Source organism: Rattus norvegicus, chromosome 2 (genome assembly GCF_036323735.1).
Source record: "Rattus norvegicus strain BN/NHsdMcwi chromosome 2, GRCr8, whole genome shotgun sequence".
NCBI lineage: Eukaryota > Metazoa > Chordata > Mammalia > Rodentia > Muridae > Rattus > Rattus norvegicus.
The window spans coordinates 243,310,306-243,382,394 of record NC_086020.1 but is presented as its reverse complement, the minus strand read 5'-3'; the positions used below and the strand labels follow the sequence as shown (position 1 = coordinate 243,382,394).

Here is a 72,089-nt window from a genome sequence, read left to right as displayed (position 1 = left end):
TAATAAGCCAGAATAAACTCTTTGATAAGTAACTTTTGGTCATGGTAATTTATCACAGTGGTAAAAAATAACAGTGCCTAGTCAAGAAGAGGGGAAGAAACCAATATAATTAATAACAAAAAACCCCATGCAATAGCACACGTGTATTTTTTAATTAATAAAATACTACCTCCAATATCATGGCAATATTAAAAAACAATAATATTTTCTCTATTCATCCTAGTTCCTTATTTCTAGCCTACACTGAATTGACAATATTGAATTAGTATTTTGTAGTCACACATCTTGAATTGTATTTCAGAATCTGGAATCTGTTCAACCCTTTTTCCTTAATCATATGATTTTTTTTTTATTAACTTGAGTATTTCTTATATACATTTCAAGTGTTATTCCCTTTCCCGGTTTCCGGGCAAACATCCCCCTCCCCCCTCCCCTTCCTTATGGGTGTCCCCCTCCCAACCCTCCCCCCATTGCCGCCCTCCCCCCATAGTCTAGTTCACTGGGGGTTCAGTCTTAGCAGGACCCAGGGCTTCCTCTTCCACTGGTGCTCTTACTAGGATATTCATTGCTACCTATGGGGTCAGAGTCCAGAGTCAGTCCATGTATAGTATTTAGGTACTGGCTTAGTCCCTGGAAGCTCTGGTTGCTTGACATTGTTGTACTTTTGGGGACTCGAGCCCCTTCAAGCTCTTCCAGTTCTTTCTCTGATTCCTTCAACGGGGGTCCTATTCTCAGTTCAGTGGTTTGCTGCTGGCATTCGCCTCTGTATTTGCTGTATTCTGGCTGTGTCTCTCAGGAGCGATCTACATCCGGCTCCTGTCGGTCTGCACTTCTTTGCTTCATCCATCTTGTCCAATTGGGTGGCTGTATATGTATGGGCCACCTGTGGGGCAGGCTCTGAATGGGTGTTCCTTCAGTCTCTGTTTTAATCTTTGCCTCTCCCTTCCCAGCCAAGGGTATTCTTTTTCCTCATTTAAAGAAGGAGTGAAGCATTCACATTTTGATCATCCGTCTTGAGTTTCGTTTGTTCTAGGGATCTAGGGTAATTCAAGCATTTGGGCTAATAGCCACTTATCAATGAGTGCATACCATGTATGTCTTTTTGTGATTGGGTTAGCTCACTCAGGATGATATTTTCCAGTTCCAACCATTTGCCTACGAATTTCATAAACTCGTTGTTTTTGATAGCTGAGTAAAATCATATGATTTTATATGGTACGTATATGATTTTATATGGTACGTATATGTTCGTTTATTATCTAGTTCTAGTTCTTTCATCAAACTTTACACAGCAAAGCACGATACTTGTAAAGATCTTTTAAAGTTATAGGAAGCAGTTTAATAGCTATTAAGATAGAGGTAATTTAGAGTTTCACTGTCAGTACCCCATTATACACTTATTCTGTAGCATAAAAACACAAGCATAATTTTATTTGGGTTCCCAGCTTTCTGAACGTGTATTCCTCTTGGTGAATACATGTGGCAGTTTGAATGAGAAATGGCCCCCTTTGTCTCAAATATTTGAACATTTGAAAGTGGTGTCGGGGAGGACAGGCTGGGTGAAATCAAGTTTCTCCACAATAAGGAAGCGTATGCATCATTTGAAGTCTGCCCCACTAAGACTGTCTATAAGGACACGCGGGCCATCACACCCTAGCATTTCCCATGATATCATCAGGCAGAAAGAAGGAGCAGTGGAACAGAGCATTGGTAGAGGGTTTGTCTTTTTCCATCAGTAGAAACAGCATGTCTTGGTTACTGATTTCCACATGCCATGCCCTTCAAAATAGATGTCCCAGTGTCTTGATAACCCAGTGTAATTGTAACACAATATCTTCTCTAGAGAAACCCTTGTCCTACCTTCCCATTTAACAAATATTTGCTGAACTCCTTTCGATTCATGCTATTTTAAAAACCACAGATTAAAACTGTATTAATTTTTACACTGTGAAAACTGGGTAACCAATATTCCCTTCAAAAGAATACATAAAGCAACAGGAAAGCCTAGATTGGCTATAACTAATTAGAAAATACCTGTTAGTCTTTAGCCTTAATGAATTTGTACTTAAGATTTGCAAAGCACTTTGAAACCCACTGATTGATATATGGATACCTCTTTCTTTGATTTGTTCAAACAGGAGTCCCTGGAACTAGTTTTCACATAAAAATTGGAATCATTTATAATTTGTTGTTATTAAAATGACCTTCCTTTCCTTGTGGTGACCCCTAAAGTGTTTTGTGTGGCAGTTACTTTAGTAGAAGACAAGAAGGAGAAAGCTCACTCTGGGCACAGAGAAGGATGGATTCAAGGGTGCACAGGCACAAATGCATTCAGTGCGGTGGAGACTGTAACACTGCAGCTCAGGTGGATACAATCAAAGTTTTCACGGTCTGTCGGGACTTGGGCCTTAATAAGTTTTGCACCATTCACAAATGACAGAGTGTCACTGGACCAGGTTACAAAGGAGAATGACATAAGCCTCTCAAAAGCCAGCAAAATGGCTCAGTGGGTAAAGGTGCTTACTGCCAAGTCTGAAGATGGAGTTTTATTCTACACAGTTTGGTCATGATCCCTTATGTAATCCAAGCAAGGACTTGAAGATAATTTAATAACCAATAAAATTCAATGAGGGATTTTTGGAACTGTGAGATTTCAACGTATGAATTTAAAATTTGAAATGAAATGGGATCTGTTCTGTAGTTAGTATTGTAGTTCTGGATTGGTTTTGCCTATGTTGAATATATAAAAGAAGAATTTGATATTAATGTTTTGAAAAATCCTAACAAGAGCTGTGGGGAATAAGCACATTAGTTCCTAGATATATTGAACTGATTTTTATGGAGGGGTGAGTATCAAACCTAGGATCTTCTGAATGCTAGGCAAACTCTATCAACTGAACACAGCCCATCCACATACTGAATTTATAAATAAAATTTAGTCAAAATATCAAATAACTATAATACTTACCATATTATGAAAATATTAGCAATCTAAAGAGTATAAATGCCTTTAAATAGAAACCTAAAACACCAAGACCTTTCATTAATTATTATGTTGAAATATAAGTAAGCATTAAGATTATACACTGTTGAAAAATATTCCCTATATACAAAAATGAATTCTCCTGGATGGATTCTTCATCAGACTGTTCTTCATTAATTCTGGATGTGGAACTGAGTGAGAGCCGGAAATCATCTTAGTGATTAAGGTCTGAGGAATCTAGACTGAGAAGAAAGCCTACTTAGCTGAACATCCTTGTGTCCTCCTGAGAGTCAGGGTCTCACAGGACACCATGAGGGGGAGAGGTCATGTGAGAGGTCCTGTCAGGTGGCTCCTAGGAGGTGCTCTGCAGGCATCATGATTCCGTCATAAATCCATCATTTATGATTTTGCCATTCTTTTTGTGCAGGCATATGTGTGGGTCAGTGGGCATTTTAGGACTTGGTTCTCTTACAGTTTCAAGTAATGGAATCAGATCATATCCTGGGATGTCAGCCTGATGTAAGTTCCTCTACTCACTAAGCCATCTCATCAGCGTTTATTATTCTCGTGTATATGTTTATCAAACAATGTTTATCAGGGGGGAGTCTGAATGCTTTTCATTAATTCCAAGAGCCAAGTGATTTCATGTCCATTTTTTGAAAGAAAAAGCAACATGTGTATGTGTGTGTATATATGCATATATGTGTGTCTATGTATATGTGTGTATATATGTGTGTCTATGTATATGTGTGTATATATGTGTATATGATGTGTGTATAGTATATACATGGGTTATATTTTCTTTTTTCCCCAACTCCTGTTGGAATCTTCCTCTGCAAAGTGAGGGTATTGGGAGATGTGCCTTTGGGAAAGGCTAAGCCATTGACCATGGCCCTTGTGATCGAAGTTCACAGGTGTCCAAAAGAGGCCAGAAAGAATCCTCCATTCAAGGTCACTGAGGAAACAGCTGCTACCGAGGACGCCAGCGAGCAAATCTGAAGGTGCTTTGACCTTGGATTTCTCAATCTCTAGAAATGGCAGAAATAAATTCCTGTGGTTCATAAGCTGTTGAATCTATATGTTCTGTTACATCAGCTCAAGATTGGAGTGACTAAGACACGGAAGTGAATGTTTGCAACCCTGGCTGCACATGTATTACCCCATGATCCCTCTTCCTGCCTGTGTTTCTGTCTCTGAGCCCAGCTCCCCTCTCTGTGCTGTCCCATTTCATATTTTGACAGAAATTAACATGTGGATCGTTGTACCCTCCCTTATATGACATGTAGGGCATGAGACTAGAGTGGTGTCTAGTTGCCTTCCACTGAATCTTTCTAGTTCTCAAACTGGTTTGGTGATGAAAATTTGACTCTACTTTGGAGATTAGTGGGGAAAACAAATATAAAGAGACAAACATTGGTTATCTACCCTTAACACTTAAGGATTCTTTGTGTGTGTGTGTGGGGGGGGCTTTGAAAGTTATTTATTTATTTATTTATTTATTTATTTATTTATTTATTTATTTATAGTTTCTGTAACACATTTATTTTTCTTTATTTTTTTATTGGTTATTTTCTTTATTTATATTTAAAAGGTTATCCCCCCTTCCAGGTTTCCTCTCCACAAAACTCCTATCCCATCCCCCACCCACCCAGCTTCTATGAGGGTGCTCCACCTCCCACCCACACACTCCTGCCTTACTGCACTAGCATCCCCCTACTCTGGGGCATCGAGCCACAACAAGACCAAGGGCCTCCCCTCCCACCGATGCCAGATAAAGCTGTTCTCTGGTAAGTATGCAACTGCAGCCATGGGTCGCTCCATGTGTTGGTGGTTTAGTCTCTGAGAGCTCCGGGGAAATCTGGTTGTTTGATATTGTTGTTCTTCCTGTGGGGTTGAAAACCTCCTACAGTTTTTCCTCTAACTCCTCCATTGGGGTCCCTGTGCTCAGTCTGATGGATGGCTGTGAGTATCCGCATCTGTATTGGTCAGGTGCCGGCAGAGCCCCTCAGGGAACAGTTACACCAGGCTCCTGTCAGTAAGTGCTTCTTGGTATCAGTCACAGTGTCTGGGTTTGGTGTCTGCAGATGGGGTGGATCTGAGGGTAAACTAATTAATTATTTATTCCTGCTGTTTTGATACAGTCTCTCTATGTAGTCCTTGCTGGCTTCAAACTCCCTGAATGGATCAGGCTGGCTTATCTTTCTACCTGCCCTGCCCCACAGTGTGCGTGGCAGTAAGGTAGGGCTGCGCCACCACATCTGGTTGGCGTTTTGTAATGGGTGCCATTTCCTTTATGAATCCTCTGCACCGTAAATGTGTTTTACGGAGTTATTAGCTATGATTCAGGAGTTCAAAAATAGATAAGAAACAGCCGTGCGACCCTGGATTCGTGGGCATCTCTGGGGAAGGAAATGAGACGGACAGAGTTTGGCAGAAGTGAAGCTACCCTCTGGGTCGTAGTTGTGAGTAGAGGGATGCACTTCTACTTTTGGGACAGGCTGGCATTTTCACGAAGCAGCTCACCGGTGTCCGCAAGAGATAAAGGTGAAACAGCAGAAGGGAGATGTTCCTATGGGAGCTTCAGCTACCCTGTGTCTGCTAACAGTGGGCCTTGTATGTTCAAGATGCATTTTTTTGGTCTCTCTGACAAGTCTCATTTGTCTTCAGTTTCTCTTTGATTCATAAAATGGTTCATAAAATACGGTTAGCTTCTTTAGCAAAAACTTAGTCTTTTTTCCCCATTCCACTCTCACATACAAACCACTGCCAGTCATTTTTGCTTCATGTCCAAAATACTTTTGTGCATTTTCATTTGCTTTCATCCCTACCATCATAACCCTTGACCAACCCGTTAGAGCCCACTTGAATTGCCACCTGTTTTTGCCAACCTCCTACTTTGACCCACCTTCTTCCAGCAACCATGATGAGGCCTATAATAGAACAACCATAGTACGCAATTCATCCAACTGGAATTTTGCACAAATTCCTGGATGTGGCCTGCAAGCCCCATCTGGTCTGGTTTCCCTGTGCTTACCTACCTCTGTCTACACTGGATACTCTCCTACCTCTCTGTCTACATGGATGCTCTCCACGTCACTTTCTTCTGTCTTGCTTGTTGTTGCCTCAGAAATCGATTGCTTCTCCCTGAAACTCTTATCCAAAGTATTATTTCTCATTATAACCATACAACAGAGTAAGCCTGCGTTCACTGTTGGCACACACATATTTGCTTCTGTTTGTCATGTGAAATTATCATTTTATCCTGCTATTGAAAATAAACTTTCCTGAAAGCCAGACTGTCTTTTTATTGGATATTTTACTTATTTACATTTCAAATGTTATCTCCTTTCCAAGTTTCCCCTCTGGAAACCCCCTATCCCATCCTCCCTACCCCTGGCTCTATGAGGGTGCTCCACTTCCTATCTACCCACTCCCTCCTGCCTCCCACCCTGGCATTTCCCTACACTGGGGAGAAGAGCCTTCAACAGGACCAAGGACTTCTCCTCCCATTGATGTCTGACAAGGTCATCCTCTGCTACATATGCAGCTGGACCCATGGTCCCCTCCCGCCCATGTATGCTCTTTGGTTGGTAGTTTAGTTCCTGGGAGCTCTGGGAGAGGGGGAGCTCTGGCTCTGGTTCGTATGAGTCTTAATCAACCCTTATCTACTCTATCTCTTATTAAGAGGCTAGCACACCATGCTGGTATTCTATATTTGTTCAGAGAATCAGTGAAAGAACTAACAAGCTTAAGTTAAAAGTTGTGATCTTCATTTCATCAAATTAATTGAAACCAGGTTTTGGTGAAATGGATGAATTCTCTTTGTCAGCAGATTTTACTAGACCTAAAAGCAGATAACACCGCAGGGACAGCGTGTGTACATTGCAGGAAAACAAAAGTGTTCTAGAACATATTTGGACAAAATGGGGAAAGGTAAGTCTACCTTACACTTGTTTGGATTTAGATGTCTCTGTCGAATGTACTGTTTCACCAAGTTGAACTGATGAATGCTGTTGGAGTTTTATTGTGTACTAGTGATATTATGAGGTAGGAAGCACTCAGTTTATTTGTCATAACTTAAGACCTGAGGGACCTAGCTTAGTAAGAGTCAGGGAAAAACTATGGTGATAAGTAGGAATGATCCAACTTTAACAGAAAGTTAATAAAGATTAGCAGTTGAGCCTTTACAAATGGTTTAAATGTGTCAACACTTGGCTACTAGCACCCCATCTGTGTTGTTTTTTGTTTCTATCAGGTCAAGGAGTGTGCAAGGCAGGATGTAAGCAATGAAAATACTTCTCTTGCTTAACAGAAGTTTTATACTCTGTCAACAACAGAGGCATTGGATTATAAGAGTCAGAGCAAACACGAAAGCCACAAATTACAAATGGGAGATTTTAGTCTTAAACTAAGATGGACTTTCTAGCAATAAGGAGACAGGTTTTAAAGAAATATGTGCCAGGAGCTGTTAAATGGCCGCCTGCGGGCCGTTTTGTGTAGGTTCTATCTCATTGACAGTTTCAGCAGCGTGGCCTTGTCAGATTGTCAACGATAAGCTGACAATATATACCCAAACACCCAGAGAAACATCTAGAGAAAAGCAGTGATCATTGGCAGTGGAGTGTAGCAAGGGAACCCCCTTGTGGCAGGACAGCATTCCTCTCAAGTAAAACCCTGAGCGGGAAGACTGACGTGCTCTAATTACAGGAGGCATACATGAATTGTGAGTTAATTGACCGTAATCTTTCACTCACTATGATCCTGGTTGGTTGTGGTGGCTTTTCTTTTCTCCCCTGTGAGCAACAGTTTACTGATGTAGAAGACACGGAAAAGCATGAGCCCCAGTGGTTCAGATCAATGAGTTATTGTGAATTAGGTATACCTAGGTAACTAGAGCCTACATCAAGAATAAGAATGTAACTGGTATTTGGAAAATCCTCCGAATCCTGCTGTAGCCACAGCCTCACAATGGCCGTCACTGACCTGGCTATTAAACCCAGAGGGAGGCTTTGAGTGACAGTCACATGCCACATTTTCTTTCCTAAACATGCTTGTGCACATTGCCTATATTTCAGGTGTTCTTATGGCTCTACAGTATTACATTTTGTGAGCACAAAAATATTTTCTTGGGAATAATGGGTAATTTACATATTTTTTTAGTTTGTGGTTCCTTCACAATTTCATGCATGAACTCTGTGCATTTTAACTCATCTCTTCCCTCCCAGTTTCACTCTCACACCAACCACCTCTCCATGACAGACACCTTTTCCCTTATTTGCTAGTTTTGGTTGTTAGTGTCTCACAGAGTATAATCAGGGCAGTCTGTGGGATCTCAAGTTCAGAACTAACCACCTGAGCCTGGTGGGCTCACAGTAGGTACACAACTGTATACCAGAATCTGTCGGTTGCCAACAGACTAGCAATGTGTGATAGGGACACAGGAGTCCTTCTTCCCACCCCCGCTGTGATGCTGTGAGGAGGGCCTGAATTCTGCAGATCCAGTGCTAGTGTGCACAGCCGCTGCGGAGTTCTGGGCTTCCACAGACATTTTGTGCAAACCCTGTGATGAGCATGTAAATTAATCTGCATGAAAAGGAATAGAATTTCTGGCTCATAATAAGAATATATATTCACCTGACATTGACACGGCCCACCTGCTCAAAATAATCACACACATTTATTCTTTGAGAGCAAGAGCCTGCTAGGTTCTACCCAAAGCTTGGCTGGCCTTTCTGACATCTGAATGATCATCATTGTTGACTTTTTCAGTTAGGGGGCAAGTCATGGGTTTCATGTTGATATTTTGATGATATGCTCCATTATGCTTCATTTTTATCCACTTGCCAATAGTCCTTCTGTCTGTCTGTCTGTCTGTCTGTCTGCCTCTCTCTCTCTCTCTCTCTCTCTCTCTCTCTCACACACACACACACACACACACACACACACAGACACACACACACACACAGGGATATATGTATACACGCACACATCATTCTACTTCATTGGTACTCACCTGCTAATTTTCCTCCTCTGTCCTCTTCCTCCCAGCTTGCTGATTCCTTTTCACCAGTCTTCTTGTGTGTCACACACACTACTCCTCATTCATCTCTTCCCTCCCATTAGACCTCATGTCCCCCTTGGGTAATGTCTCTTCTAGTTCTTATGTCCCACATATTGAATATGTGTGGTTTAAAACATGCTACATTTGTCTTTTAGAGTCTAGCTTATTCTGCTTAACATAATGGCCCCCAGTTCCATTCATTTCCTGTAAGTGGAATACTTTTATCCCGCCAGGTAAGGCTCTGCTGTTCATATGGCCACATTTTCCTCATCAGTCTTCTGTCACTAGACCTCTTGGCAGGTTCCATATCTTGGCTGTTGTGCATTGTGTGGCAATGTACATGGATGCACACATACCAATGGTGGGCGGACTTCATCCTTTGTGTGTAAACCAATGATCGTTGTACTTTATTTTCTTGATGATAATCCTTCTGGCTGATATGAGATAGAATCTAATTGTAGCTTTAATTAGCATCTCTTTGACAGTTAAAAAATGTTGAACAAGTTCAAATACTCACTGGTCATGTGTATTTTTCTCTCTGAGAACTATTCACTAGGTCACTTACTGATTGAATGGTTTTTGTGTGTACATTTAATTTTTCTAGTTCTTTATACATTCTGGATAAATCTTCTGTTGTATATATTGTTGGAAGAGAATTTCTTCCATTCTTTAGGCTGTCCTCATTCTGTTGATTATTTTCTTTGCTGTGCTGAACCATTTGAATTTCAACCAGTCTCAACCGTCAGGACTTGATCTTATTTATTGAACTAGTAACATGGGCTTCTCTCAGAGAGTCCCTGCCTGTGCACACATCTCCATGTACCTTGTCTGTGGCTGTCTCTACTGGTTTTAGAGCTTTGTGTCTTACACTGCATCTGAATTGATGATTAGAGTCAGAGATAAGGCTGTTTTCTGGCTACATTCGTATTCAGGCTCTCAGCACTGTTGGAGGCTCTCTTATCCCCATTTTAAGAACACCCTGGCCACAAATTAGGTGGCTGTGAATGTGTGACTTTTTCTCTGAGTCCAATGATCTATTGGTCAGTGTGGCTGTCTTTGCACCAGTTTCAGCCATTTTGTTGCTGTGGGTCTGTACTAAAACTAGAAAACTAATGATGCTCCTTCTGCTTCAGATGCTTTTGCTACTTGAGGTCTTTTGTGCTTCCATTGGGAAATTTAAGATAGTTTCCTCTACCTCTGTGAGGAACACAATTGTTATTTTGATGACTATTGAAACAAGCCACAGATCTTTCTAGGTAATAGAGTCTTGTCAACAATTTTAATTCCACCCTCTCCCCGAACCTGAGCCTGAGCAGTCTTCCCACCATCTAGTTTCTTCCTCAGTGTTTTGAAGTTTTCATAGTAGTGATTTTTCCTCCCCTTGTAGGTCTACCTCTAGATATATATATTTTTGAAGCTTTGTGAATGGGACTCCCCATTTCCATTTGTTGAAAGTCTCTATCAGACCTAAGGGGAATCTTTAATATGTTTAAAGTGTAAAACAATATCCTCTGAAATCATGTGATTATTCTGATCAATCAGAAATGTTCCTTGATGAAGCTCACTGTAACATCTGGAGCACAAGAAGCATATTTCAACCTAGTATACCTAACACACCTTCAATTAACATTAAGCTATAGATAACGTTATATTATATGCTAACATGACAATATACGGTGGAAAAGATTGAGGGCATATCTCTAACGTCAGGAATGGAGAAACACCATTATTATTAAGTGTGGTGCTTAAGGTCCTAGGTGGAGGTATAACACAGGAGGAATGAGAGAGTAAAGCTGGGTAAGGAAGATGTCAGATTCCAGGCCTTGCCTTTTGAGTCAGTTGTACATGTGCAGTGGTATCTCATTGTGGACTTAGATTTTGTTGTCTTGGTGATTAATGGAGTTGAATACATTTGCACATGTCCACCTGTCAGCTAGGAGGTGTCATTTTTTCCCTATATGTTGGTTTATAGGTGTCCATTGAGTATTCTCCCGGGGAGCTTCATGCCACACCAGTTCATCAGTGGAGTGGGATGCAATGCTCACACATGGTTCAGCAGCTTGGAAGCATCTGCTGTTGGCTCACAGCTGACACCTCAGAGCTGTCTTCACATGGTGATAAGGTAAGCAAGCGGCCCTTTCGAGCCTCTTTCATAAGGGAAACAATCTCATTCATGAGGCTGTGCCCCTAAATGTTATCATACGGGGATCAGCTTTCACCATATAAACTGACAGGATCAAATATTTAATTTTAGTACTTGAGTTCCTGACCATTTTACAATAGTTGTTTTTCCAGTTCCCCTTCTTCTCCTTCCTTCCCCCTCTTCCTCTTTCTCCTTGATCCTCCCCCTTCCTCTTTTCTCTCCTCTTTCCTCTTCTTCCCCCCTCTACATTTCCTTTCCCTCCTCTACCTCTCCCTTCTCTTCCCCTCCCCTCTCCTTGTCTTCCCCCTCCTCCCCATTCTCCTGTATTTCTTCCCCTCTTCTCTTCCCCTTCATTTTCCCTTCTCTTCTCCCTCCCTCACCTCTTCCTCATCCCCTTCTTATTCCTCTTTCTAATCAATACTGTTGTCTTTTTCCACCTCTGCCTATCAATTTATTGTCTCTCAGCTCCACGCCCTTCTCTTCGTTGCTGAGGCTCTGAAAATGACTTTAGTGTACCTATTTTTAGTGTTCACAGATTAGGTTGAAGTTAAGCCTGGCCAGCAGAGGGCTCTGGAGAAAAGCTGCAAGGGAAAGGCAGCTTCTCAGGTCCCAGAGACTCTATAGTTTGTGTGGTCTAGCCTTGGCAGTATGTACAGCTCTGCCAGTACCAGCTCCTATACTGCATGGTGGCCGAGGTTACCCAGTGAGTATTCCAGTGTTTCCCAGTATCTCCCGCAAGGTGATTTTGTAGCAGTGAGAGTCCAGAGAGACACTTCTATGTGACCAGCCTTCTCCAGAGCCTTAGGAGATTGATCCCTACCAGTGTAGTGGTCCTGTGGAATGGGGCGTTAGCTTCCAGTCATATTCCCCGTCTAGATTTAGTCTCACTACAGTTACCTCTCTCAATAGCAGTTGAATAGCGCCTTACATATGACTTTCTGCAAGCCTTGCCCTGTAAGCCTTTCCTGCTGCAATTGCTGTATTTGTGGCATTTTACTGTCACACTGTCTTATGTCAAACCTCTATGTCTTGCTTAACAAATTTGTTATCATGAGATTTTTCTAACAGCAAGTTTTAATTAATTTTCTGCAGCGTTTTATAGACCATTAGGTCTTACCCATAGGATTCAAAGTCATTGCAGCTCCCTTGTAACTTAATTCTTTCCTTCCCTATTTTTTTAGTGGTTTCTGATGTTTATTGACACTGGTTCAATAGTTATCTGTATTCCATATTCTTTTTTTTTGGCTCCATCTTTATCCTGGATTGATTTTGAATATCTTGTCATTCATAATTTCACAACTGAAACTTTATAACAGCAGAATTATCCAAAAGGATATATTTAAAGAAGCACCATCCATGTCTTACTCATAAGTTCTTCCACCCTGCCCTTACCCTTCTTAATAGATGCTGTTAGTAAACAATCCTCTTAGTGTCTGATATATCATTTCTGTATTTACTTTGCACAAGTATGTATGTTTTTGTGTATTAATACCATATCAGTCAGAGGTATCCAGGAAGTAAAGCCAACAGTATACAAAGTCATATTCTGTGTAATTACACATATATTTTAAGAAAGTTTTTTTCTATTACACCGGCTTATGCAATTAGAGGTGGAAAGTCCATCGCGACTGTCTGTAGGCTGGAGAGCTTCTAAGTGTAAGAAGCTGGAAGCGATGAAACAAGGGACACTAATGACGTGACCGCTATCGGAGACTGAGACCTGGGCCCCGGACTTGCTGATGACGTGACCGCTATCGGAGACTGAGACCGAGACCTGGGCCCCGGACTTGCTGATGTAGTGACCGCTATCGGAGACCGAGACCTGGGCCCCGGACTTGCTGATGTAGTGACCGCTATCGGAGACCGAGACCTGGGCCCCGGACTTGCTGATGTAGTGACCGCTATCGGAGACCGAGACCTGGGCCCCGGGCTTGCTGATGTAGTGAAGAAGTTGGACTCTGATGCCCATGGTGGTGGCAGCAATAAGCAGTCTTTCAGGAAGAACTGAGCTTACAGGACTTGGTTGACCCCTCCTTGGTCCACTGTTTTTTCATCTGGGCTCTAAGCCTATTGGATGGTATTACTACATTGGAGGTGTGTTTTCCCTCATCACTTGCTGCTCTATATGTCAGTCCTCTCTGTATTCACTTAGACTCTCTCTCTCTCTCTCGGTGCAATCAAGTCAGTCATGAGTCACCACTGTCTTCAGTGCAATCATGATGCATGATCATTTTTTTCTTTTTCTTTTTTATTGGATATCTTTTATTTACATTTCAAATGTTATTCCCTTTCCCGGTTTCTAGGACATATGCCCCATCCCATCCCCCTCCCTTCTTCTATAAGAGTGTTCCCATTCCCATCCCCCCTTTAACCACCCCTGTCCTGATATTCCCCTACGCTGGGGGTTGAACCTTGGCAGAACCAAGGACTTCTCCTTCCATTGGTGCCCAACAAGGCCAATCTCTGCTACATACGCAGCTGGAGCCATGGGTCAGGTTTGTATAGTCTTTGGGTAGTGGTTTAGACCCCAGGAGCTTTGTTTGGTTGACACTGTTGTTCTCATTATGTAACAAGCTCTTTCAGCTCCTCCAGTCCTTTTTCTAATTCCCCCAAAGAGGGTCCTGTTCTCAGCTTAGTGGTTTGCTGCTAGCATTGCCCTCTGTATTTGACATATTCTGGCTGTGTCTCTCAGGAGGCATCTATATCCGATTCCTGTCAGCATGCACTTCTTAGCTTCACCCATCTTATCTAGTCTTGGTGGCTGTATGTATATAGGGCACATGTGGGGCAGGCTCTGAATGGCTGTTCCTTTAGTCTCTGCTCCGAACTCTGTCTCCATATTCCCTCCTATGAATATTTTTGTTTCCCCTTTTAAGGAGGAGTGAAGCATCTGCACTTTGGTCATCCTTCTTGAGCTTCGTGTGGTCTGTGGATTGTATCTTGGGTAATTCAAGCTTTTGGGCCAATATCCACTTATCAGTGAATGTATACCATGTGTATTTTTCTGTGATTGGGTTGCCTCACTCAGGATGATATTTTTTAGTTCAATCCATTCTTATCTCCTGTACAAACTCAAGTCCAAATGGATCAAGGACCTCCACATAAAACCAGATACACTGAATCTAATAGAAGAGAAAGTGGGGAAGAGCTTCGAACACATGGGCAGAGGGGAAAATTTCCTGAACAGAACACCAATGGCTTATGCTCTAAGATCAAGAATCAACAAATGGAACCTCGTAAAATTGGAAATCTTTAGTAAGGCAAAGGGCACTCTCAATAGGACACAACCAATAGATTGGGAAAAGTTCTTTATCAATCCTGCATCCCATAGAGGGTTATTATCCAATATATACGAAGAACTCAAGAAGTTAGAATCTAGAGAACCAAATAATCTCTTTTAAAAATAGGGTGCAGGGCTAAACAAAGAATTCTTAACTAAGGAATATTGAAAGGCCAAGAAGCACCTAAAGAAATGTTCAACATCCTTTGTCTTTGGGGAAATGCAAATCAAAATGACCCTGAAATTCCACCTCACACCAGTCAGAATGACTAAGATAAAAACTCAGGTGACAACAGATGCTGGTGATGATGTGGAGAAAGAGGAACACTCCTCCATTGTTGGTGAAATTGCAAGCTGGTAAAACCATTCTGGAAATCAGTCTGGAGGTTCCTCAGAAAATTGGACATAGTACTATCTAAGGACCCAGTTATAAAACTCCTGAGAATGTACCCAAAAGATACTCCAACATATAACAAGGACACAGTCTCTACTGTGTTCATAGCAGCCATATTTATAATAGCCAGAAGGTGGAAAGAACCCAGATGTCTTTCAACAGAGGAATGGATGCAGAAAATGTGGTACATTTATACAATGGAATACTATTTGGCTATTAAAAACAATGACTTCATGAAATTCATAGGTTAATGGACAGAACTACAAAATATCATCCTGAGTCAGGTAACTAAGCCACAAAAGAACATACTTGGTATGCATTCAATGGTAAGTGGATATCAGCTCAAAAGTTCGGAATAGGCAGGATACAATTCACAGACCACATGAAGCTTGAGAAGGAAGACCAAAGTGTGGATGCTTCTGTCCTTCTGAGACGGCAGAACAAAATACTCACAGGAGGAAATATAGTCCTGAAGTTCTAAAGTAGCATGGAGATATTACACAGGGCAACAATGGGATGACAGAGAGGAGTCCTGTTGAGGGTCCAATATTGATGGTATCTCTAAAGCCAGAGTTCTCAATCCAGACCAATGACTCACTGCAAGTGAAGATGTGTGAACAGAGGGCTTTACTGTGGTACACCCTGTGATATTCTATAGCTTCCACGATAAAATGTTTCCTACGTCTTATTGTTTGCTTGTTTGTTTATGTGTTTTCTATCTTGGGGTTAAGGGGAGGTCACCAGGGTGAAGGGTGGATTTGAAGGGAGGAGGGAAAAGAGCAGGATTTGTGTACATGAGGTGAAACTGAAAAGTAATCAGTAAATCATTAAAAAAGCCCTCTATATTGTGATGGTGTTATGGCTCTTGAACATTCACAAGAACACAGCTTCCCTTAAAACATTATGCTAAGAAAAACCAGTTCCTCATAACTATCCTGAAGGGATTCTTGTCCTCTTAGTAACCCAGAAGAAATAGTAAACTGGTTGAGAGTAAGTGACGCTGTCAGGACACAAGAACCTATTGAACCAAAACACATTTCATATTATTTCATATTTCATCTCTCAAAAGTCCCATGTTGGAGACACAGCTATGGTGTTTTGGAATTCAGTAGATTTAAAATCAAGCATGGAAACATTTAGCAAGAAAGTTTATTTCATGAAATTAAAACATTAATATAATTAATCAAGTTGTTAACAGATATCAGCGCTTTTCAATTCATTTCAATTTATTTAGGGACACCCATCCTTTCAACCAGAGACAAGTGAAAAGTCCTCTTTCCCGCATCTTAGTCTCTATGTCCTCTCATACATATGGAGTAGATACCTAAGTAAATATCATCAAGTTGGAGAAAGTGGTAAATAGGAGTTATGAGTATCTTAATGCTTACTAGACATTGTGATGAGCTCTGTGACTACAAGGCAAATCCAATCCTGTTTCTCAAGAACCCATTCTCTTTTTGAAATGGCTGACACCTACATCATTTTGTTGCTGCTGTGCCACCAATTAGAACACATAGCATAATGTGCTGGGGAAGCAAAAGCAAGGCTAAGTTTGTTTTGCTTAAGAAGCTTGAGAATGACACATGTAAATGTGCATACACATCAGATGGCTCATGAGCCCCTGCTTCAGTTCCAGGGGGACCTGACACCTCTGTTTTCTGCATATAAAACTATAGATTGTGTGGGCATATGGAAGCCTATTTGTCCTAGGACATCTCTCTTCTCTTCACTTCTCCGAGTTTGCCTTCATTTTTGATATGTGATGAATTGTTGAAGGAGCCATCATCTGATGCTGTCAAAAACAGAACAGCAAATATTAGCAAAGGCTTTCAGCAGGGTGCCTCTCCTCTCCTATTGGGGTGATTAGACTTGTGCTAAAATCAGGGATGCTGTCACAGGAGCATGTGTCAATCCTCAGATTGCTCCAAACAGAGACAAGCCAAAGCAGAAATTAGCATATATGACAATACATGTCAGGACTAGGAAAACACCCTACTGAAGTACAGCTGAAGGTTTCCCGTATGACAGTGCTTTAGAAAGGAACAGTGGTACCAGTGTCCTCGAGAGGCAAGTCTTCTAAGGCATCATCCGCAGCCCTCAACATCTGCTGGAGTGCAGCAAAGATCAGAACATCCTTCAGAGGCTCCAACATTCGCTCTGAAGCATAATTGCTGACCATCAAGATATTAGCCACAGGAATATTTAGCATGTTTCGGACATTCTGTACCTGTGGAAAATGTATTTAAGATGCATTTTATGAAGAAATACATTCATGAAGCATACTTATGCATACATAGGAAAATTTTATGTTTACATAGTATAAATTTACTGAATATTAAATACAATTAATGGCAGGAACTGAAATGGTAATGGCTTGATAAATCCTCTTCAGGATAAAATTATAATATGGATAATTATGGTTGTAAGGCAAAATACAAGCTGGACCAAACTGAGCAATCAATCCAGTTATTTGTACTAATGAGGACTGAACTTAAGGCGTCAAACACACTTGCAAGTCTCTCTCATTGAGCTTTGTCTACATCCCCTTGTTCCCCTTTATTTTAAGACATGGTCTTGAATTTACACTGTAGCCCAAAACAGGCCTTAAACTTGCAAGCCTCTGGTATCAGCTTCTGAGCATCGGACTTGCAGAACTGCACCCACCTTGACCTAATCCTCATCTCACGTATGAACAATCATGCATGCATACACACACACATGCATGCACACATATACACGCACACACAAACGCTGACTTGGGGGAGAGAGAGAAGACAGTAAGTGAGCACATAGCTGTGATTCTATCCCCATATCATCTGATTATAAGCACCACCTTTTACCTGGTTTAGAGAAGTCATATTTTCTGTCATGTTTACAAGATTGTTGTCGAGAACCTCATCATAGTCACTCACATTTGTAAGCAAGGCTACACATCCTACACCTGAATCAAACAGACACCGTTATTATAAAAATGTGCCAAGATAGTTTTTAAATGTATGCATAAACACCATTCTCTTTAAGATGATTTGAAAAGTTGGATGAGAGACATCGCCAATAACCTCAGTGTGGAGCAAGATCCTCCCAAGATTGTTTCCTTCTGAAAGGAAAGCGCACTTGGAGATGGATCTAAACTCACAGTAAATCTGAAAACTTGGTGCACTTTCACAGTGAGAAATTTCTACTGCACCACTGAACTAAAGAGTCCATTAGATAAAGCAAGTTAAGACTGTTATAATATGTTTCTACATATCTATTACAAAGGTTAATCTTTAATAATGACAACAATAATACCAAATATTAGAAAAATACGAAAAACCTGGGTTGGTCATATAGCCCTAATTGGAATGTAACATAGAGTCATTTTTCTGAGGAGCATTTTGGTGATTATTTTTTAATTAATATTTATTTTCTTTATGATATGGAAGTCTTACCCTTAGGGAACTGTGATCCCTAAAAAATTAAAACTCTAATGTTCAGAAGCATTTTTTTATAATATCTAAAACCTAGACAATGTGTAAACACATCCTGATACACCAGGGAATATTACTTATCAACCAAAGAATAAACAATGACCATATAGACAGTCTGACATGAACTTGGAAGGGTGTTAGTTAGGCCAAGTTAAAATAGCCAACCTCAAAATGTGTCCTATGAATGAATTATCCTTTTCATATAAAATTCTCAAATGAAGATATAACCATAAAGATGTGGTCACAAGTAGTTAGGGATGGCACACAGTCAGAATGTGATCTTCGTAGAGATGAGATGATTCTGTATCCTGGGTTGTAGACACAGCTGTGTAGTCATAAATTGTTATCTAGGTGTGATGAAACAGTGTCAGTTCCCTTGTTTTGATCTTACTAGCTAATTCCTGTGAGAAGGTGAGTCCCTTTAAAAACCTCAAGAGGATTATACAAGTTCAACCTATAGACAATCTAGGTCTTCAGTTCTGAAGGCTAACATACTTCAATTAGGCAAGTTTTTCCACAGTCCCTTCTGCACTTGCCACCAAGTTGGGACTCAGGGCGTTTGCCCAGGTTGGAGAGCATGTGCATCTTCACTACTTCCTTTGCAACTTCCTGTGAAATGGTAATCATTTCAAAAATTTCCAACGCTTACACAACGAAACTTACCGCAGTCTACTACATCTTTTCGAATTTTTTTCAGCTTTGCCACCATTTTATCAGATAGTGTATCGACAGAGTTGATGTCTAGGACAAAAGCCACACAGTGAATCCTGTCCTTCAGAGGTGGAGAGGCAGCGTAAGTGAAGTGTTTCAGCTTAATTGGCTCACGTGGGTTGAACTGTACAGAAAAAGAAGTTGACATTTTGCAGAGCCTCTGCAAAGTTGTACAGCAGAAGGCATGACTGCTCAGTCTTCTCCTTCCCCAGCTTCTTCCCAGGTTGCTTAGTTAAAGCTTCCTCCCAGCTTGCTTTTTCATTGCCAAGATCTCACTCACCAGAGCTCTTTCAAAGATAAATGGCTTTATTGTTATGGTAAAAATGTTAATTAGCCACTAAAATAGTTAAGGAAAAATGTAAAGAATACTTTTAGAATCTTAACTCAAATCTCCAATATCCAGAAGCAAATATCATTAAGAATTTCTAGGTATCTGTGATGATTTGCAAACGTTCGGCCCAGGGAGTGGCCCTATTAGAAGGTGTGGCCTTGTTGGAGGAAGTGTGTCACTGTGATGACCTTCCTCCTAGCTGCCTGAGGATGCCCAGTCTGTTCCTGGCTTCCTTCAGTTGAAGATGTAAAACTCAGGTTGTCCTGCGTCATGGCTGCCTGGATGCTGCCATGCTCCCGCCTTGATGATAATGGACTGAACCTCTGGACCTGTAAGCCAGCCCCAATTAAATGTTGTCCTTTATAAAACTTACATTGATCATAGTGTCTGTTCACAGCAAAAAGACCCTAACTAAGACAGCAGCCTTTAAGGTTTCTCTTTGTGAATTTTGCATGCTTACCTGGACTCATGGATGGGGAGGGGCAGAGAGGAGAGAATGAATGACAATTAAACTTAAAGACTAGGATTCCTTCTTACTTTTTTCAAGGCGAAATAAGGTGAAGTAAAATGGAAGAAATACCAACTTCCAAGTTAGCGTGTCCTTACCACAAACAAGATAGACTATGAAACATGTCAAATGTTTATGTTGGACTGAATTGACTTGCTCCTTGCTATGAAACCTGAGGGCCTTAGTGATGTGACTCTCCCCTCCCCATAACTTTGTAATTCTTTGACCTAACTAGACTGTAAGTCTCTTGAAAATAATGCCTGCGCTTTTAATTAACAGTGGATTTTTTTTCAGTGATTCTTTTCAGGTTTGGAACAAAATATATTTTTAATAAATAATTTCAAATGAATGAATGATCAAAAAATCAAGCTTTTCAATGAAGCTCAACTGAGAGGGGAAAAAAGACCATTGTCTAGAAATGGAAGCCGGTTCCATTATATCCCACACCTACAAGTGAGGTGCTAAATTGTTAACTCTGTGAATACTTACAGTGTATTACTATTGCTCTCAGATATTCTAGGACACAGATTGTGATGTTCTTACATTTCATATATTTAAAATCAAGATAGGGCCTCTGGGAACAGGAAGATAGGGGCATTCAATGCTGAGGTCCAGACTCTGCCCCGATCTGAAGGGACCCGGTCAAACAGCTCCCTGCACCCAAATCCTGTGGGAGGAAGAGCTAGACCTTCAGAGAGAAGGCAGGGCAGGTGTTTATGGTTGTTGCCCTCATGGAGAGCTGAAACCCGACTCTGAGTAGCGACTTCAGGCACAAGACCAGAGGTAAGACCAACTTTTCTGCTCCAAGTGACCTGGCTGGTGAACTCAGGACACATGCTCACAGGAACACCTGAAGACCAGTAAACAGGAACGACTACATGCCTGGAAGCAGAACACTCTGTTCTCATAACTGGAAGAGAACAGGAAAACAGCTCCTGACACACAGGCCTATAGGATGGTCTAACCACTGTCAAAGAAAGCAGAACAAGGTAACACCTGAGACAACTTGATGACAAGAGGCAAGCGCAGGAACCCAAGCAACAGGAACCAAGACTACATGGCATCATCGGAGCCCAATTTTCCCACCAAAGCAAACACTGAATATCCAAACACACCAGAAAAGCAAGATCTAGATTTAAAATCACATTTGATCATGATGATGGAGGACTTCAAGAAAGACATAAAGAACTCCCTTAAAGAAATGCAGGAAAACACAAATAAACAAGCAGAAGCCTATAGAGAGGAAATGCAAAAATCCCTGAAAGAATTCCAGGAAAACACAATCAAACAGGTGAAGGAATTAAAAACGGAAATAGAAGCAATAAAGGAAGCACAAAGGGAGACAACCCTGGATATAGAAAACTAAAGGAAGAGACAAGGAGCCGTAGATATAAGCATCACCAACAGAATGCAAGAGATAGAAGAGAGAATCTCAAGAGCAGAAGATTCCATAGAAATCATCGACACAATTGTCAAAGATAATGTAAAACGGAAAAAGATACTGGCTCAAAACACACAGGAAATCCAGGACACAATGAGAAGATCAAACCGAAGGATAATAGGTATAGAAGAGAGTGAAGACTTCCAGCTCAAAGGACCAGTAAATATCTTCAACAAGATCATAGAAGAAAACTTCCCTAACCAAAAGAAAGAGATGCCCATAAACATATTAGGAGCCTACAGAACTCCAAATAGATTGGACCAGAAAAGAAATCCTCCCATCACATAATAGTCAAAACACCAAATGCACAAAACAAAGAAAGAATATTAAAAGCAGTAAGGGAAAAAGGTCAAGTAACATATAAAGGTAGACCTATCAAAATCACACTAGACTTCTCACCAGAGACTATGAAAGTCAGAAGAGCCTGGACAGATGTCATACAGACCCTAAGAGAACACAAATGCCAGCCCAGGTTACTGTATCCAGCAAAACTCTCAATTAACATAGATGGAGAAACCAAGATATTCCATGACAAAACCAAATTTACACAAAATCTTTCTACAAATCCACCTCTACAAAGGATAATAAATGGTAAAGCCCAACACAAGGAGGCAAACTACACCCTAGAAAAAGCAAGAAACTAATCGTTTTGCAACAAAACAAAGAGAAGAAAAACACACAAACATAATCTCACATCCAAATACGAATATAACAGGAAGCAACAATCACTATTCCTTAATATCTCTCAACATCAATGAACTCAATTCCCCAATAAAAAGACACAGATTAACAAACTGGATATGCAATGAGGACCCAACATTTTGCTGCCTACAGGAAACACATCCCAGAGACAAAGACAGACACTACCTCACAGTAAAAGGCTGGAAAACAACTTTCCAAGCAAATGGTCAGAAGAAGAAAGCTGTAGTAGCCATTCTAATATCAAATAAAATCTACTTTCAACCAAAAGTCATCAAAAAAGATAAGGAAGGACACTTCATATTCATCAAAGGAAAAATCCACCAAGATGAACTCTCAATCCTAAATATCTATGCTCCAAATACAAGGGCACCTACATGCATAAAAGAAACCTTACTAAAGCTCAAAGCACACATTGCATCTCATACAAAATAGTAGGAGTTTTCAACACCCCACTCTCATCAATGGACAGATCATGGAAACAGAAATTAAACAGAGACATAGACAGATTAAGAGAAGTTATGAACCAAATGGATTTAACAGATATTTACAGAAATTCTATCCTAAAACAAAAGGATATACCTTCTTCTCACCACCTCATGGTACTTTCTCCAAAATTGACCATATAATCAGTCATAAAACAGTCCTCAACAGATACAGAAAGATAGAAATAATCCCATGTGTCCTATCAGATCAGTGCTGGCTCAAGTTTGTCTTTAATAACAATAAGGAAAGAATGCCCACATATACATGGAAGTTGAACAATGCTCTACTCAATGATACCCTGGTCAAGGAAGAAAGAAAGAAAGAAATTAAAGACTTCTTAGAATTTAATGAAAATGAAGGTACAACATACCCTAACTTATGGGACACAATGAAAGCTGTGCTAAGAGGAAAACTCATAGCTCTGAGTGCCTGCAGAAAGGAGAGAGCATATATCAGCAGCTTGACAGCACACCTAAAAGTTCTTGAACAAAAAGAAGCAAACATACTCAGGAGGAGTAGAAGGCAGGAAATAATCAAACTCAGAGCTGAAATCAACCAAGTAGAAACAAAAAGGACTATACAAAGAATCAACAAAACCAAAAGCTGGTTCTTTGAGAAAATCAACAAGATAGATAAACCCTTAGCCAGACTAACCTGATGACAGAGAGAGTGTGTCCAAATTAACAAAATCAGAAATGAAAAGGGAGACATAACAACAGCATCAGAGGAAATTCAAAAAAATCATCAGATCCTACTACAAAAGCCTATATTCAACAAAAGTGTAAAATCTGGAGGAAATGGACAATTTCCTAGACAGATACCAGGTACCGAAGTTAAATCAGGAAAAAATAAACCATTTAAAAAACCCCATAACTCCTAAAGAAATAGAAGCAGTCAGTAAAAGTCTCCCAACCAAAAAGAGCCCAGGTCCAGATGGGTTCAGTGCAGAATTCTATCAGAAGTTCATAGAAGACCTCATATCAATACTATCCAAACTATTCCACAAAATTGAAACGGATGGAGTGCTACTGAATTCCTTCTATGAAGCCACAATTACTCTTATACCTAAACCACACAAAGGCCCAGCAAAGAAAGAGAACTTCAGACCAATTTCCCTTATGAGTATTGACACAAAAATACTCAATAAAATTCTGGCAAACTGAATCCAAGAGCACATCAAAACAATCATCCACCATGATCAAGTAGGCTTCATCCCAGGCATGCAGGGATGGTTTAATATACGGAAAACCATCAACGTGATCCATTATATAAACAAACTGAAAGAACAAAACCACAGGATCATTTCATTAGATGCTGAGAAAGCATTTGACAAAATTCAACACCCCTTCATGATAAAAGTCCTGGAAACAAGAGGAATTCAAGGCCCATACCTAAACATAGTAAAAGCTATATACAGCAAACCAGTAGCTAATATTAAACTAAATGGAGAGAAACTTGAAGCAATCCCACCAAAATCAGGGACTAGACAAGGCTGCCCACTCTCTCCCTACTTATTCAATATAGTTCTCAAAGTCCTAGCCAGAGCAATCAGACAACAAAAGAAGATAAAAGGGATACAGATTGGAAAGGCAGAAGTCAAAATATCACTATTTGCAGACAATATGATTGTATATTTAAGTGATCCCAAAAGCTCCACCAGAGAACTACTAAACCTGATAAACAACTTCAGCAAAGTGGCTGGGTATAAAATTAACTCAAATAAATCAGTAGCCTTCCTCTACACAAAAGAGAAACAAGCCAAGAAAGAAATTATGGAAATGACACCCTTCATAATAGCCCCAAATAATATAAAATACCTCGGTCCTCAGTGTGATTTTAACCAAGCAAGTAAAAGATCCGTATGATATGAACTTCAAGCCTCTGAAGAAAGAAATTGAAGATCTCAGAAGATGGAAAGATCTCCCATGCTCATGGATTGGCAGGATTTAGTAAAAATGGCCATTTTACCAAAAGTGATCTGCAGATTCAATGCAATCCCCATCAAAATTCCAACCCAATTCTTCATAGAGTTAGACAGAACAATTTGCAAATGCATCTGGAATAACAAAAAAACCCAGGATAGCTAAAACTATCCTCAACAATAAAAGGACTTCTGGGGAAATCACTATCCCTGAACTCAAGCAGCGTTACAGAGCAATAGTGATAAAAACTGCATGGTATTGGTACAGAGACAGACAGATAGACCAATGGAATAGAATTGAAGACCCAGAAATGAACCCACACACCTATGGTCACTTGATTTTTGACAAAGGAGCCAAAACCAACCAATGGAACAAAGATAGCAGCAAATGGTGTTGATTCAACTGGAGGTCAGCATGTAGAAGAATGCAGATCGATCCATTCTTATCATCCTGTACAAAGCTTAAGTCCAAGTGGATCAAGGACCTCCACATCAAACAAGATACACTCAAACTAATAGAAGAAAAAGTGGGGAAGAATCTCGAACACATGGGCACTGGAAAAAATTTCCTGAACAAAACACCAATGGCTTATGCTCTAAGATCAAGAATCGACAAATGGGATCTCATAAAACTGCAAAGCTTCTGTAAGGCAAAGGACACTGTGGTTAGGACAAAACGGCAACCAACAGATTGGGAAAAGATCTTTACCAATCCTAGAACTGATAGAGGGCTTATATCCAAAATATACAGAGAACTCATGAAGGTAGACTGTACGGAGACAAATAACCGTATTAAAAATGGGGTTCAGAGCTAAACAAAGAATTCACAGCTGAGGAATGCTGAAAGGCTGAGAAGCACCTAAAGAAATGTTCAACATCTTTAGACATAAGGGAAATGCAAATCAAAACAACCCTGAGATTTCACCTCACACCAGTGAGAATGGCTAAGATCAAAAACTCAGGTGACAGCAAATGCTGGCGAGGATATGGAGAAAGAGGAACACTTCTCCACTGTTGGTGGGATTGCAGATTGGTACAACCATTCTGGAAATCAGTCTGGAGGTTATTCAGAAAATTGGACATTAAACTACCTAAGGACCCAGCTATACCTCTCTTGGGCATATACCCAAAAGATACCCCAACATATAACAAAGACACATGCTCCACTATGTTCACAGCAGCCTTATTTATGATAGCCAGAAGCGGGAAAGAACCCAGATGCCCTTCAACAGAGGACTGGATACAGAAAATGTATATCTACACAGTGGAATACTACTCAGCTATCAAAAACAATAACTTTATGAAATTCGTAGGCAAATGGATGGAACTGGAAAATATCATCCTGTGTGAGGTAACCCAATCACAGAAAAACACACATGGTATGCACTCATTGATAAGTAGATATTAGCCCAAATGCTCGAATTACCCTAGATGCACAGAACACATGAAACTCAAGGATGACCAAAATGTGAATGCTTCACTCCTTCTTTAAAAGGAGAACAAGAATACCTTTGGGAGGGAATAGGGAGGCAAAGTTTAGAACAGAGACTGAAGGAACACCCATTCAGAGCCTGCCCCACATATGGTCCATACATAGACAGCCACCAAACTAGATAAGATGGATGAAGCAAAGAAGTGCAGGCTGACAGGAACTGGATGTAGATCGCTCCTGAGAGACACAGCCAGAATATGGCAAATACATAGGTGAATGCCGGCAGCAAAATACGGAACTGAGAATGGGACCCCTGTTGAAGGCTTCAGAGAAAGGACTGAAAGAGCTTGAAGGGGCTTGAGACCCCATATGAACAAGGATACCAACCAACCAGAGCTTCCAGGGACTAAGCCGCTACTCAAAGACTATACATGGACTGACCCTGGTCTCCAACTGCATATGTAGCAATGAATAGCCTAGTAAGATCACCAGTGGAAGGGGAAGCCCTTGGTCCTTCCAAGACTGAACCCCCAGTGAATGTGATTGTTGCAGGGAGGGCAGTAATGAGGGGAGGATGGGGAGGGGAACACCCATAAAGAAGGGGAGAGGGGTTAGGGGGATGTTGGCATGGAAACTGGGAAAGGGAATATTAATCGATATGTAAATAAGAAATACCCAATTTAATAAAGATGGAGGGAAAAATGTAAAAGAAAAGGGGGGAAAGGTGTTTTGCTGAGAGTACAGCTGAATTTTTTTATTAAGTTCTGCCCAGAGTAGTAACCATTTTTCAGTAGGTTCTTCTGTTTGAACTACCTTAGAAATGCCAGAATTGAGGAAAAGACAGTTGTGGTTGGCTAAGTAGCTAAAGTGGGGAGCTCAGGCTGGAGAGATGGCTCAGTGGTTAAGAACACTGACTGCTACCCCAGAGGTCCTGATTTCAAATCCCAGCAAATACATAATGGCTCACAACCATCTGTAATGAGGTCTGATGCCCTCTTCTGGTGTGTCTGAAGACAGCTACAGTGTACTCATGTACAATAAATAAATAAATCTTTTTAAAATGGGAAGCTTAATGATTTGAGCTCTCTGGCTTGGGACGTAGCTACAGCAAGTCAGTCCCAACACTTGGGAGGTGGAGGGAGGCTCAGAGAAAGTGAAGGTCATTCTAGACCAGCTGAGCTCTATGGGATCGTGAGGGAGCAAGAAGAGGGGGTAAGGCAGATACAGTCTAGGATCTTCTACTAATTAAAGTCTAATTATTTTTTGGGGCGGGTATGTTAGAGATCAAGTGGGATCATCCACAGAACTACACTTCTTAGGACTTTTCTATAATACGTGGGGGGAGGCAGGAGATACACCCCCACACATGCAGATTTAGGCTGGCCTTGAATGGATCAGAACTTCAAGCATGGATGAATCAGATCGGACTATTTTTAGTGTACAGGATAAAGGGTGATGGCTTTATGCAGTTGCAAGGCAGATAGGGAACTTTGGGAGAGGGGATCGCCTACAGGATTTGGTTAACTCATAGCAGGAGTTAGGTCAGCAGGATAATTTGATGTTCTAGGTGACTCCTTTTACAACTACTGTTGGGTGCTAATGGATGATTGTGTGTCAAGGGTAACCAACTCTGAGGGTGTTGCTGTTTTGTTCTTCACACAGCGTGCTGTCCTTGAACTTGTGGTTTAACCTCTTCCTCCTGCTGGGATTATAGGCTAAAGGAAGGATCTGGCGCTGTTTCTTTCCAAACATAGAGAGTATGAGAAATCCTTTTTTAAAAAAAGTACAGGGGCTGGAGAAGTGTCTCGGCAGTTGAGGGGGCTTTACTGCTCTTGCAGAGGACCCAAATGTGGTTTCTAGCATCCAAGTCCAGAGGTTCTTAACTGCTTACAACTCTAGCTCCAGTGGGACCCATTGCCTCTGTGGGCACCTGCACTCCCATGCTCATACTCACATACTCTCTCTCTCTCTCTCTCTCTCTCTCTCTCTCTCTCTCTCTCAAACACACACACACACACACACACACACACACACACACACACACACACACACACTTAGATAATTAAATCTTTTAAAACATGCAAGGGAAAAAAAAAAGGTCCAAAACATGAAAGGAATTTAGGTCAGAGATGAAGAGGCGAGGTTCCAACTCGAGAATTCTTGACATTGCCTAGGGAGCGGCACTTTTAAAAGGAGCTCTTGTATTCAGGGATCATTAAATAAGAACTGTGCCAAAGTTTTCCCACCTTGTTTAATCTACAGTCTATTACCATTTTGGTTGTTTTTCATTGATATCATCATCCAGACTTTTGGGGTACAAACTACAATATTTTGCTGAATTAATCAAATACCATAGCAGGGCTATGTTTGGTAGTAAGGGATTTAGGCGGTGGATAGCCAGAGCCGGATTAAACAGGTTTTGGGTAGACAGTACTTCAGAAATATTTCCTATTTGGTCCACTTGTCAACAGAAAAAAAGCCCTATTTTATGTGTCTAGGCACTTTGTATTGTTTATTTAACTTTCCTTGGACTACTGGCTTGTTATTATAGCATAAATCTATGTTAGATTTGTTAGAACCAGTAGCTTTCTAAATATATATGCATGTATGTGTATGTATGTATATGTATATGTATGTATTCTTTTTTGCAAAAAGGATGTTATTTTTCATTACAGCTGCTCTGCATAAAATTAGTATCCATATTGCCTGAGACACACGCACAAAAAAAAAACAAACTAAGGCTTAGGAAAAACCATTATGATTACCCATTTGTATAGATCCTGGCATGAGGTAGCATTGCCCCACTCCACTCTTATGGAATATTCCAATAGAGGGTGGATAATTATTCTAATATCTTCTCTACACTTAGACATACACAAAATTAAACTACCACCTAAATGACTTCTTTTCTCATGGTTGGCATTATGAAAAGAACCATGTAAACAGAACAATCTTGTGAACCTCTTCTGGAATTTGGATAAGTTGATTCCTGACATTTAGTTATTTCTCAATGGCATAGAACATGAGGACCATCTCTTTACTTTACTATCATGAACACACACACACACACACACACACACACTATATATATATATATATATATATATATATAGTGTGTATATACATATATATGTATATATGTGTATATATATATATACATATATATATATATATATAGTGTGTGTCATTGTGTAGTAGTATTAATGTTGGAATCACAATGGCAGCCCAAATGGTCCTGTAGGGTAAAAAAGCAATGGGACAATTTCAAGTGTCTTGGAATGGAGGACCTCTTACCTGATACCTGTCTGGTACACAGCCTTTTAAGATGTGAGGAATGTCATCTGTGCACAGCCCTGCTTCTTTCTCATCCTCCAGCCCCATTGAATCACACAGCATAAATGGAAGTGTTTCCTTGTTCTTTTCATCTTTGATAGAATAGACTTTGTACTGTAAAAAATGAAATACTGAGTTAAAGAATATTCGTCAGCATTCGAAACAAGAGGTAAAGGGAAATTTTGCTGATATTTTAATACATCAAGTGGCCTGGAACCAGCATGATCCTCCTACCTCAGCCCCAGAGGGTTGGGTTTAAAGCATGAATGACCACATCAAGCTACGTAGTGACAGTTCTTCCACATACGGTACAGGAGACGCTCTAAGGCTGCACTCTACTACAAAGTGCCGAACCCATTTATGACATTACCACTGTTCAGACCTTGAAGCATTTCAGTTAATGCTTAATAGATTTGATGTTTTACTGCATCTTGCCTTGACTTCGCAGACTGTGCTGACATGTCGAAATAAATCCACATCAAGAAACAAGAGGCAACTTGTGAAAGGGTTAGAAATGTTCTGAGCTCTGGGATGTAGAACCAGTGACCGGGAGATGCTAGAGTCTTAGAGTGTACTTGCCCCAAGTACGGAAAGGTGCTCTCCTGTAACTAACTCATGGGTCTGCAAAAACAAAGAATTCTCTGGAATAATATTACTGAATAGAGATCATTCTGATGCAGTGTTTATTTCTACTTTACTTAATTGCTTAGCATCTAACTGTAGATTACGAAGGTTATGTGTAAGAGAAAATTGCAAAGAAATGAACAAATACATTCAGTCTGACCTGCAGTCACCTTTCACAAAGCCGTAAGTAGCTTACCTGCGTGGTGATGCTGCTTTTGTCAGACCCCACGATGGCCTGGCGAGTTAGGCGGCCTTGGAAAGAGGACTTCACTGAGTTGACAAAGCTGGATTTTCCTGAACCTACTGGGCCCACCAAGAGAATACGAACTTCTGAAACCAAGTCTGCATAAGGCCTGTAGGCTCTGAGAGTGGAGAGGAATTTTCCTCGATGCCTGTTTAGAATGCAGAAATTAAATGCAGCAGCAGACCTTCCACAAAGCATTATAATTACCTTAGAGCTTTCATTTCTTGCATTAGGGATAAGTTTATCTACATGCTTCTTTTGGTAGTAGTTTTATAATGCATTAAGTATAACACCATGAACCCCCCAGGTTATGTATTTTTCACTGAAATAAACTACATTTATATAGCAGAATGAAATCTTAACCTTGAACAAGCCACTATTAACTTTAGAACATAAATCTTGGAGAGATGTTAACGCTGAAAGTTAGTGATTACTTGGCATAAAATATATTAAAGGGAAATAAAAATGCATTTGCATCTATAAATTGGAAAGGGTGTTGCTTTTTAAATTGACTGGAATTTCATCTGTCAACAACAACTTTTATCATTCCAAGTAATATGACTTTTTTTTATCTTTCTCACTAGTTCATTGTCAGCATTTGATGCAATTAATCTCAGTAAAATGAATAACAGGTAGGTCAAGAACCTAACTTACTGTCTGGCAGTCACCATCTTCTTTATGAAGCCTGGATTGTTTTTAATGCCTACAGAAAATAAGCACATCATAGTTAGCTTCCTGACTTGCTTGGCTGTCTGTGGTCAAGTCTCCCTCCTAAACAGGGCTGGTCTGCTTGTTTGATCTTGGCCCTTTCCACTGAGAGTTCAGGTTGGCAGCATCCTCAGAGGAAGAGGAGAAAAGACAGATCTCGGCACCTGTATAATGGGTTTCACCCTTCTGGTCTCTCTGCTATCTCCCTCCTTTCTTCTCTGCCTCCTGCTTCCTTCTCCTCTCTCCTGTCTTAACTTCATCTCCAGCTCTGTCTTTCTGCTTTAAGGGAAGAAGAGATAGTTTATTCTGGAGACATTTTGAGTTACCGTGACCAGAGAACACAGATTTATGTTACCCCACATTCAGTGTTCCAGTGTGGAAGCATTCTTACAACATTTTTATAGTTTTACAGAACAAAGAAAGGTATAAGCTAATGCACATTTAAGATGTGTTTGTGGGTTCAGCAGAGGAGCAGATGCGGCAAGACTGACACCAACTTTACACATATACATCTTAAATCTCTCTGCTCATAGTAGCCTGCTGTCCTTAGTTCCCAGGCACAACAGCTTCATCATTTCCTTGCCCTTACATACCAACGATAATATGTAAATCGGAAAACTAGAACCAAACGTAAAAGCAGATTATCCTTTTGTACATACCGTCAACTCGAAAAATTTCACATTCCAAATACTGAGATTGTTTAACATTGAGTTCTAGATTTTTTATTACTGCCTCATTTAGATAAAGTCCTTCTTTGCTTGGATATACAATGAGTGTCAAACCACTGATTGAGGACATTTGCAAACTTGTGGAATTAACTTTAACTAGTGTGTTCAAAACCAAAGCTGATATTCCAGAGCTGATTTTATTCCTTTCAAAGGAAAACCAAGCACAAGTAGATGTTTTTTTAGAATCTTTATCAGGAAAATCCTCCAGCATAAAAACACCCACAACTTCTTGCTCCAGGTAAACTATTGTCATTGTGGATCCCTGAAGAGAACATTTTTTAGTCATCTCCAAAGTGCACCGCTTGTGAACATTAGACTGATAAAGAAGAGTCAAAGAAGCGTTCCCAAGCAGCTTTTCCAGAATCTTCTCCTCTATCCATGTCAATCTGGTTGTCACTTTTGTGTTCCTGTAACTGATAGAAAAGCAAATAGAAGTTGAATGACTAGCAAAATACAACAGTTTAAAAGAATAAGTTTCTGTTTAGTTCCAGTGAGTTCTTTTGACTTCTGACCCAATAAAAACACATTAAGAACTTGAAGCCAGTAATATAGTATGTAGAAATAAAGGAAGAGCATATGAAAAATAAGTTCTTTTGAAATGATAAACAGCATTAAATTTTAGCATTGGGCTGGGAACAATGGCACACTCCTTTAATCCCAGCACTCAGGAGACAGAGGTAAGTAGATGCCTGTGAGAAGAAGGTCAAAACACTGAGTTCCAATCCACCCTCATCTACATATACAGTGAGTTCCAGTCCAGACAGAGTTACACAGGGAGAGCTTGTCTATAAATAAATAAATAAATAAATAAATAAATAAATAAATAAATAAATACATAAATGAAATTTAACGTGGGTTGATAGTAAATTCCACATTAGAAAAAATACAAAAAAATAGTAATGAAGAAATGTTTTATATGCTTTGTGAATCAAATAGTCTCTACTGTTGGAGTAACCTTTTCTAGATTGTGTAAATGTGTTTGTAGTATTCAGTTGTTAATTCAGATGGGCAGAGAGTGAAAACCGGCTGGCAAGATTGGGTATTGCTGTTGCAATGGCTTATCACCTTTCTCAGGATTTTGTAAATGTCCATTCCCCCTTACCTTCTGATTGGCTTAAAAAAGTTCTGATGGCCAATAGCTGAGCAGGGAAGTAGAAGGCAGGATTTCTGGACAGAGAGAGAGTCTCTGGGAAAAGAAGCAGATTCCAGAGATTTTCCAGGGACACAGAGGAGGTAGGAATGAGTGGAAAGACATAGACTAGGAATAGTCAGGGTTAATTTGGACAAGTTAGCAGAGAGTCTGTCCAGCTACAGTACCTAAGCTTTTATCAATAATAAGAAAGTCTCCATGTCCTTATTTTTATAACTGGTTCAGAGAAAGTTCCATTATTGTCTGCCCTGACGACTTGACCACCATTGTAATCACAATTATAGACAGCATGTGTGAGGTTTGAGTGTGGTTCACTCATGTATTAGGAGCTTTGCCTTTAATATGATGACAATGGCTGGTAGAACCATAAAGGGACAGTCCCTAGTGAAAAATAGCTAATTCGATTTAGAAGCTTGCCCTTGAAAGAAACTAAAGTATTGCTCATAAAACTCTAGCCATATTTCATGAGAAATTTGTTAAAAGCCTAAGACTGTCTAGATTCTGACTTCTGGTTTACCTAGGTGTTATTTCCTCACACATATATGGTGCCATCATGACGCAATCTTCCTAGATGTGGTACAACCAAGAAGACATGTACCATGGCTTGACAGCATAGCTTTCAGATATCTAGAACTGTGCCTTAAATGAACCTGTTTCCTTTACAAAGTTACCTGGCCTGAGATATTTTATTATAGTAACAAAAAGGTGCTAATTCTACATCTAAACAAATGAACATGAATTCACCCCGATAAAAATAGTTTTGCCACACATAGACTATATGTGTCAACCCATAAATTAAAGGACCGAGATGAAAACATTTAAAAAAAATAATCCACAAAGAAAATAACAGAAACAGAAAAGCAGTCAACAGCCTTCAGGTGTCCATCTTTGCACAGAGCTAAGGCTGTCCCATAGCACTCCAGAACCAAAACCTGCCCAGAGAGAGTTGGTCTCCCATGAGTGATCTCATTCGTCAGATCACAGGCTCACAGGTCCACAGGAGAGACAAACTTCAGTCAGAGACGGCAAGACCAACTAATGTTAGGGATAACCAGGTAGTGAGAGGCAAGCACAAGAACTTAAGTAACAGAAACCAAGACTACTTGGCATCATCACAACCCAATTCTCCCACCACAGCAAGTTCTGGATGCATCAATACACTGGAAAAGCAAAATTTGGATTTAAAATCATGTCTCATGATAATGATAGAGGACTTTAAGAAGGACATGAATAACTCCCATGAAGAAATACAGGACAACACAGGTAAACAAATAGAAGCTCTTACAGAAGAAACACAAAAATCCCTTAGTTACAAAAATACAACCAAATAGGTGAAGGAATAGAACAAAACCATCCATGACTTAAAAATGGAAATAGAAACAATAAGGAAATCACAGAGACAACCCTGGAGATAGAAAACCTAGGGAAGAGATCAGGAGTTATAGATGCAAGTATCACCAACATAATACAAGACATGGAAGACAGAATCTCAGATGCAGAAAATATCATAGAAAACATTGACACAGCTATCAAAGAAAATGCAAAATGCAAAAAGCTCTTAAAACATCCAGGAAATCCAGGACACAATGAGAAAATGAAACCTAAGAATAATAGGAATAGAAGAGAGTGAAGACTCCCAACTTAAAGGGCCAGTAAATATCTTCAACAAAATTATTATAGAAGAAAACTTACCTAACCTAAAGAAAGAGATGCCCATATACATACTAGAAGCCTATAGAACTCCAATAGATTGGACCAGAAAAGAAATTCCTCCTGTCACATAATAGTCAAAACACTAAATACACAAAAGAAAGAAAGAATATTAAAAACAGTAAGGGAAAGAGGTAAAGTAACATATAAAGGCAGATCTATCAGAATTACACCAGACTTCTCACCAGGAACTCTGAAAGGCAAAAGATCCTGGGCAGCTGTCATACAGACACTAAGAGAAGACAAATGCCAGCCTGGGCTATGATATTCAGCAAAACTCTCAATTAACATAGATGGAGAAACCAAGATATTCCATGAGAAAACCCAATTTACATAGTAATTTCCCACAAATCCAGCCCTACAAAGGATAATAGATGGAAAACTTTAACACAAAAGTGGAAACTACACCTTAGAAAAAGTAGGAAAGTAATTTTCTTGTAACAAACCCAAAAGGAGATAGCCACACAAACATAATTCCGCCTCTAACAACAACAACAACAACAACAACAACAACAACAAAAACAGGAAATAATAACCACTATTTCTCAGTTTCTCTTAGCATCAATGTACTCAATTCCTCAATAAAAAGACACAGACTAACAGATTTGATGTGTAAGCAGGACCCAGCATTTTGCCTCACACAGGAAACACACCTTAGTGACAAAGACAGATGCTACCTTAGACAAAAAGGCTGGAAAAAATTTCCAAGCAAATTGTCTCAAAAAACAAGATGGAGTAGCTATTCTAATATTGAATAAAATCTACCTTCAACAAAAAGTTATCAAAAAACATGAGGAAGGACACTTCATACTCATCCAAAAAAAATCTACCAAAATGAACCCTCAATTCTGAATATCTATGCTCCAAGTGCAAGGGCACCAAAATTCATAAAAGAAACTCCACTAAAGCTCAAAGCATACATTGTACCACACACAATAATAGTGAGAGACTTCAACACCCCACTCTCATGAATGGACAGATCATGGAAACAGAAACTAAACAGAGACACAGAAAAACTAACAGAGGTTATGAACCAAATGGATTTAATAGATATCTATAGAACATTTCATCTTAAAACGAAAAAATATACCTCTTCTCAGCACCTCATGGTACCTCCTCCAAAACTGACCATAGAATCAGTCACAAAACAGACCTCAACAGATACAAAAAGGTTGAAATAATCCCTTGCATCCTATCAGATCATCAGAGTTAGAAAGAGCAATTTCCAATTCATTTGGAATAACCAAAAGCCCAGGATAGCAAAAACTATTCTCAACAAGAAAAGAACTTCTGGGGAATCACCATTCCTGACCTCAAGCAGTATTACAGAGCAATAGTGGTAAGAACTGTATGGTATTGGTACAGAGACAGGCAGGTTGATCAGTGGAACAGAATTGAAGACCCAGAAATGGACCCACACACCTATGGGCACTTGATCTTTGACAAAGGAGCCAAAACCATCCAGTGGGGGAAAAGGCAGCATTTTCAACAAATTGTGCTGGTTCAACTTATAGTCAGCATGGAGAAGAATGCAAATCAGCCCATTTTTATCTCCTTGAACAAAGCTCAAGTCCAAGTGGATCAAAGACCTCCACATAAAACCAGTGAAACTAATAGAAAGGAAAGTGGGGATGAGCCTTGAACACATAGGCACAGGTGAAAATTTCCTGCATAGAACACCAATGGCTTATGCTCTATGATCAAGAATTGACAAATGGGACTTCATAAAATTGCAAAGCTTCTGTAAGGCAAAGGACACTATCAGTAGGACAAAAAAGGCAACCAACAGATTGAGAAAAGATCTTTACCAATCCTACATATGATATAGGGCTAATATCCAGGGTATACAAAGAACTTAAGAAGGTAGATTCCAGAGAAACAAATAATCCTATTAAAATGAGGTATAGATATAAACAAAGAATTCTTACCTTAGGAATATTGAATGGCTGAGAAGCACCTAAAGAAATGTTCAATATCCTTAGTCATCAAAACTTAACTTAGTCATACAAATCAAAACAACCCTGAGATTGCACCTCACACAAGCCAGAATGGCTAAGATAAAAAACTCAGGTGAAAACAGATGTTGGCAAGAATGTAGAGAAAAATGAACACTCCTCCATGGTTGGTGGGATTGCAAGCTGGTACAACCACTCTGGAAATCACTCTGGAGGTTCCTCTGAAGATTGGATAGATTACTACTTGAGGATCAAGCTATACTACTTCTGGGCACATATCCAAAAAATGCTCCAACATATAACAAGGACACATGCTTCACCATGTTCATAGCAGCCTTATTTATAATAGTCAGAAGCTGGAAAGAACCCAGATGCCCTTCAACAAAGGAATGGATACAGAAAATGTGGTACATTTACACAATGGAGTACTTCTCAGCTATTAAATACAATGACTGTGAAATTCATAGGCAAATGGATGGAATTAGAAAATATCATCCTGAGTGAGGTAACCCATCACAAAAGAAAACACATGGTATGCTCTCACTGATAAGTGGATATTTGCCCAAAAGCTCAGAATACCCAAGATACAATTCACAGGCCATATAAAGCTCAAGAAGGAAGACCAAAATGTGCATGTTTCAGTCCTAAGAAGGACTTCTAAGAAGAAGGGCGGGAACAAAATACTCATTGGAGGAAATACGAAGACAAAGAGTGGAGCAGAGACTGAAGGGAAGGCCATACAGAGACTGCCCCACCTGGGGATCCATCCCATATGCAGCCACCAAACCCAGTCACTATTGCCAATGCCAAGAAACTCCTGCTGACAGGCGTCTGATATGGGTGTCTCCTGAGAGGCTCTGCCAGAGCCTTATTGGTACAGATGAGGATGCTTGCACCCAACCATCAGACTGAGCACAGGGACCCCAATGGAGGAGTTAGAGAAAGGACTGAAGGAGCTGAAGGAGTTTGCAACCCCTTAGGAAGAACAACAATATCGACCAACCTTTCCCCCAGAGCTCCCAGGCACTAAACCACCAATGAAAGAGTACAAATGGCGGGGGGTGGGATGACCCATGACTCTAGCTGCATATGTAGCAGAGGATGGCATTATCTGGCTCCAATAGGAGGAGAAGCCCTTGGTCTTGTGAAGGTTCATTTCCAGAATATAGAGGAATGCCAGGGTGTTTAAGTGGGAGTGAGAGCATCTTCATGGAAGCAGGGGGATGTGAGAGGGGGATGGGAGAGGTAGAAAAGGGGATAACAGGGATGTCCCACACCGGCAGATCCCGGACCGCAGCAGCTCTCTGCTCCCAAACCCCGTGGGAGAGAGACCCCACCGCCTGATCAGGTGGGCACTCCTGAGGCTGCAGAGCGGAGGAGACCACCAACACTGCCCACCCCTGCCCACATCCCTGGCCCAAGAGGAAACTGTATAAGGCCTCTGGGCTCCCGTGGGGGAGGGCCCGGGAGCGGCAGGACCCCTGCGCCTGAGACACTGCCGGAACCTGAAGGAAACAGACCGGATAAACAGTTCTCTGCACCCAAATCCCGTGGGAGGGAGAGCTGAACCTTCAGAGAGGCGAACACGCCTGGGAAACCAGAAGAGACTGCACTCTGTGCACATCCAGGCGCCAGAGGAAAACACCAAACGCCATCTGGAACCCTGGTGCACGGAGGCTCCTGGAAAGAGCGGCGCAGATCTTCCCGGTTGCTGCCACAGCGGAGAGGACTTAGGCAGTACCCCACGAGCAAACTTGAGCCTTGGAACTGCAGGTAGGACCAACTTTTCCCCTGCAAGAAACCTGCCTGGTGAACTCAGGACACACAGAGGCAAAATTCCTCTAAGGCCGGGCACTTCCTGTGTTTACCGGAAGTCCCACACCGGCGGATCCCGGACCGCAGCAGCTCTCTGCTCCCAGACCCGGTGAGAGAGAGACCCAACCGCCTGGTCAGGTGGGCACTCCTGAGGCTGCAGAGCGGAAGAGACCACCAACACTGCTCACCCCTGCCCACATCCCTGGCCCAAGAGGAAACTGTATAAGGCCTCTGGGTTCCCGTAGGGGAGGGCCCGGGAGCGGCAGGACCCCTGCGCCTGAGACACTGCCGGAACCTGAAGGAAACAGACCGGATAAACAGTTCTCTGCACCCAAATCCCGTGGGAGGGAGAGCTGAACCTTCAGAGAGGCGGACACGCCTGGGAAACCAGAAGAGACTGCACTCTGTGCACATCCAGGCGACAGAGGAAAACACCAAACGTCATCTGAAACCCTGGTGCACGGAGGCTCCCGGAAGGAGCGGCACAGATTTTCCCGGTCGCTGCCACAGCGGAGAGGACTTAGGCAGTACCCCACGAGCAAACTTGAGCCTTGGAACCACAGGTAGGACCAATTTTTCCCCTGCAAGAAACCTGCCTGGTGAACTCAAGACACAGGCCCACAGGAACAGCTGAAGACCTGTAGAGAGGAAAAACTACACGCCCGAAAGCAGAACACTCTGTCCCCATAACTGGCTGAAAGAAAACAGGAAAACAGGTCTACAGCACTCCTGACACACAGGTTATAGGACAGTCTAGCCACTGTCAGAAATAGCAGAACAAAGTAACACTAGAGATAATCTGATGGCGAGAGGCAAGCACAGGAACCCAAGCAACAGAAACCAAGACTACATGGCATCATTGGAGCCCAATTCTCCCACCAAAGCAAACACGGAATATCCAAACACACCAGAAAAGCAAGACCTAGTTTCAAAATCATATTTGATCATGATGCTGGAGGACTTCAAGAAAGACATAAAGAACTCCCTTAGAGAACAAGTAGAAGCCTACAGAGAGGAATCACAAAAATCCCTGAAAGAATTCCAGGAAAACACAATCAAACAGTTGAAGGAATTAAAAATGGAAATAGAAGCAATCAAGAAAGAACACATGGAAACAACCCTGGACATAGAAAATCAAAAGAAAAGACAAGGAGCTGTAGATACAAGCTTCACCAACAGAATTCAAGAGATGGAAGAGAGAATCTCGGGAGCAGAAGATTCCATAGAAATCATTGACTCAACTGTCAAAGATAATGTAAAGCGGAAAAAGCTACTGGTCCAAAACATACAGGAAATCCAGGACTCAATGAGAAGATCAAACCTAAGGATAATAGGTATAGAAGAGAGTGAAGACTCCCAGCTCAAAGGACCAGTAAATATCTTCAACAAAATCATAGAAGAAAACTTCCCTAACCTAAAAAAAGAGATACCCATAGGCATACAAGAAGCCTACAGAACTCCAAATTGATTGGACCAGAAAAGAAACACCTCCCGTCACATAATTGTCAAAACACCAAACGCACAAAATAAAGAAAGAATATTAAAAGCAGTAAGGGAAAAAGGTCAAGTAACATATAAAGGCAGACCTATCAGAATCACACCAGACTTTTCGCCAGAAACTATGAAGGCCAGAAGATCCTGGACAGATGTCATACAGACCCTAAGAGAACACAAATGCCAGCCCAGGTTACTGTATCCTGCAAAACTCTCAATTAACATAGATGGAGAAACCAAGATATTCCATGACAAAACCAAATTTACACAATATCTTTCTACAAGTCCAGCACTACAAAGGATAATAAAGGGTAAAGCCCAACATAAGGAGGCAAGTTATACCCTAGAAGCAAGAAACTAATCATCTTGGCAACAAAACAAAGAGAATGAAAGCACACAAACATAACCTCACTTCCAAATATGAATATAACGGGAAGCAATAATCACTATTCCTTAATATCTCTCAATATCAATGGCCTCAACTCCCCAATAAAAAGACATAGATTAACAAACTGGATACGCAACGAGGACCCTACATTCTGCTGCCTACAGGAAACAAACCTCAGAGACAAAGACAGACATTACCTCAGAGTGAAAGGCTGGAAAACAATTTTCCAAGCAAATGGTCAGAAGAAGCAAGCTGGAGTAGCCATTCTAATATCAAATAAAATCAATTTTCAACTAAAAGTCATCAAAAAAGATAAGGAAGGACACTTCATATTCATCAAAGGAAAAATCAACCAAGATGAACTCTCAATCCTAAATATCTATGCCCCAAATACAAGGGCACCTACATATGTAAAAGAAACCTTACTAAAGCTCAAAACACACATTGCACCTCACACAATGATAGTGGGAGATTTCAACACCCCACTCTCATCAATGGACAGATCATGGAAACAGAAATTAAACAGAGATGTAGACAGACTAAGAGAAGTCATGAGCCAAATGGACTTAACGGATATTTATAGAACATTCTATCCTAAAGCAAAAGGATATACCTTCTTCTCAGCTCCTCATGGTACTTTCTCCAAAATTGACCATATAATTGGTCAAAAAACGGGCCTCAACAGGTACAGAAAGATAGAAATAATCCCATGCGTGCTATCGGACCACCACGGCCTAAAACTGGTCTTCAATAACAATAAGGGAAGAATGCCCACATATACGTGGAAATTGAACAATGCTCTACTCAATGATAACCTGGTCAAGGAAGAAATAAAGAAAGAAATTAAAAACTTTTTAGAATTTAATGAAAATGAAGGTACAACATACCCAAACTTATGGGACACAATGAAAGCTGTGCTAAGAGGAAAACTCATAGCGCTGAGTGCCTGCAGAATGAAACAGGAAAGAGCATATGCCAGCAGCTTGACAGCACACCTAAAATCTCTAGAACAAAAAGAAGCAAATACACCCAGGAGGAGTAGAAGGCAGGAAATAATCAAACTCAGAGCTGAAATCAACCAAGTAGAAACAAAAAGGACCATAGAAAGAATCAACGGAACCAAAAGTTGGTTCTTTGAGAAAATCAACAAGATAGATAAACCCTTAGCCAGACTAACGAGAGGACACAGAGAGTGCGTCCAAATTAACAAAATCAAAAATGAAAAGGGAGACATAACTACAGATTCAGAGGAAATTCAAAAAATCATCAGATCTTACTATAAAAACCTATATTCAACAAAACTTGAAAATCTTCAGGAAATGGACAATTTCCTAGACAGACACCAGGTATCGAAGTTAAATCAGGAACAGATGAACCAGTTAAACAACCCCATAACTCCTAAGGAAATAGAAGCAGTCATTAAAGGTCTCCCAACCAAAAAGAGCCCAGGTCCAGACGGGTTTAGTGCAGAATTCTATCAAACCTTCATAGAAGACCTTATACCAATATTATCCAAACTATTCCACAAAATTGAAACAGATGGAGCCCTACCGAATTCCTTCTACGAAGCCACAATTACTCTTATACCTAAACCACACAAAGACACAACAAAGAAAGAGAACTTCAGACCAATTTCCCTTATGAATATCGACGCAAAAATACTCAATAAAATTCTGGCAAACCGAATTCAAGAGCACATCAAAACAATCATCCACCATGATCAAGTAGGCTTCATCCCAGGCATGCAGGGATGGTTTAATATAAGGAAAACCATCAACGTGATCCATTATATAAACAAACTGAAAGAACAGAACCACATGATCATTTCATTAGATGCTGAGAAAGCATTTGACAAAATTCAACACCCCTTCATGATAAAAGTCCTGGAAAGAATAGGTATTTAAGGCCCATACCTAAACATAGTAAAAGCCATATACAGCAAACCAGTTGCTAACATTAAACTAAATGGAGAGAAACTTGAAGCAATCCCACTAGGCACTAGACAAGGCTGCCCACTCTCTCCCTACTTATTCAATATAGTTCTTGAAGTTCTAGCCAGAGCAATCAGACAACAAAAGGAGATCAAGGGGATACAGATCAGAAAAGAAGAGGTCAAAATATCACTATTTGCAGACGACATGATAGTATATTTAAGTGATCCCAAAAGTTCCACCAGAGAACTACTAAAGCTGATAAACAACTTCAGCAAAGTGGCTGGGTATAAAATTAATTCAAATAAATCAGTTGCCTTCCTCTATACAAAAGAGAAACAAGCCGAGAAAGAAATTAGGGAAACGACACCCTTCATAATAGACCCAAATAATATAAAGTACCTCGGTGTGACTTTAACCAAGCAAGTAAAAGATCTGTACAATAAGAACTTCAAGACACTGAGGAAAGAAATTGAAGAAGACCTCAGAAGATGGAAAGATCTCCCATGCTCATGGATTGGCAGGATTAATATAGTAAAAATGGCCATTTTACCAAAAGCAATCTACAGATTCAATGCAATCCCCATCAAAATACCAATCCAATTCTTCAAAGAGTTAGACAGAACAATTTGCAAATTCATCTGGAATAACAAAAAACCCAGGATAGCTAAAGCTATCCTCAACAATAAGAGGACTTCAGGGGGAATCACTATCCCTGAACTCAAGCAGTATTACAGAGCAATAGTGATAAAAACTGCATGGTATTGGTACAGAGACAGACAGATAGACCAATGGAATAGAATTGAAGACCCAGAAATGAACCCACACACCTATGGTCACTTGATTTTTGACAAAGGAGCCAAAACCATCCAATGGAAAAAAGATAGCATTTTCAGCAAATGGTGCTGGTTCAACTGGAGGGCAACATGTAGAAGAATGCAGATCGATCCATGCTTATCACCCTGTACAAAGCTTAAGTCCAAGTGGATCAAGGACCTCCACATCAAACCAGACACACTCAAACTAATAGAAGAAAAACTAGGGAAGCATCTGGAACACATGGGCACTGGAAAAAATTTCCTGAACAAAACACCAATGGCTTATGCTCTAAGATCAAGAATCGACAAATGGGATCTCATAAAACTGCAAAGCTTCTGTAAGGCAAAGGACACTGTGGTTAGGACAAAACGGCAACCAACAGATTGGGAAAAGATCTTTACCAATCCTATAACAGATAGAGGCCTTATATCCAAAATATACAAAGAACACAAGAAGTTAGACCGCAGGGAAACAAATAACCCTATTAAAAAATGGGGTTCAGAGCTAAACAAAGAATTCACAGCTGAGGAATGCCGAATGGCTGAGAAACACCTAAAGAAATGTTCAACATCTTTAGTCATAAGGGAAATGCAAATCAAAACAACCCTGAGATTTCACCTCACACCAGTGAGAATGTCTAAGATCAAAAACTCAGGTGACAGCAGATGCTGGCGAGGATGTGGAGAAAGAGGAACACTCCTCCATTGTTGGTGGGATTGCAGACTGGTAAAACCATTCTGGAAATCAGTCTGGAGGTTCCTCAGAAAATTGGACATTGAACTGCCTGAGGATCCAGCCATACCTCTCTTGGGCATATACCCAAAAGATGCCTCAACATATAAAAGAGACACGTGCTCCACTTTGTTCATCGCAGCCTTATTTATAATAGCCAGAAACTGGAAAGAACCCAGATGCCCTTCAACAGAGGAATGGATACAGAAAATGTGGTACATCTACACAATGGAATATTACTCAGCTATCAAAAACAACGAGTTTATGAAATTCGTAGGCAAATGGTTGGAACTGGAAAATATCATCCTGAGTGAGCTAACCCACTCACAGAAAGACATACATGGTATGCACTCATTGATAAGTGGCTATTAGCCCAAATGCTTGAATTACCCTAGATCCCTAGAACAAAGGAAACTCAAGACGGATGATCAAAATGTGAATGCTTCACTCCTTCTTTAAATGAGGAAAAAGAATACCCTTGGCAGGGAAGGGAGAGGCAAAGATTAAAACAGAGACTGAAGGAACACCCATTCAGAGCCTGCCCCACAGGTGGCCCATACATATACAGCCACCCAATTAGACAAGATGGATGAAGCAAAGAAGTGCAGACCGACAGGAGCCGGATGTAGATCGCTCCTGAGAGACACAGCCAGAATACAGCAAATACAGAGGCGAATGCCAGCAGCAAACCACTGAACTGAGAATAGGTCCCCCGTTGAAGGAATCAGAGAAAGAACTGGAAGAGCTTGAAGGTGCTCGAGACCCCAAAAGTACAACAATGTCAAGCAACCAGAGCTTCCAGGGACTAAGCCACTACCTAAAGACTATACATGGACTGACCCTGGACTCTGTCCCCATAGGTAGCAATGAATATCCTAGTAAGAGCACCAGTGGAAGGGGAAGCCCTGGGTCCTGCTAAGACTGAACCCCCAGTGAACTAGACTATGCGGGGAGGGTGGCAATGGGGGGAGGTTTGGGAGGGGAACACCCATAAGGAAGGGGAGGGGGGAGGGTGATGTTTGTCCGGAAACCGGGAAAGGGAATAACACTTGAAATGTATATAAGAAATACTCAAGTTAATAATAAAAAAAAAAAAGAAAAGGGGATAACATTTGAAATATAAATACATAAAATATCTAATCAAAAAAGAGATGCAGTCAAAAGATATCAAGTCCTACAGTGACAGCTAACCTCACAGCCATCATAATAGTTACTAAAACCAAAATCAAAAATAAAAATGGTGTAACCTGTTTCGAAGTATTAAAAATACTTCATAGACAATAAATAGTTATATTACTGTCTAAGATTCAGGTTATAACCCAGAAAGGTAAGTTTGACATTTAGAATAACACTTCCTGAGTTGTAGCTGTTGACTTCAGAGAGGTACCTGAGAGGCTGGGAGGCACTTCAGTGAGAGACCTATTTGTCATGCAAGTACAAGGGTCGGAGGTCAAATTCCCAAAACTAATGTAAAGCCAGGCACAGTAGTACTTATCTATACAACCACCATTCCTAATGCTAAAAGGTATCCAAAATAGGAAAATCCTCTAAAGCTCGTGGGTGAAGCTGGTAAATTCATGCAGACATGGAGAAGTATGCAGACTGGGTAGAAGCATGTGGACTGGGTAGCCTGCTATCTGCAGCAGTGCACAAGAGACCTTCATCAAACAATATGGAAGGCAAGTACAGACACAACAGCTTGTGCTCTGAATGCCACAAATACTATGGCATAAGTGCACCTGCACGTACACACACACACACACACACACACACACAAACACACACACAAACACACACACACACACACACACACACACACACACACACACACACTGACTACCAAAGATTCGGAAAACTAAGCAAAGCTTCAACTAGACCAGTGGAACTGAAACAAATTTTGCATTTTGGAGTGTCACAAAAAGAATATTCTGCAGGTGTTCTCCATGTGTTGAAATTCTGAGGAGATCCAGAGAAGATATAGGAATATACTAGAGGCATGCAGGATTTGTTTTAGCTCTCGACAGCTTTAATCTTGTTGCATTCAGACAAATGAGATTTATAGTGGGGGTTATTGCATGACATTGTAATTACTGGATTTCTGAAATAAGACACTAAAGATATAAACTATAAAGGAATATCATATTGGCTTTGAAAACAGATAACCATCCTATAACCAGAGACGATAAAAACTAGTTGGGGATTTATAATAATATCTACTGTCTACAAAGCTATCCTACAGAGGAATAGCTGAAACCATGAACCACACAGAAAAAAAGTTGCCCAGGAATGTGAAGAGCCAATTCAAAGAGGTGGTGAGAACAGAGAAAGGGATAAACATTCTGTAACATGACACTGGGCCTCACACATCTCACGTGGGAATAAACGTCCACCAGGGCCAACAGTTGGCCCAGATACAGAGATTCTAAAACACCAGTATTGGAGGCTGCATAGACGGCTCAACAGTGAAGAGAACTTGCTACTTTCCTAGAGAACCAAGGTTCGGTTCCCAGCTCTTTCGCAGCTACCTGAAAGTCCCATTTCAAGGGATCTGATGCCCTCTTCTGTCCTCTACTGTACGTATGGGGTACACATATGAACATTTAGGCATACACTCATAACCATAAGATAAATAAATATCTTAAACAAAATGGTTGCGATTGTTCTTATGGACATAGAGTTCAGTAGAAAGTACAGTCAGGCTTCCTGGTTGCTGCCACCGTGGAGAGCTTGTAGGCAGCACCCCACGAGCAAACATGAGCCTTGGGACCACAGGTAAGACCAACTTTTCTGCTGCAAGAGACCTGCCTGGTGAACTCAGGACACACAGAGGCAAAATTCGTCTAGGACCGGGCACTTGTGGTGTTTACTGGGAGTCCCAAACCCTCGGATCCCGGCCCGCAGCAGCTCTCTGCTCCCAGACCCCGTGGGAGAGAGACCTCACCGCCTGGTCAGGTGGGCACTCCTGAGGCTGCAGAGCGGAAGAGACCACCAACACTGCCCACCCCTACCCACATCCCTGGCCCAAGAGGAAACTGTATACGGCCTCTGGGTTCCCGTGGGAGAGGGCCCAGGAGCGGCAGGACCCCTGCGCCTGAGACACCACTGGAACCTGAAGGGACAGACCGGATAAACAGTTCTCTGCACCCAAATCCCGTGGGAGGGAGAGCTAAACCTACAGAGAGGCAGACACACCTGGGAAACCAGAAGAGACTGCACTCTGCACACATCTCTGACGCCAGAGGAAAACACCAAACACCATCTGGAACCCTGGTGCATGGAGGCTCCCGGAAAGGGCGGCCCAGATCTTCCTGGTTGCTGCAGCCGCGGAGAGCTCGTAGGCAGCACCCCAAGAGCAAACTTGAGCTTCGGGACCACAGGTAAGACCAACTTTTCTGCTGCAAGTGACCTGCCTGGTGAACACCAGACAAAGGCCCACAAGAACAGCTGAAGACTTGTAGATAGGAAAAACTACACTCCCGAAAGCAGAACACTCTGTCCCAATAACTGGCTGAAAGAAAAGAGGAAAACAGGTCTACGGCACTCCTGACACACAGGCTTATAGGACAGTCTAGCCACTGTCAGAAATAGCAGAACAAAGTAACACTAGAGATAATCTGATGGTGAGAGGCAAGCGCAGGAACCCAAGCAACAGAAACCAAGACTACATGGCATCATCGGAGCCCAATTCTCCCACCAAAGCAAACACGGAATATCCAAACACACCAGAAAATCAAGATCTAGTTTCAAAATCATATTTGATCATGATGCTGGAGGACTTCAAGAAAGACGTGAAGAACTCCCTTAGAGAACAAGTAGAAGCCTACAGAGAGGAATCACAAAAATCCCTGAAAGAATTCCAGGAAATCATAAATAAACAAGTAGAAGCCCATAGAGAGGAGTCACAAAAATCCCTGAAAGAATTCCAGGAAATCATAAATAAACAAGTAGAAGCCCATAGAGAGGAGTCACAAAAATCCCTGAAAGAATTCCAGGAAAACACAATCAAACAATTGAAGGAATTAAAAATAGAAATAGAAGCAATCAAGAAAGAACACATGGAAACAACCCTGGATATAGAAAACCAAAAGAAGAGACAAGGAGCTGTAGATACGAGCTTCACCAACAGAATACAAGAGATGGAAGAGAGAATCTCAGGAGCAGAAGATTCCATAGAAATCATTGACTCAACTGTCAAAGATAATGTAAAGCAGAAAAAACTACTGGTCCAAAACATACAGGAAATCCAGGACTCAATGAGAAGATCAAACCTAAGGATAATAGGTATAGAAGAGAGTGAAGACTCCCAGATCAAAGGACCAGTAAATATCTTCAACAAAATCATAGAAGAAAACTTCTGTAACCTAAAGAAAGAGATGCCCATAAACATACAAGAAGCCTACAGAACTCCAAATAGATTGGACCAGAAAAGAAACACCTCCCGTCACATAATAGTCAAAACACCAAAGGCACAAAATAAAGAAAGAATATTAAAAGCAGTGAGGGAAAAAGGTCAAGTAACATATAAAGGGAGACCTATCAGAATCACACCAGACTTTTCGCCAGAAACTATGAAGGCCAGAAGATCCTGGACTGATGTTATACAGACCCTAAGAGAACACAAATGCCAGCCCAGGTTACTGTATCCTGCAAAACTCTCAATTAACATAGATGGAGAAACCAAGATATTTCATGACAAAACCAAATTTACACAATATTTTTCTACAAATCCAGCACTACAAAGGATAATAAATGGTAAAGCCCAACATAAGGAGGCAAGCTATACCCTAGAAGAAGCAAGAAACTAATCGTCTTGGAAACAAAACAAAGAGAAGCACACAAACATAACCTCACATCCAAATATGAATCTAACAGGAAGCAACAATCACTATTCCTTAATATCTCTCAACATCAATGGCCTCAACTCCCCAATAAAAAGACATAGATTAACAAACTGGATACGCAACGAGGACCCTGCATTCTGCTGCCTACAGGAAACACACCTCAGAGACAAAGACAGACACTACCTCAAAGTGAAAGGCTGGAAAACAACTTTCCAAGCAAATGGTCAGAAGAAGCAAGCTGGAGTAGCCATTCTAATATCAAATAAAATCAATTTTCAACTAAAATTCATCACAAAAGATAAGGAAGGACACTTCATATTCATTAAAGGAAAAATCCACCAAGATGAACTCTCAATCCTAAATATCTATGCCCCAAATACAAGGGCACCTACATACGTAAAACAAACCTTATTAAAGCTCAAAACACACATTGCACCTCACACAATAATAGTAGGAGACTTCAACACCCCACTCTCATCAATGGACAGATCATGGAAACAGAAATTAAACAGAGACGTACAGACTAAGAGAAGTCATGAGCCAAATGGACTTAACAGATATTTATAGAACATTCTATTCTAAAGCAAAAGGATATACCTTCTTCTCAGCTCCTCATGGTACTTTCTCCAAAATTGACCATATAATTGGTCAAAAAACGGGCCTCAACAGGTACAGAAAAATAGAAATAATCCCATGCATGCTATCGTACCACCACAGCCTAAAACTGGTCTTCAATAACAATAAGGGAAGAATGCCCACATATACGTGGAAATTGAACAATGCTCTACTCAATGATAACCTGGTCAAGGAAGAAATAAAGAAAGAAATTAAACACTTTTTAGAATTTAATGAAAATGAAGGTACAACATACCCAAACTTATGGGACACAATGAAAGCTGTGCTAAGAGGAAAACTCACAGCTCTGAGTGCCTGCAGAATGAAACAGGAAAGAGCATATGTCAGCAGCTTGACAGCACACCTAAAATCTCTAGAACAAAAAGAAGCAAATACACCCAGGAGGAGTAGAAGGCAGGAAATAATCAAACTCAGAGCTGAAATCAACCAAGTAGAAACAAAAAGGACCATAAAAAGAATCAACAGAACCAAAAGTTGGTTCTTTGAGAAAATCAACAAGATAGATAAACCCTTAGCCAGACTAACGAGAGGACACAGAAAGTGTATCCAAATTAACAAAATCAGAAATGAAAAGGGAGACATAACTACAGATTCAGAGGAAATTCAAAAAATCATCAGATCTTACTATAAAAACCTATATTCAACAAATCTTGAAAATCTGCAGGAAATGGACAATTTCCTACACAGATACCAGGTACCGAAGTTAAATCAGGAACAGATAAACCAGTTAAACAACCCCATAACTCCTAGGGAAATAGAAGCAGTCATTAAAGGTCTCCCAACCAAAAAGAGCCCAGGTCCAGACGGGTTTAGTGCAGAATTCTATCAGACCTTCATAGAAGATCTTGTACCAATATTATCCAAACTATTCCACAAAATTGAAACAGATGGAGCACTACTGAATTCCTTCTATGAAGCCACAATTACTCTTATACCTAAACCACACAAAGACACAACAAAGAAAGAGAACTTCAGACCAATTTCCCTTATGATTATCGACGCAAAAATACTCAATAAAATTCTGGCAAACCAAATCCAAGAGCACATCAAAACAATCATCCACCATGATCAAGTAGGCTTCATCCCAGGCGTGCAGGGATGGTTTAATATACGGAAAACCATCAACGTGATCCATTATATAAGCAAACTGAAAGAACAAAACCACAAGATCATTTCATTAGATCCTGAGAAAGCATTATACAAAATTCAACACCCCTTCATGATAAAAGTCCTGGAAAGAATAGGAATTCAAGGCCCATACCTGAACATGGTAAAAGCCATATACAGCAAACCAGTTGCTAACATTAAACTAAATGGAGAGAAACTTGAAGCAATCCCACTAAAATCAGGGACTAGACAAGGGTGCCCACTCTCTCCCTACTAATTCAATATAGTTCTTGAAGTTCTAGCCAGAGCAATCAGACAACAAATGGAGGTCAAGGGGATACAGATAGGAAAAGAAGAAGTCAAAATATCACTTTTTCCAGATGATATGATAGTATATTTAAGTGATCCCAAACGTTCCATCAGAGAACGACTAAAGCTGATAAACAACTTCAGCAAAGTGGCTGGGTATAAAATTAACTCAAATAAATCAGTAGTCTTCCTCTACACAAAAGAGAATCAAGCCAAGAAAGAAATGAGGGAAACGACACCCTTCATAATAGACCCAAATAATATAAAGTACCTCGGTGTGACTTTAACCAAGCAAGTAAAAGATTTGTACAATAAGAACTTCAAGACTCTGAAGAAAGAAATTGAAGAAGTCCTCAGAAGATGGAAAGATCTCCCATGCTCATGGATTGGCAGGATTAATATAGTAAAAATGGTCATTTTACCAAAAGCGATCTACAGATTCAATGCAATCCCCATCAAAATACCAATCCAATTCTTCAAAGAGTTAGACAGAACAATTTGCAATTTCATCTGGAATGACAAAAAACCCAGGATAGCTAAAGCTATCCTCAACAATAAAAGACTTCAGGGGGAATCACTGTCCCTGAACTCAAGCAGTATTACAGAACAATAGTGATAAAAACTGCATGGTATTGGTACAGAGATAGACAGATAGACCAATGGAATAGAATTGAAGACCCAGAAATGAACCCACACACCTATGGGCACTTGATTTTTGACAAAGGAGCCAAAACCATCCAATGGAAAAAAGATAGCATTTTCAGCAAATGGTGCTGGTTCAACTGGAGGTCAACATGTAGAAGAATGCAGATCGATCCATGCTTATCACCCTGTACAAAGCTTAAGTCCAAGTGGATCAAGGACCTCCACATCAAACCAGATACACTCAAACTAATAGAAGAAAAACTAGGGAAGCATCTGGAACACATGGGCACTGGAAAAAATTTCCTGAACAAAACACCAATGGCTTATGCTCTAAGATCAAGAATCGACAAATGGGATCTCATAAAACTGCAAAGCTTCTGTAAGGCAAAGGACACTGTGGTTAGGACAAAACGGCAACCAACAGATTGGGAAAAGATCTTTACCAATCCTACAACAGATAGAGGCCTTATATCCAAAATATACTAAGAACTCAAGAAGTTAGACCGCAGGGAGACAAATAACCCTATTAAAAATGGGGTTCAGAGCTAAACAAAGAATTCACAGCTGAGGAATGCCGAATGGCTGAGAAACACCTAAAGAAATGTTCAACATCTTTAGTCATAAGGGAAATGCAAATCAAAACAACCCTGAGATTTCACCTCACACCAGTGAGAATGTCTAAGATCAAAAACTCAGGTGACAGCAGATGCTGGCGAGGATGCGGAGAAAGAGGAACACTCCTCCATTGTTGGTGGAATTGCAGACTGGTACAAGCATTCTGGAAATCAGTCTGGAGGTTCCTCAGAAAATTGGACATTGAACTGCCTGAGGATCCAGCTATACCTCTCTTGGGCATATACCCAAAGATGCCCCAACATATAAAAAAGACACGTGTTCCACTATGTTCATCGCAGCCTTATTTATGATAGCCAGAAGCTGGAAAGAACCCAGATGCCCTTCAACAGAGGAATGGATACAGAAAATGTGGTACATCTACACAATGGAATATTACTCAGCTATCAAAAACAATGACTTTATGAAATTTGTAGGCAAATGGTTGGAACTGGAAAATATCATCCTGAGTGCGGTAACCCAATCACAGAAAAACACACATGGTATGTACTCATTGATAAGTGGCTATTAGCCCAAATGCTTGAATTACCCTAGATGCCTAGAACAAATGAAACTCAAGACGGGTGATCAAAATGTGAATGCTTCACTCCTTCTTTAAAAGGGGAACAAGAATACTCTTGGCAGGGAATAGAGAGGCAAAGATTAAAACAGAGGCAGAAGGAACACCCATTCAGAGCCTGCCCCACATGTGGCCCATGCATATACAGCCATCCAATTAGACAAGATGATGAAGCAAAGAAGTGCAGGCTGACAGGAGCTGGATGTAGATCTCTCCTGAGAGACACAGCCCGAATACAGCAAATACAGAGGCGAATGCCAGCAGCAAACCACTGAATTGAGAATAGGACCTCGGTTGAAGGAATCAGAGAAAGAACTGGAAGAGCTTGAAGGGGCTCGAGACCCCATATGTATAACAATGCCAAGCAACCAGAGCTTCCAGGGACTAAGCCACTACCTAAAGACTATACATGGACTGACCCTGGACTCTGACCTCATAGGTAGCAATGAATATCCTAGTAAGAGCACCAGTGGAAGGGGAAGCCCTGGGTCCTGCTAAGACTGAACCCTCAATGAACTAGATTGTTGCGGGGAGGGCGGCAAGGGGGGGGGAGCATGGGGAGGGGAACACTCATAAAGAAGGGGAGGGGGAGGGGGATGTTTGCCGGGAAAGGGAATAACACTCGAAATGTATATAAGAAATAGTCAAGTTAATAAAAAAAAAAAAGAAAGTACTGTCAGGCCTGCACTGTTTATGAACGCATGGACTGATCAGTCGGTTACATTTTGGTACATCGACACAGGAAATCAACAGTGGCTGACACGAATGGATTAGCTCTGTTTTTTTGTTTTTTTGTTTTTTTTGTTTTTTTGTTTTTTAAATAAGCACCGGTAAAGGTCAAATAATTTTCTTTTAATCTAAAAAGCAAACTAAAGCATGGAAAGCTTAGTGTGGTGCCGTCTCTACAGAGTGTTAATGTAACGCAATATCCGAGGTTCCACTCATACATCACACCCAGAGAAGATGCCGAGAAGTAATCAAGCCAATGACCTGTGCACACGTCGTCTGGGCAGGAAGTAGAGGGAATGGAGGAGAGATTCAGAGATGGCTTCTACTTTCCAAGGAATACTTTTCTTCCAAAGGGAATCTGACTAAATGAAGCAAATCACAGTTGAAAGGTGATAGAGAGATTTGAGACTGAGCTCACCCTCCCTGAAGTCAGCCTTGTGCCTGCTGATTTTCATTACACAAAGAACAGAAAGGAGAGAAACTCGGGCACCCTGCCAGCTTCGCCCTGAAGATCAAAGAGAACTCAGCAGTTCTGAAGCCCAGTAGAAGTGCTTACCTGCCTCTGAGACCGAGCATATTCATCTAGAGGGTAAATTAATTAAGTAGAGAAGTCCTTTTATCTGGGCTGTGGCGGAGCAGTTGGTGGATTGAAAGCTCTGCTTTAGGTTCTAGAGACACACACACACACACACACAAAGAAACAAAACTGAAAGTCATAACAGGAAATGCTCTAGTGTGTGTTGAGTTGGCAGCACGCCAATTGCCCTTTACTTTCATTTTCCTCACTGGAAGAAACAGGATGAGAAAAAGAAAGCCAAGCAGAAAAAATTTTTTTTTCTTGAGTCTGACCACCTGCAGGCATATGTGAAATGGCGGTGACTCTTGAAAACTTACCTTAAAAAGCCCTTCCTGTAAGGTTGTTTATGTCTTTGGCCTTGTATTGCTAATGCTCTCATCATTTTCCTAGAAGAGCCCCATAAATGTTAGTGGCTCTGTTTCTCGGAGTCCAAAAAACGTTTTTTTTTCTTTTCTTTCTTTTTTTTCTTTTCTTTTTTTTAAATGGGTCTTTGATGTTTAATATATTGCTTAAACAAAGTAAAGAAAAGTCATTTGCTGGTGTTACTCAGGTTACATTCTTAAAATCACAGGAACATAGTTTTCTGTCTCTAATACTACAAATACAGAGAATAAACCTGAGAACACAGGACAGCTCTCAAATTTGTATCTTCAAAACTCAAACACATCCCCTGCTCTTGGGTTATGTTCAATTTCCTACTAGTGATTTTTTCTTCCATTTTTATTAAATTGGGTATTTCTTATTTACATTTCAAATGTTATTCCTTTCCTGGTTTCCTGTCCATCAGTCCCCCAGCCCCTTACCCTCCCCTTTTATATGGCTGTTCCCCTCCCCATCCACCCTCCATTACTGTCCCCCAACAATCCCCTATACTGGGGGGTCCAACCTTGGCAGGACCAAGGGCTTCTCCTTCCACTGGTGCTCTTACTAGGCTATTCATTGCTACCTATGAGGTCAGAGTCCAGGGTCAGTCCATGTATAGTCTTTGGGTAGTGGCTTAGTCCCTGGAAGCTCTGGTTGGTTGGCATTGTTGTTCATATGGGGTCTCGAGCCCCTTCAAGCTCTTCCAGTTCTTTCTCTGATTCCTTCAACGGGCGTCCCATTCTCAGTTCAGTCGTTCGCTGCTGGCATTCACCTATGTATTTGTTGTATTCTGGCTGTGTCTCTCAGGAGCGATCTATATCCAGTTCCTGTCAGCATGAACTTCTTAGCTTTATCCATCTTATCTAGTTCTGGTGGCTGTATATGTATGGGCCACATGTGGGGCAGGCTCTGAATGGCCGTTCCTTCAGTCTCTTTTCTAAACTTTACCTCCCTATCTCCTCTTATGTATATTTTTGTTCCCCTTTTAAAGAAGGAATAAAACATCTGCATTTTGATCATCCTTGAGTTTCATGTGGTCTGTGCATCTTGGGTAATTTGAGCATTTGGACTAATATCCACTTATCAGTGAGTGCATACCATGTGTGTTTTTCTGTGATTGGGTTACCTCACTCAGGACGATATTTTCCAGTTCCAAACATTTGCCTATGAATTTCATGAAGTCATTGTTTTTGATAGCTGAGTAATATTCCATTGTGTAGATGTACCACATTTTCTGTATCCATTCCTCTATTGAAGGGCATCTGGGTTCTTTCTAACTTCTGGCTATTATAGATAAGGCTGCTATGAACATAGTGGAGCATGTGTCTTTATTGTATTTTGGAACATCTTTTGGGTATCTGCCCAGAAGAGGTATAGCTGGGTCCTCAGTTAGTGCAATGTCCAATTTTCTGAGGAACCTTTAGACTGATTTCCACAGTGGTGTACCAGCTTGCAATCCACCAACAATGAAGGAGTGTTCCTCTTTCTCCACATATTCACCAGCATCTGCTGTCACCTGAGTTTTTTTATCTTAGCCATTCTGACTGGTGTGAGATAGAATCTTAGGGATGTTTTGATTTGCATTTCCCTGATGACTAAGGATGTTGAACATTTCTTTAGGTGCTTCTCAGCCAATCAATATTCCTCAGTGGTGAATTATTTGTTTAGCTCTGTACCCCATTTCCAATAGGGTTGTTTGGCTCTCTGGAATCTAACTTTGTGAGTTCTTTGTCTATTTTGGATATTAGCCCTCTATCAGTTGTAGGATCGTTTAAGATCTTTTTCCAATCTGTTGATTGCCGTTTTGTCTTAAGGACAGTGTCCTTTGCCTTACAGAAGCTTTGCAGGTTTATGAGGTCCCATTTGTTGATTCTTGATCTTAAGCAAGGTGTTTTGTCCAGGAAAATTTTCTCTAGTGCCCATGTATTCAAGGCTCTTCTCCACTTTTTCTTCTGTTAGTGTGAATGTATCTGGTTTTATGTGGCTGTCCCTGATTCACTTGGACTTAAGCTTTGTACAGAGTGATATGAATGGATCCATTTGCATTCTTCTACATGCTGACTTCCAGTTGAACCAGCACCATTTGTTGAAAATGCTATCTTTTTACCACTGGATTGTTTTAGGTCCTTTGTCAAAGATCAAGTGACTATAGGTGTGTGGGTTCATTTCTGGGTCTTCAATTCTATTCCATCGATCTATCTGCCTGTCTCTGTACCAATACCATACAGTTTTTTTTATTTTTTTTCTGATCCAATTGATAAGATATAATTGCCCACCTAAACATACAAAGCCCTTTACACAATTCATCCCTTAAGAACATTAATAACAACCTGTAAATATACACAGAGTGGAATCTTAACGTCAGTCTCCATGTTCTCTCCACGGCTTCTCTGCCCCCTGTTTCAGTCTCCTCTTCCCTTTCCTCCCACCCATCCTTCCTTCTCATCCAATGACAGGCCTCGTTCTATCTTGTACCTGCCTTCACCTGCGTAATGAAATCATCCCACATGCCTGATCTCAAAAGATTTCTAAGACTAAGTCATGCCAGAGATGGCTGTAAGAGGGGGCTCTTCCTTTTCATACTGCATGATGCCAAGCCAGGGGTCTGGAGCCCACAGGAAGGCTCTGTGCACTGTGGTGACTGTGCTCACTAGATAACTTCATGTTTGACCTGCCCACGTAACAATAGAGAATCCGTCTAGAGCCAGCCTTCTAAAGTGACAATGTGACCACTTCAGCATTGGTAAGACTTAGGAAAGACACACTGGATGTCGTGTGGTTGTTTGGAAGTAGAATCTTTCGTGCATACACACTTAAGATACTGATCCTTAAACCTAACATGCATGGGATTGGTGATTGAAACGCAGCCCTTGGGATCCATTGCTCTGGGGATGTGTGTTTCTAACAACATGACTGCTGTGGGGACTACAGTTTGGAAACCTATCAGTCTAGGAAGATGGCATGCTTACCACTCACCAATGTCCTTGTGGTTGGAGGGAGTAAATCTGTATTGCCACTGCAAGAGGATGAAGAGAACTGAAAAGTTCAAAGTAACTTTTTTTTTTTGAAATTTGTTATTTCTTTATTTTGGTCTTTTTCCTAAGTCTCCAACTGCTCGCTAATAGGAAAAACATATTGTTAATGTTCAAGTCCGTTCAAATCATAATACAGTCTAATCATTTAAAGAGACCATTTGAGAAATGCCAAGTTTCCCTTTGAAAAATAACTGAGGCTCTGAGGAAGATTCCCCTCCTCTGCTGCTTTTTTTGGAGAAGTCCAGGTGCGTGGGAGGAAGGGACATGATTGATGCGTCTGTTGTCAAGGGGAGACACATGCTCTCGGATCCTACACTGTGGCTCCAGAGTCCCCTGTCATGTCAGCTGGTGGTGAAGCATATGATGTGGCCCCCTGGGCTTGATCAAGACCAGAAGGTCTCCACAGCTGACTTCACCTCACTCTGGCCTGGGCGATTGCTATGCTGCAGTTTCCTCACTGTGTCTCAGTTTGCCCTCTGGTTGACGTTGATTCTTTCTTGCACTGAAGGTAAACATCAGAAGAGTTTCTCAATACTATCTGTCTCTGGGGCTAGACCCTGGGAAGGATGTGGCATTAGCTTCTTCCCTCTGGACCTCAGTGCTACTCATTTGCTGAACATGAAATTCTACCCTCCTAGAAACTGGGACTCCTGTCTCTCCTTCCCTTTCTTTTTTTTTTTAAATTTATTTAATACTTAATAATAATTCTTTGGTTTCCGGGCAAACATCCCCCTCCCCCCTCCCCTTCCTTATGGGTGTTCCCCTCCCAACCCTCCCCCCATTGCCCCCCTCCCCCCAACAGTCTAGTTCACTGGGGGTTCAGTCTTAGCAGGACCCAGGGCTTCCCCTTCCATACAGTTTCTATTTATTTATTTTTTTTTACCACTATTGCTCTGTAATGCTGATCAAGGTCAGGGATGGTGATTCCCCCAGAAGTTCTTTTACTGTTGAGGATAGTTTTCCCTATCCTGAGTTTTTTTGTTATTTCAAATGAATTTGCAAATTGCTCTTTCTAACTCTGTAAATAATTGAGTTGGAATTTTGCTGGGGATTGCATTGAATCTGTAGATTACTTTTGGTTGGCAAAATGGCCATTTTTACTGTATTAATCCTGTCAGTCCATGAGCATGGGAGGTCTTTCCATCTTATGAGATCTTCTTCAATTTCTTTCTTCAAGGACTTGAAGTTCTTGTCATACAGACCTTTCACTTGCTTGGTTAGAGTTACAGCAAGGTATTTTATGTTATTTGTGATTATTGTAAAGGTTGCCATTTCACTGATTCCTTTCTCAGCCTGTTTATGCTTTGAGTAGAGGAAGGCTACTAACTTGTTTGATTTCAGTTTATAGCCAGCCACTGTGCTGAAGGTGTTTATCAGGCTTAGTAGTTCTCTGGTGGAACTTTTGGGGTCACTTCAGTGTAGTATCATGTCACCTGCAAATAGTGATATTTTGACATCTTCCCTTCCAGTTTGTATTCCTTTGACCCTCTTTTGTTCTCTGATTGCTCAGGCTAGGACTTCAAGTACACTATATTGAATAAGTAGGGAGAGGGTAGGCAGCCTTGTCTAGTTTCTGATTTTAGTGGGATTGCTTCAAATTTCTCTCCATTTAGTTCAATATTGGCTATTGGTTTGCTGTATATTGCTTTTACTATGTATCATTATGGACCTTGAATTCCTGATCTTTCCATGACTTTTATCATGAAGGGGTGTTGAATTTTGTCAAATGCTTTCTCAGCGTCTAATGAAATGATCATGCGTTTTCTTTTCTTTTCTTTTTTTTTTTATTAACTTGAGTATTTCTTATATACATTTCGAGTGTTATTCCCTTTCCCGGTTTCCGGGCAAACATCCCCCTCCCCCCTCCCCTTCCTTATGGGTGTTCCCCTCCCAACCCTCCCCCCATTGCCGCCCTCCCCCCATAGTCTAGTTCACTGGGGGTTCAGTCTTAGCAGGACCCAGGGCTTCCCCTTCCACTGGTGCTCTTACTAGGATATTCATTGCTACCTATGGGGTCAGAGTCCAGGGTCAGTCCATGTATAGTCTTTAGGTAGTGGCTTAGTCCCTGGAAGCTCTGGTTGCTTGGCATTGTTGTACTTTTGGGGTCTCGAGCCCCTTCAAGCTCTTCCAGTTCTTTCTCTGATTCCTTCAATAGGGGACCTATTCTCAGTTCAGTGGTTTGCTGCTGGCATTCGCCTCTGTATTTGCTGTATTCTGGCTGTGTCTCTCAGGAGCGATCTACATCCGGCTCCTGTCGGTCTGCACTTCTTTGCTTCATCCATCTTGTCTAATTGGGTGGCTGTATATGTATGGGCCACATGTGGGGCAGGCTCTGAATGGGTGTTCCTTCAGTCTCTGTTTTAATCTTTGCCTCTCCCTTCCCTGCCAAGGGTATTCTTTTTCCTCATTTAAAGAAGGAGTGAAGCATTCACGTTTTGATCATCCGTCTTGAGTTTCGTTTGTTCTAGGGATCTAGGGTAATTCAAGCATTTGGGCTAATAGCCACTTATCAATGAGTGCATACCATGTATGTCTTTCTGTGATTGGGTTAGCTCACTCAGGATGATATTTTCCAGTTCCAACCATTTGCCTACGAATTTCATAAACTTGTTGTTTTTGATAGCTGAGTAATATTCCATTGTGTAGATGTACCACATTTTCTGTATCCATTCCTCTGTTGAAGGGCATCTCGGTTCTTTCCATTTTCTGGCTATTATAAATAAGGCTGCGATGAACATAGTGGAGCACGTGTCTCTTTTATATGTTGAGGCATCTTTTGGGTATATGCCTAAGAGAGGTATAGCTGGATCCTCAGGCAGTTCAATGTCCAATTTTCTGAGGAACCTCCAGACTGATTTCCAGAATGGTTTTACCAGTCTGCAACCCCACCAACAATGGAGGAGTGTTCCTCTTTCTCCACATCCTCGCCAGCATCTGCTGTCACCTGAGTTTTTGATCTTAGACATTCTCACTGGTGTGAGGTGAAATCTCAGGGTTGTTTTGATTTGCATTTCCCTTATGACTAAAGATGTTGAACATTTCTTTAGGTGTTTCTCAGCCATTTGGCATTCCTCAGCTGTGAATTCTTTGTTTAGCTCTGAACCCCATTTTTTAATAGGGTTATTTGTTTCCCTGCGGTCTAACTTCTTGAGTTCTTTGTATATTTTGGATATAAGGCCTCTATCTGTTGTAGGATTGGTAAAGATCTTTTCCCAATCTGTTGGTTGCCATTTGTCCTAACCACAGTGTCCTTTGCCTTACAGAAGCTTTGCAGTTTTATGAGATCCCATTTGTCGATTCTTGATCTTAGAGCATAAGCCATTGGTGTTTTGTTCAAGAAATTTTTTCCAGTGCCCATGTGTTCCAGATGCTTCCCTAGTTTTTCTTCTATTAGTTTGAGTGTGTCTGGTTTGATGTGGAGGTCCTTGATCCACTTGGACTTAAGCTTTGTACAGGGTGATAAGCATGGATCGATCTGCATTCTTCTACATGGTGCCCTCCAGTTGAACCAGCACCATTTGCTGAAAATGCTATCTTTTTTCCATTGGATGGTTTTGGCTCCTTTGTCAAAAATCAAGTGACCATAGGTGTGTGGGTTCATTTCTGGGTCTTCAATTCTATTCCATTGGTCTATCTGTCTGTCTCTGTACCAATACCATGCAGTTTTTATCACTATTGCTCTGTAATACTGCTTGAGTTCAGGGATAGTGATTCCCCCTGAAGTCCTCTTATTGTTGAGGATAGCTTTAGCTATCCTGGGTTTTTTGTTATTCCAGATGAATTTGCAAATTGTTCTGTCTAACTCTTTGAAGAATTGGATTGGTATTTTGATGGGGATTGCATTGAATCTGTAGATTGCTTTTGGTAAAATGGCCATTTTTACTATATTAATCCTGCCAATCCATGAGCATGGGAGATCTTTCCATCTTCTGAGGTCTTCTTCAATTTCTTTCCTCAGTGTCTTGAAGTTCTTATTGTACAGATCTTTTACTTGCTTGGTTAAAGTCACACGGAGGTACTTTATATTATTTGGGTCTATTATGAAGGGTGTCGTTTCCCTAATTTCTTTCTCGGCTTGTTTCTCTTTTGTATAGAGGAAGGCAACTGATTTATTTGAGTTAATTTTATACCCAGCCACTTTGCTGAAGTTGTTTATCAGCTTTAGTAATTCTCTGGTGGAACTTTTGGGATCACTTAAATATACTATCATGTCATCTGCAAATAGTGATATTTTGACCTCTTCTTTTCCGATCTGTATCCCTTTGATCTCCTTTTGTTGTCTGATTGCTCTGGCTAGAACTTCAAGAACTATATTGAATAAGTAGGGAGAGAGTGGGCAGCCTTGTCTAGTCCCTGATTTTAGTGGGATTGCTTCAAGTTTCTCTCCATTTAGTTTAATGTTAGCAACTGGTTTGCTGTATATGGCTTTTACTATGTTTAGGTATGGGCCTTGAATTCCTATTCTTTCCAGGACTTTTATCATGAAGGGGTGTTGAATTTTGTCAAATGCTTTCTCAGCATCTAATGAAATGATCATGTGGTTCTGTTCTTTCAGTTTGTTTATATAATGGATCACGTTGATGGTTTTCCGTATATTAAACCATCCCTGCATGCCTGGGATGAAGCCTAGTTGATCATGGTGGATGATTGTTTTGATGTGCTCTTGAATTCGGTTTGCCAGAATTTTATTGAGTATTTTTGCGTCGACATTCATAAGGGAAATTGGTCTGAAGTTCTCTTTCTTTGTTGTGTCTTTGTGTGGTTTAGGTATAAGAGTAATTGTGGCTTCGTAGAAGGAATTCGGTAGGGCTCCATCTGTTTCAATTTTGTGGAATAGTTTGGATAATATTGGTATGAGGTCTTCTATGAAGGTTTGATAGAATTCTGCACTAAACCCGTCTGGACCTGGGCTCTTTTTGGTTGGGAGACCTTTAATGACTGCTTCTATTTCCTTAGGAGTTATGGGGTTGTTTAACTGGTTTATCTGTTCCTGATTTAACTTCGATACCTGGTATCTGTCTAGGAAATTGTCCATTTCCTGAAGATTTTCAAATTTTGTTGAATATAGGTTTTTATAGTAAGATCTGATGATTTTTTGAATTTCCTCCGAATCTGTAGTAATGTCTCCCTTTTCATTTCTGATTTTGTTAATTTGGACGCACTCTCTGTGTCCTCTCGTTAGTCTGGCTAAGGGTTTATCTATCTTGTTGATTTTCTCAAAGAACCAACTTTTGGTTCTGTTGATTCTTTCTATGGTCCTTTTTGTTTCTACTTGGTTGATTTCAGCTCTGAGTTTGATTATTTCCTGCCTTCTACTCCTCCTGGGTGTATTTGCTTCTTTTTGTTCTAGAGATTTTAGGTGTGCTGTCAAGCTGCTGACATATGCTCTTTCCTGTTTCTTTCTGCAGGCACTCAGCGCTATGAGTTTTCCTCTTAGCACAGCTTTCATTGTGTCCCATAAGTTTGAGTATGTTGTATCTTCATTTTCATTAAATTCTAAAAAGTTTTTAATTTCTTTCTTTATTTCTTCCTTGACTAGGTTATCATTGATTTGAGCATTGTTCAATTTCCACGTATTGTGGGCATTCTTCCCTTATTGTTATTGAAGACCAGTTTTAGGCCGTGGTGGTCTGATAGCACGCATGAGATTATTTCTATCTTTCTGTACCTGTTGAGGCCCGTTTTTTGACCAATTATATGGTCAATTTTGGAGAAAGTACCATGAGGAGCTGAGAAGAAGGTATATCCTTTTGCTTTAGGATAGAATGTTCTATAAATATCCGTTAAGTCCATTTGGCTCATGACTTCTCTTAGTCTGTCTACATCACTGTTTAATTTCTGTTTCCATGATCTGTCCATTGATGAGAGTGGGGTGTTGAAATCTCCCACTATTATTGTGTGAGGTGCAATGTGTGTTTTGAGCTTTAGTAAGGTTTCTTTTACGTATGTAGGTGCCCTTGTATTTGGGGCATAGATATTTAGGATTGAGAGTTCATCTTGGTTGATTTTTCCTTTGATGAATATGAAGTGTCCTTCCTTATCTTTTTTGATGACTTTTAATTGAAAATTGATTTTATTTGATATTAGAATGGCTACTCCAGCTTGCTTCTTCTGACCATTTGCTTGGAAAGTTGTTTTCCAGCCTTTCACTCTGAGGTAGTGTCTGTCTTTGTCTCTGAGGTGTGTTTCCTGTAGGCAGCAGAATGCAGGGTCCTCGTTGCGTATCCAGTTTGTTAATCTATGTCTTTTTATTGGGGAGTTGAGGCCATTGCTATTGAGAGATATTAAGGAATAGTGATTATTGCTTCCCGTTATATTCATATTTGGATGTGAGGTTATGTTTGTGTGCTTTCATTCTCTTTGTTTTGTTGCCAAGACGATTAGTTTCTTGCTTCTTCTAGGGTATAGCTTGCCTCCTTATGTTGGGCTTTACCATTTATTATCCTTTGTAGTGCTGGATTTGTAGAAAGATATTGTGTAAATTTGGTTTTGTCATGGAATATCTTGGTTTCTCCATCAATGTTAATTGAGAGTTTTGCAGGATACAGTAACCTGGGCTGGCATTTGTGTTCTCTTAGGGTCTGTATGACATCAGTCCAGGATCTTCTGGCCTTCATAGTTTCTGGCGAGAAGTCTTGAGTGATTCTGATAGGTCTGCCTTTATATGTTACTTGACCTTTTTCCCTTACTGCTTTTAATATTCTTTCTTTATTTTGTGCATTTGGTGTTTTGACAATTATGTGACGGGAGGTGTTTCTTTTCTGGTCCAATCTATTTGGAGTTCTGTAGGCTTCTTGTATGTCTATGGGTATCTCTTTTTTTAGGTTAGGGAAGTTTTCTTCTATGATTTTGTTGAAGATATTTACTGGTCCTTTGAGCTGGGAGTCTTCACTCTCTTCTATACCTATTATCCTTAGGTTTGATCTTCTCATTGAGTCCTGGATTTCCTGTATGTTTTGGACCAGTAGCTTTTTCCGCTTTACATTATCTTTGACAGTTGAGTCAATGATTTCTATGGAATCTTCTGCTCCTGAGATTCTCTCTTCCATCTCTTGTATTCTGTTGGTGAAGCTTGTATCTACAGCTCCTTGTCTCTTCTTTTGGTTTTCTATATCCAGGGTTGTTTCCATGTGTTCTTTCTTGATTGCTTCTATTTCCATTTTTAATTCCTTCAACTGTTTGATTGTGTTTTCCTGGAATTCTTTCAGGGATTTTTGCGATTCCTCTCTGTAGGCTTCTACTTGTTTATTAATGTTTTCCTGTGTTTCCCTAAGTGTGTTCATGTCTTTCTTGAAGTCCTCCAGCATCATGATCAAATATGATTTTGAAACTAGATCTTGCTTTTCTGGTGTGTTTGGATATTCCATGTTTGTTTTGGTGGGAGAATTGGGCTCCGATGATGGCATGTAGTCTTGGTTTCTGTTGCTTGGGTTCCTGCGCTTGCCTCTCGCCATCAGATTATCTCTAGTGTTACTTTGTTCTGCTATTTCTGACAGTGGCTTGACTGTCCTATAAGCTTGTGTGTCAGGAGTGCTGTAGACCTGTTTTCCTCTCTTTCAGTCAGTTCTGGGGACAGAGTGTTCTGCTTTCGGGCGTGTAGTTTTTCCTCTCTACAGGTCTTCAGCTGTTCCTGTGGGCCTGTGTCTTGAGTTCACCAGGCAGCTTTCTTGCAGCAGAAAAGTTGGTCTTACCTGTGGTCCCGAGGCTCAGGTTTGCTCGTGGGGTGCTGCCCAGGGGCTCTCTGCAGCGGCAGCAACCAGGAAGACCTGTGCCGCCCCTTCTGGGAGCTTCAGTGCACCAGGGTTCCATATGGTCTTTGGCTTTTTCCTCTGGCGTCCGAGATGTGTGTGCAGGGAGCAGTCTCTTCTGGTTTCCCAGGCTTGTCTGCCTCTCTGAAGGTTTAGCTCTCCCTCCCACGGGATTTGGGTGCAGAGAACTGTTTATCCGGTCTGTTTCCTTCAGGGTCTGGCGGTGTCTCTGGCAGGTGTCCTGCTGCTCCTGGGCCCTCCCCCACGGGAGCCCAGAGGCCTTATACAGTTTCCTCTTGGGCCAGGGATGTGGGCAGGGGTGAGCAGTGTTGGTGGTCTCTTCCGCTCTGCAGCCTCAGGAGTGCCCACCTGACCAGGCGGTTGGGTCTCTCTCTCACCGGGTCTGGGAGCAGAGAGCTGCTGCGGGCCGGGATCCGCGGGTGTGGGACTTCCGGTAAACACAGAACGTGCCGGGTCCTAGAGGAATTCTGCTTCCGTGTGTCCCAAGCTCACCAGGCAGCTTTCTTGCAGCAGAAAATTTGGTCTTACCTGTGGTCCCGAGGCTCAGGTTCGCTCGTGGGGTGCTGCCCAGGGGCTCTCTGCAGCTGCAGCAACCAGGAAGACCTGTGCCGCCCCTTCCGGGAGCTTCAGTGCACCAGGGTTCCAGATGGTCTTTGGCTTTTTCCTCTGGCGTCCGAGATGTGTGTGCAGGGAGCAGTCTCTTCTGGTTTCCCAGGCTTGTCTGCCTCTCTGAAGGTTCAGCTCTCCCTCCCACGGGATTTGGGTGCAGAGAACTGTTTATCCGGTCTGTTTCCTTCAGGGTCCGGCGGTGTCTCTGGCAGGGGTCCTGCCGCTCCTGGGCCCTCTCCCACGGGAGCCCAGAGGCCTTATACAGTTTCCTCTTGGGCCAGGGATGTGGGCAGGGGTGAGCAGTGTTGGTGGTCACTTCTGCTCTGCAGCCTCAGGAGTGCCCACCTGACCAGGCGGTTGGGTCTCTCTCTGTTTTCTTTTCTTTGAGTTTGTTTACGCAGTGGGTTACACTGATGGATTTCCGTATATTGAACCATCGCTGCATCCCCGGGATGAAGCCTACTTGATCATGATGGATGATCATTTTGATGTGTTCTTGGATTCAGTTTGCAAGAAATTTTTGTGTTTTTTATTATCTTTGATGCTTGTGTCGATGTTTTTTATGGTATCTTCTACCCCTGAGATTATCTCTTCTATCTCTTGTATTCTGTTGGTGATGCTTGCATCTATGACTCCTGATCTCTTCCCCAGGTTTTCTATGTCTAGGGTTGTCTCTCTTCATGCTTTCTTTATTGCTCTGTTTCCATTTTTAAATCCTGGATGGTTTTGTTCAATTTCTTCACTTGTTTAGTTGTGTTTTCCTGTAACGCTTTAAGGGATTTTTGTGTTTCCTCTTTAAGGGCTTCTACTTGTTTACCTGTGTTGTCCTTTATTTCTTTAATGGAGTTATTTATATCCTTCTTACAGTCCTCTATCATCATTATGAGATGTGATTTTAAATTGCTTTTTCATTTTGTTTGGATATCCAGTATTTGCTGTGGTGGGAAAACTGGGCTCTTATGATGCCAGGTAGTTTTGGTTTCTGTTTCTTAGGGGCCTGTGCTTGCCTCTTGCCATCAGGTTGTCTCTGGTGTTAGCTTGACTTGCTGTCTCTGATAGTGGCTTGATCTTCCTGTGAGCCTTTGTGTGAGTACTCCTGTAGACCTGTTTTCTTTCAATGGGATCTGGTAACAGAAGTCTGTGGAACCGAGTCATATCCAGGTGCAAGTAGAACCTGGAAGGGTCCTGTCCCAGACTGCTCCTGCCTTTGTGTGTCTTGAGGCCACCAGGAGAGTTGTTGGAGCAGAAAAGTTGGTCTTACCTCTGTTCTCAGGTGTGCCTGTGCTCCTGGGGACTGGCTTTCAATTCTAGGCAGAGGCACAAACCAAAAGGATCCTTTCCATGACTGCTCCTAAGTTCCTGTGCCCAGAGGACACAGATGGCACTAGTCAGGTTCCTCTTGGACTAGGAATGTGAGCAGAAGTAGTTGTCTCCTCTGAGCTCTCAGGATTGTCTGCACTTCTGAGAATCCATCTCTCTCCCCGAAGGTATTTGGGAAGAGAAAGCTGTGGGACTGTTTCAGCTCCAGGTGAAGGCAGAAATCTAGTTTTATTTTTATATTTGAGGTTTTACTCTGAAGGCCTAAAATCATTACATAGAGCAATCTAGTCTTGACCTTGCAACCACCTTGTCTTTTGGGACTCCACGTTCCCCAATTCTCATCTTCAAAGTGTTGAGTAACTGTAGCCTTTGCAAACTGCAACAATGTAGTTCCCAGCTTGTTGAGTTGATGGGAAGATCTCTGTGCCTTGTGTGTATATGGGTATGTCCTCTGTTTTCTTATTACTGACCAACCCCAAGCCATTCTAATCTTGAGACGATGCTCCCAGTGCCTTGAAATTGTCCTCCATATTCATCCAATGTTCATCTACCAGGACAGCAGCAGCCATCTCCAAGGCCAGCTGCAGAATCAGATTTTCTTTGAGTCTCTTTCAGAGAAATAGTAATTTTTTAAAGGGCTCATTTAATTTGATCATAGGAAGACAATTTATCATCCTTCAAATAAAAATATTAACCATAGAATTGGTATCTTATTGTATTCAAAATTCTCTCTAAGGAGGTTATGCGAGTCACAGGTGGGGAGAAGAAGTACATCATAGAATTTTATCAATGACATAGAGCAAATCAGAAAACCAAAGTAATCACTCAAAGCATTTTATGTTTCTGTATTCACTTATGCATTCATCTACCCATGTGTCTATTTTTTTCTTTCAATCAAAAATGTTACTGAATACTTATATATTATTGCTAGAATTTGAGACATAAATATAGATAGATAGATTCCACCCTCATGAAAATATCTCAGATAGGTGAGGAAATATTTGTATCTAAGAAGAAAGTTAAATGAAATAAGAACTTAAGGCAGAAACAAATGATTCTTATGACTTTTTAAAAATATTTTTATGTGTTTGAAGTATAAAAAAGAATATTCTTATATCTTGAGTCCTAAATTGATATCTATTAGGGTTTATACATCAAAATTTTCTCTACACATTTGTGTTTTGAAGGCTTATTTCCTGATAAAGCAGTCTTCAGAAGTAGAGGACTTCCAATGTTATAAAAATGATAAATACACTTACTTTATCAGTGGGTGAACCCATACGTGAGTCTACTACTGAACATGTTGTTAGAAGATAGTATGTATATGGAGGAAGTGGACCTTGGAAGACTTTATCTTGTTCCCAACTCTCCTCAGGCACCATGATACAAGCAGTTCATGCTCTCCTTGCCATGAGCTGTCCCATTGGCTCACAGATTATAAGGACTGTGCCAATGTAAATATTTTTTCAAGGTTCTTTCCTAAACTACTTTGTCACAGTGTTGGGGATCTTACTATTGCCGTACATAATGACACATAAAGGTCATTTCTGAGGTAGAATTCCCATCTTGGAGTCCAGACCATCAAGACTAGAAAGGCCAAGTCTTATGTGAAATGACCATGCAGCTGAGTAGAAAGTCCCCTGAAAATGGCAAGAATTTCCCTTTCCGGTTGCTAAGCCAAGGAGCTGAAGCACAGTTGCTTCTCATGGCAGATAATGTGCAAGCCTCCCTTTCTTCTCCTTGTTCCTTTGCTCTGCATCCTCATACCCTTCCTGAGACTGCTTCATTTCCTCATACTCTTCCCGAGACATACTTCCAGTCTTGCTCAAGGGCTACATTGAAAAATTATACCCACACATTTTTGTTGTGGTTATTATTTATAAAAGAATTTGGCCAAATAGTAAAGGGGACTCTAAAATGTTTGTTGCTAGTATGTGGTAAGACTAAAAGGGAACATGTATATTGTTCTGAGGCTGAAAATGTTGGAAATAAACATCAGTAAATTTCCATGTATGTATTTCCTTAAAAGCATTATTTTATGGATGTTTCATTGCTGGGCATATATCATGTCATATTTTGTCATATGCAAAGATTCAAATATTCTTATGTGGATTCTTCTAGAGTCTAGGCTGAAAAGTATTTTGAAATTAATTGAGTTTGTCAATAAGACCAAAGAGTATGAAACCAATAAAAATGATGAGCTAACTATTTAAACATAAGAAATTATTGTACTACTAAATTTTTAAAACCATCTTTCATAATGTGTTATTTTTATGGTAAATCTTAATAATCAACTTGATTTCACGGAAGACAGTGGTGACTCATGACTGACTTGATTGCACCGAGAGAGAGAGAGTCTAAGTGAATACAGAGAGGACTGACATATAGAGCAGCAAGTGATGAGGGAAAACACACCTCCAATGTAGTAATACCATCCAATAGGCTTAGAGCCCAGATGAAAAAACAGTGGACCAAGGAGGGGTCAACCAAGTCCTGTAAGCTCAGTTCTTCCTGAAAGACTGCTTATTGCTGCCACCACCATGGGCATCAGAGTCCAACTTCTTCACTACATCAGCAAGTCCGGGGCCCAGGTCTCAGTCTCCGACAGCGGTCACTACATCAGCAAGTCCGGGGCCCAGGTCTCGGTCTCCGATAGCGGTCACTACATCAGCAAGTCCGGGGCCCAGGTCTCAGTCTCCGATAGCGGTCACTACATCAGCAAGTCCGGGGCCCAGGTCTCAGTCTCCGATAGCGGTCACTACATCAGCAAGTCCGGGGCCCAGGTCTCAGTCTCCGATAGCGGTCACTACATCAGCAAGTCCGGGGCCCAGGTCTCGGTCTCCGATAGCGGTCACGTCATTAGTGTCCCTTGTTTCATCGCTTTCAGCTTCTTACACTTAGAAGCTCTCCAGCCTACAGACAGTCGCGATGGGACTTTCCACTTCTAATTGCATAAGCCGGTGTAATAGAAAAAACTTTCTTAAAATATATGTGTAATTACACAGAATACGACTTTGTATACTGTTGGCTTTACTTCCTGGATACCTCTGACTGATATGGTATTAATACACAAAAACATACATACTTGTGCAAAGTAAATACAGAAATGATATATCAGACACTAAGAGGATTGTTTACTAACAGCATATATTAAGAAGGGTAAGGGCAGGGTGGAAGAACTCATGAGTAAGACATGGATGGTCCTAAGATTTCACTTAGGTCTGATAAAGACTTTCTACAAATAGAAATTGGGGGTCCCATTCATGAAGCTTCAAAAATAGACCTAGAGATAGACCTACAAGGGGAGGAAAAATCACTACTATGAAAACTTCAAAACACTGAGGAAGAAACTAGATGGTGGGAAGACTGCTCAGGCTCAGGTTTGGGGGAGGGCAGAATTAATATTGTGGATAAGACTGTATTACCAAGAAGGATCCATGGCTTGCTTCATATTCATCAAAATAACAATGGTGTTTCTCACAGAACTGGAGAAAATAATCTTAAATTTCCCAATGGAAGCATAAAAGACCTCAAGTAGATAAAGCATCTGAAGCAGAAGGAACAACATTAGAAGACATCACTACCAGTTTTCTAGTTTTACTATGGATCCACAGCAACAAAATGGCTGGAACTGGTGCAAAGACAGAAACATTGATCAACAGATCACTGGACTCAGAGAAAAAGTCACACATTCACAGCCACCTAATAATGGCAAGGGTGTTCTTAAAATGGGGCTAAGAGAGCCTCCAACAGTGCTGAGAGCCTGAGTACGTATGTAGCCAGAAAACAGCCTTATCTCTGACTCTAATCATTAATTCAGACTCAGTGTAAGACACATATATACAACAGATTTATCCAGAATGTATAAAGAACTAGAAAAATTAAACACACACACACACAAACATAGAATTCAATCAATAAGTGACCTAATGAATAGTTCTCAGAGAGAAAAATACACATGACCAGTGAGTATTTGAACTTGTTCAGCATTTTTTAACTATCAAAGAGATGCTAATTAAAGCTACAAGTAGATTCTATCTCATATCAGCCAGAAGGATTATTATCAAGAAAATAAAGTACAACGATCATTGGTTTACACCCAAAGGATGAAGTCCGCCCACCATTGGTATGTGTGCATCTATGCACATTGCCACACAATGCACAACAGCCAAGATATGGAACCTGCCAAGAGGTCTAGTGACAGAAGAGTGATGAGGAAAATGTGGCCATATGAACAGCAGAGCCTTACCTGGCAGGATAAAAGTATTCCACTTACAGGAAATGAATGAAACTGGGGGCCATTGTGTTAAGTAGAATAAGCCAGACTTTGAAAGACAGATGTAGCATGTTTATTCCACACATATTCAATACGTGGGACATAAGAACTAGAAGAGACATTACCCAAGGGGGACATGAGGTCTAATGGGAGGGAAGAGATGAATGAGGATTAGTGTGTGTGACACACAAGAAGACTGGTGAGAAGGAATCAGCAAGCTGGGAGGAAGAGGACAGAGGAGGAAAATTAGCAGGTGAGTACCAATGAAGTAGAATGATGTGTGCGTGTATACATATATCCCTGTGTGTGTGTGTGTGTGTGTGTGTGTCTGTGTGTGTGTCTGTGTGTGTGTGTGTGTGTGTGTGTGAGAGAGAGAGAGAGAGAGAGAGAGAGAGAGAGAGAGAGAGAGAGAAACACACAGAAGGACTATTGGCAAGTGGATAAAAATGAAGCATAATGGAGCATATCATCAAAATATCAACATGAAACCCATGACTTGCCCCCTAACTGAAAAAGTCAACAATGATGATCATTCAGATGTCAGAAAGGCCAGCCAAGCTTTGGGTAGAACCTAGCAGGCTCTTGCTCTCAAAGTATAAATGTGTGTGATTATTTTGAGCAGGTGGGCCATGTCAATGTCAGGTGAATATATATTCTTATTATGAGCCAGAAATTCTATTCCTTTTCATGCAGATTAATTTACATGCTCATCACAGGGTTTGCACAAAATGTCTGTGGAAGCCCAGAACTCCGCAGCGGCTGTGCACACTAGCACTGGATCTGCAGAATTCAGGCCCTCCTAACAGCATCTATAGAGGGCAAACGAAAGTGTGGGGACTCTGGAGTGTTGGTGCTAAAGCCCTTGTGGCAGGTGGTGAGTAAGGGAGACTTTTACATTAGAAAGTGACGGTTTAAGAAGTATGTGACCTTGTGCAAACTCATCTAATATCTCCCACATGATACTGAGAGTTTGTGTGCCAGAGTGTATAATACCATGTTTTCTTTAAAAAACAAAAAGGGGAGTCTAACAGATTGTCACATGTTGTTCGATTCATTAGTAGAAGGTGGGCCTAGGATTGTTATAAGGAAAAGCTGCTTTTGGTGCCACTTTGGCTCTACATGCTTCAGAGATAAGCTGATAACCCTCAGTCTGTTAGGATCACTGCAGTCTGATGCTGACATCATTACTT

The 72,089-nt window shown here is 41.0% G+C and overlaps 1 protein-coding gene across 2 annotated transcripts; it reads right to left on the bottom strand.

The window, feature by feature from the left end:
• Positions 1 to 15,990: 15,990 nt before the first annotated feature.
• Ifi44l (interferon-induced protein 44-like) lies at positions 15,991 to 53,766 on the bottom strand. 2 transcript variants are annotated; one of them, XM_227820.10, is made up of 9 exons: positions 53,507 to 53,766; positions 31,429 to 31,910; positions 30,716 to 30,764; positions 30,014 to 30,209; positions 29,155 to 29,307; positions 18,995 to 19,166; positions 17,702 to 17,802; positions 16,914 to 17,088; positions 15,993 to 16,653 (listed from the first exon to the last, which is right to left on the bottom strand). In XM_227820.10, exons 1-9 carry the CDS (start codon positions 53,530 to 53,532, stop codon positions 16,568 to 16,570), a joined length of 1,440 nt encoding a protein of 479 aa, XP_227820.6. In that variant the 5' UTR covers positions 53,533 to 53,766; the 3' UTR covers positions 15,993 to 16,567. The 2 variants fall into 2 exon arrangements, with proteins under 2 accessions (NP_001414089.1, XP_227820.6); NM_001427160.1 differs by having other exon boundaries at positions 15,991 to 17,088; positions 53,507 to 53,672.
• Positions 53,767 to 72,089: the final 18,323 nt, after the last annotated feature.

Bases quoted from the DNA above. Each gene is read 5' to 3' on its own strand.
- Ifi44l (XM_227820.10), bottom strand. From the start codon at position 53,532: ATGAATATGCTCGGTCTCAGAGGCAG. The intron at 30,210-30,715 runs GTAAGTTAGGTT...CATTCTAAACAG, and splicing joins AAGATGGTGACTGCCAGACA to GCATCGAGGAAAATTCCTCT. The intron at 16,654-16,913 runs GTACCACTGTTC...TGTTTTTGACAG, and splicing joins CTTGCCTCTCGAGGACACTG to CATCAGATGATGGCTCCTTC.